This window comes from Magnolia sinica, chromosome 9 (genome assembly GCF_029962835.1).
Source record: "Magnolia sinica isolate HGM2019 chromosome 9, MsV1, whole genome shotgun sequence".
Classification (NCBI taxonomy): Eukaryota; Viridiplantae; Streptophyta; class Magnoliopsida; order Magnoliales; family Magnoliaceae; genus Magnolia; species Magnolia sinica.
This window is the reverse complement of record NC_080581.1, coordinates 21,800,064-21,872,152: the sequence shown is the minus strand read 5'-3', so window position 1 is coordinate 21,872,152 and position 72,089 is coordinate 21,800,064.

Genomic DNA, 72,089 nt, shown 5'->3' with positions numbered 1-72,089 from the left:
CCACGTATGGAGTTTCGAACCGAACCGATGATGGAAACCCAGTGATCTTGCATTCTGCCTGACTTTCAGGCCGCTTGAGCTTCAGTTTCTCAATTTTCGCGGACCCCTGGTGTACAATTTTGTCGCTCTGGGTCTCCTAGAGTCCATCCCTTGCCTTGGTGATTCTGGAGCGTCAAATCCATGCATTTGATACTATTTTTCAGTCCACACTCCTGATTCCTCCCTGCAACAGAAACATGATTAAAATGAGATATTAAATGGTACCATGTTCATAAATCTAGGCAACAACTGGGTCCGATATGCAATATTTGACCCTCAAAACCTATAATGCGAAGAGATTAATCAGTTCATTGGGTATGAACTATGAGGTGATACATGCATGCTATAATGATTGTATTCTGTACTGGAAGGAGCATGCTAATAAGGAAAGTTGTCCTACATGTAAAGCAAGCAGATGGAAAGTGAAGATCAAGAGTCTCACATGTAACATAGAAGGTGCTAAGATACTTCCCATTAACACCAAGGTTACAAAGACTTTATAGTGTATCATGGATTGCAGAGAATATGTTGTGGCATTCAAAGGGGGCTAAAAATGACTCGTACATGCGTCATCCTGTGGATTCTTCTATGTGAAAGTTTGTAAATAGAAAATTTAGTAATTTTACTGCGGATCCACGTAGCGTTCGGTTGGGACTTACAACAAACGGATTCAACCCCTTTAGGCATATAAGCATCTCATGTAGTTGCTGGCCTGTTATGATTGTTCCATATAATCTTCCACCTCATTTATGCATGCGGAAGGAATTTATTATGTTAACACTTTTAATTCCTGAAAAAAATGGTCCAAGGCATGACATTGACTTATATTTACAACCATTAATTGAAGAATTAAATGAATTGTGGAAAGGGTTTATAACATATGACTCGTTCGGGAAGAATAGGTTTACAATGAAGGCGATTTTATTATGGGCAATACATGATTTTCTAGCCTATGGACATCTTTTTGGGTGTAGGACAGGAGGAAAGTATGCATGTCCTGTTTGTAGTGAGGAGATTGACTCTATTTGGCTAAAACATGAAAAGAAGTTTACTTATATGGGGCACAGAAGATTCCTCACAAGAGCTCATATCTTTAGGAGCCAAAGATCTCAATTCAATGGGAATGATGAAAATCGGCAGGGTCCAAAGCATTTGTCTGGAGATCAGATATTAGTTAAAATGAATAATATACAAACCAAGTTCGGAAAGTATATAGGAAATAAGAGGAAGAAGACCATAGATGAGGAGTCTAACCTTACAGCTTGGTCGAAGAGATCAATCTTCTTTACATTGCCGTATTGGGAGCATATGCCCATTCATCATAATTTGGAGGTAATGCATGTTGAGAAAAATGTTACTGAGAAACTTATTGCAACAATCATGAACATGAAGGATAAGTCTAAGGATGGTTTACAAGGTCGTCAAGATCTTATGGCTATGAAGATAAGATCAAAATATTGGCTAGAGGAAAAAATGGTAAGTTGTTATTGCCTAAAGCTCCTTTCACATTATCCAGTTCTGAAATAAAACTCATCTGTCGAACCTTGAGTGATTTGAAAGTTCCGAGAGGGTATAGTGCAAACTGAAAACATCATATCAATATGGATGACTATCAACTCAAGGGCCTTAAGTCACATGATTATTACATTCTAATGCAGCAGTTACTACCCGTATTATTGATACATTCATTCAAGAAAGAAAAGTCATTGCGCGCCGCCATTATACAATTGTCAAGATTCTTCAACGTCATATGTTCTAAAGAAATTCATCGCATGGAACTTCAATAAATGAAAAATAAAATAATGGAAACATTATGTGTTTTTGAAAAGTATTTTCCAATATCGTTTTTCGTTTCCATGACACACCCTATTGTACACTTAGCGGAGGAGGCACAAGTTTGCGGACCTGTCAGATATCGATGGATGTATCCTTTTGAGAGGTAACTTTAACTGTTTTAATTTATTAAATTTTTTTAAATAGCTTATATTTTTTCATCAATACCTAATTTTAATATTTAACAGGATGACGAGAACATACAAGAAGTATATGATGAATCAAGCTTACCTAGAGGGCAGTATTGCGGAATACTACATTATAGAGGAATTTATGATGTACTGCATGGAATATTATCCTAATAATATAATAGGAGGTCATAAGCAAGGAATAAAAATATTCAATAATGATTATGAAAATGCTAGTGATTCCCAAAATGATAGGAAAGAAAAAGTTTATGATCTTACTATAGTGCAATACCAACAAGCACGCAGATGAGTTTTGCAACATCACGTTGAAAATCATCAATGGGAGGAGTAAGTTAATGAAGTATATTATTCTTTTTTATATTTTTAAATGCTTTTGGTAATAAACATTGTTATATATTTATAATTAATTGCTATGATTTGGAATTCGTAGGAAGTACCAAACATACATCCAGGGCCAAACACATACGGGACAAAATCGAAAGGGTAATCTATCAGTAGGAAAATCAATGGAATACATTCCCTGGTTAAGACATTAATTAAATAATAAAGAAGTGTCTCAATTTAAGAGAATTGTCGATGGTCCTGACTTCAAATGCATATCATATAATACTTACTCAGTAAATGGATATGTTTTTAACACTGCGAATTCTGAAATAAACAGAACAACATAGAATAGTGGAGTCTCAATGAAAGCGCTAACTACCTTCAGGGCAAGTGCCAGGGATAGGAATCTTATAGAAGAAGAAGTCGCTTATTATGACATCATTAGACAAATTCTTGAATTGAACTACTTTGACTTCAGAGTAGCAGTCTTCTACTGTGATTGGGTACATAGTGAAGATAAATCGAATGGATGTTTCATAGATCCCGAAACAGATTTGATATTTGTCAATCTAAGAAGGTTTATACGGAACTTAAAGGAAGACGATGAGCCGTTTATTCTTGCATCTCAAGCAGCTCAGGTCTTCTACTGTAAGGATCCGACTAGAGATCACTAATCTTTAAAATTATTGTTTAGGTTTGTGGTCGTGATAGTAGAGGCCGGGTTAGGGGCATGGGTTTGGGTATTTCTAAGACTACTATGAAGGTTGCCACCCCCTACATCATAGAAGCTTGGTCAGAGATGAATGCACGTATGTCCATTAAGGCTAAATTTGAAGCATCAATGACTCAAATGTAAGAATTTTGTATGATTGTTGAGCAACAATTTGTTGAACTTAGACAATAAATTACTCATCAAAGCCAACTACTTCACCACTCCCCTGATACAGTTGCATCTTAGGTACTCCATTTGCCGTGATCAAATGATATAATTATTATTTTTAAAGATAAAAATAGCATTATTATTTACATGAAACCATTATTTTATTTATAGGCCCACCGTCGATTTGGTGAGCCCTCAAGTATTCGAGAAGACTCTGCAACAACTCCATCGATGGAACTAATTTGCCAATTGAGAGATATCCATGGTCGGACTGTTGCTAGTGGGCAGTGTCAGATAATACAGGCATTCCTCTAGAATGCATCAGAGTTGTAATAGATGATATCGATGTTCACATAACAGAGTTGTTTAATGATGACAGGACATTTGAAGATATTCAATTGGGTGAAATTGTTGTTTGGCCCAAATTTCTGATGAGAATTTGAATATTCAGTAGTTTTGTTTAACTTTTTGAACTCTAGGACATGCTTTGGTAATTTGTATGACGAAAACTTGATTATTCACTGAAATCCTTTTTTGATCAAGTTGCCTTATTTATTTATTTATGTAAGAACCGTATCCTAATCCGTACCGTTCTATTGGCTTCCGCGGTCCTTCTGGTCTAATTCTGGCAACCTTCGCACCGTATCCGAAGTTTGCGCGTGATCCTAAGCCGAGTCCCGCTTACCGAAGTCGGCTCAAACCGAAACCTGTACCTTAGCGACCGCGCTGTCGCCGTGGTTCCAACGCCGGGACTCGCGCACCGAACCGATACCCAGGGTAGAAGATGTAGAGGCACGTTCAGTTCGAAGAAAACGCCACGCGTACGAATTCTGAGAGAATCTCTATGACCTATCCCATCAATCAATCAATCAATCCCATTAATCAAGTACACATCACACATCAAGTCAAGTACAAGCAACCCATACCCTATCCCTACCTCTCTCTTAGACAAGCTACCTAAAGTCAACCCTCACATCACTTTATCCATCACTCAACCCATCACTCCATCACCTCTTATCATTCCCATCACCTCACACACTCTCTCTCTCTCTCTCTCTCTCTCATTTCTCAATCTCCCAAGCAACCCAAACTCCATACGTCCAAGCTCTCTCCCTCCTAAATGCCAAGTGTGGCTCACTTTCCCTACTCTCTCATCTCCCATCTCAATCGTTGATCTATCATCTACCACCATCAAAAGAGAAGGCAAGGAGCTAAGGAGGCTAAGAGAGCAAGAAGGAGGCCTAGAGGTGGGTGATTTACTGTTGATTTTCAATTTAATGGCCCACGTGTAATGGGACCTAATCTAATGTATGTGTTGTAGTCATATGAGGGGCCCATAGTGGCGGGGCCCCTCCACTATGCCGACCTCTCTCCTTCTCTCTATCTATCTCTCTCTTCCCTTTTTCTTGTTGATGACCCACCTAATATGTGTGTGTGTGGCCCACCATGAAGTAAGCATTCTATCTAGGCCGTCCACCGAGTGGCCCACATGGTCGTCCGTTTGGACGTGCCTGATCAAAGGAAAACACAATCATCGGATTGATCAAGTGGGCCACGTTCATGTGGGACCCACCTTGATGTGTGGGCCACGTACAGGTGGGACCCACCACAATGATGTGTTTATCTATGCTGTCCAGCATCCCTGGACGTTGGACGTGCTAGGGGCTACATGGAGTGCGTGTACTGACAGGATATGTACTTACAAAAAAAACAAAGAAAAAAATGTGCTTTTGGGGTGGGCCACTCATGCAGGCCCCACCTTGATGTATGTATATAATCCACGCCGTCTATTTCATTGCTCAGACTATTTTAGGCGTTGAGCCAAAAAATGAAGTTGATCCCATTTTTGGCGGGCCATACCATAGGAAATAGCGGTATTACCATTAAAACCCACTTTGATCCTTCTATTCGTCAAAAACACGTTGCATATTGATCTCATTTGGTCAGTCTTGGACTATGGAATCCAATGGCTGGAGAGGATCCAGCTGATGTGGCCCCACAGGGGAAAAACTGTAAAATTTCTGCTTTTTAAAAAAAACAGCCAAGAGGCAGCGCTGCTGCCGCTGACACACCAACAGGTAGCGCCTGCAGCGTTTGGACAGACGGATGAGCTGGGGCTCACGGCCCCAGTTATGGGCCCCACTGTGATGCGTTTCGAACATCAACACCATACATTTGATGGGTTCCCTCGGACTAGGAGGCCACCCCAAAAATCAGCCGTATACGGAACTCAGGTGGGCCACATCATCTAAAATCATGTGAAGACATGCCTAAAACATATAAAATCACTTGGTGTTGCCTACCTGAAATTTGGATGCGGCTGAAACTTGGTCTGAACCCTCAGCCAAGTGGGACACACATACTGAGTGGACTGGATTTGTGAACCACATTATAGTGGGCCTCAGGCCCACCCCCAGGTCCACGTGACCTTATAAACCGGTTGAATGATAAATAAATATTACGGTGGGCCCCCCTCCCTAACCGTGTGACCCTATCAACAGGTTGTATGGCAAATAAACGTTACGGTGGGCCCCAATCCCACTCAAGTCCACGTGACCTTATGAATAGATTGGATGATAAATAAATATTACAGTGGGCCCTACCAAGGTCTACGTGACCTTATGAACAGTTGGATGGCAAATAAATAGCACAGTGGTCCCAAGGTCCAAGTGACCTTATGAACAGCTTGGATGGCGTATAAACATTATGTTGGGCCCTAGGTTGGGTGGAAAATAAACATTATGTTGGGCCCTAGGCTGGGTGAAAAATAAACATTATGTTGGGCCCTAGGTTGGGTGAAAAATAAACATTATGGTGAGTCCTACTTAGAACCCACTTATGTATGTATTGTGTCTACACCTTTCATCAGTGTAGACCTCCACTATGAAGTATGTGATTTATCTATGCCTTCCATCCCTATGGGACCTACCATGATGCTTGAGTTTCATCCAAACTGTCCAACCATTTTGGAGATTATTTTAAGGCCATGTATTGAGGTCCATCTTGGTGTATTTATGGGCCGTCCATTAAGGCCCACCTTGAATTGTATAAGGCCCATATTATGAGGCCTATTGTGATGTATGCAAGGCCCATGGGTTATGGCCTATTGCAATGTACGTTAGGCCCATTGGTGCGGCCCATTGATATGACTCACTTGATGAATATAAGGCCCATATGATATAGCCCAATTGATGTATTTAAGGCCTAATGGGGCGCAATTAGGTCCATTGCAATGCGTGATTCCTCCGTGGTGTATATAATGATGTTTATAATGGGTAGTGCCTTAGGAATAATGATGGTTAGAGGCCCACATTGTAAGGATGATGTCGATTAAATGTCCACATTGTCACTCTCCCTAGGGCCCATTAATAGGCCCATACTTGCAGTTTGTAGGCCGTCTAGGCCCATCTTCGTTTTAATCAAAGCCCATCACCACATAACATGTATAACATAGATCCATGATTCATGATCATATGCATCATATGTATGCCTGATATGAGAAGTGACTGATCATAGCATATGCCTTTGGGCAGATCATTTATGGGCTCCCTGATAGGCGGAGTCGCCCCACATGAGCGCTCGGTACGCGTAGGATTGTTGCATGTTTGGTAGGGTGATTCATGCACTTGCATTTGTGTGATCATGATTATTGTATGCCCTAGCAACATCAGGGTCATAGCCTCCACAGACACATCGTGGGTGGCTGGGTTGGATACCGAAAATGTTTGGTTCTAGCATACGGGCGCCATAGATATCCCTGGATGAAAATCTCTAAACTCGATGGTACCAGAGGATGACTCCAACGTCGAGATTGAGTGGATATATGAGCGCATGAGGGCCGAGTACCAGGAGGCCACGTCTCCTACTATGTCGTGGTCGATTGGAAAGGGGTGTGGCCTTACTCGCCCTAGGGTAAGGGGCAATACTAGGCTGAGTTTGACTAGCTCGTGAATGGGTTCGCTATCGACATGCCAAATAGGTATTGGTAGACTATTGGCCAGGTGGATAGTAAGGTTTCTTACGCTCACTTGGACTGTGCGGCTAGGAGAGTGGCAGTGCCACTTGGAGTGTACTAAACCCTGGTGATTATCCAGAATGAGAACTATACTGATATATGATGAGGATTGGCATGCTTGAATTATATCTCGCATCGCATGGGCGTGTTATGGCCTTATAGCCTTGGTACGGCTGATTGCATTCATATACGCATCAGCATGATTCCGCATTACTCTGACCTTGCATTCTAAGCACGCTTATATTGCGCACACACTTACACCACCCTCTAAGCTTTCTATAAGCTTATGCACGATTGATGCGTGCAGGTGACGCCAGGACGCAGCCGTAGCATAGTAGCAGCAGTAGCGTGCAGACGAGCTTTCGGAGTTTCTATCTTTTACATTATTTTGTATTCCCTTCAGATGCATTGTACTTAAATTTTTTTTATCATAGTGGATTTTGTGATAGTGTTCTTGTGGTTATTGTTCATGGGTTATGCTTATAGTTATGCTCATTATCAATCAAATTGATATTAGAAATCATCCTTGTAGGATCCTAGGATCGGAACCTAGTAAATGGGTGCCGGGAGCCGAGAATGGGGTTTTACGGAGGCTGTCGGCTCCGAGTTTGGCGATCGGGAATTTTGTGAGCCCGGTTTCTGAGTTCGGTGCGTGACAATTTAATCTTTAGCATCCTTTTTATTAATTATGGCTTGTTGTCATTTATTTTTTATTAACCAAGTCATTAATAGATTTCAATTTCAAATATAACTGAAGTATTGACAGAACATTGTCTCTTGTTGCAGTACGAGATGTAACAAGAATATACATTGATTGTGTATTTAATTTTTTTTAAATGCACCAACCAGAAATGATTTGAGACAACGTTCAATGATAATTTGTTAAATATGAAATTTATGACCTTTAGTAACTTGCTTAATTAAAAAGAACTACGTAGTGGCTTGATCCCAATCTGACTTTTTGGGTACGTAGGCAGCCGTTCGTAATGAACTAGAATATCAGTGCAGCTACAAATCTTTTTTCTCCTTTGAATTGTAATAGGCTATATCAGTTGCATTTTTCTCTGTCATATAGGTTGTGGCTATCAAAGATATAATATCACCTCCTTATAGGGAAACATTTAATGATGTGTACAGGTAAATTCATTTTTTCTTATTCCTTATATTGTTTTCCAGTTATATTTGTATTGGTTTCAGAGTACAGGTAGAGATAGAAAGTGATGGTCGATTGTGGCTTGTAGACAAAGGGATGAGTAACCAACAATACGAATATGGGATGCCTTCCCCAGGTATCTAGATGCTTTTAGATATATTTAGGTTGTTTTTAAATGTATTTGCTTGAAATTCCCAGATGTGCGTCGGAGCTATCCAGATGTTGAGCAGGGGTCCTTGGAAGGTAAGAACCACTTTTATTACCATGATGAAGCTGTCCACTTTCTATGGACAACATTGGAGTGGCCTGGCCATTTAGATAGGCTGTGTTTATGTATTTACTCGAAATTGATGGAGCAAACCTGGATGTGTGTCGGAGCTATCCGGATGTTGAGCGGGGGTCCCTGAAAGTTGGGAGCCACTGTTATGACCATAATGAATCTGTCTATTTCCTATGAACAACATTGGAAGGGCCTGGCCAATTGGAGCAGGCCATGTTTATATCTGTATTTGCAGGGATCACACCCTTAATCTATAACCTAAACCTATTCTCAAATCCCAAAACCTATAACTACAACCTAAACCTTAACCTAAACCTATAACCTATAACCTAAACCTAGAACCTAAACTCAATTCCCTAAACTTCAACCTATAACATAACCTAAACCTATACTTATAACCTAAACCTATTCTCAAATCCTAAAACCTATAACCTAAAGCTTAACCTAAACCTATAACCTATAACCTATAACCTGAACCTATAACCTAAACTCAATTCCCTAAACCTTAACCTATAACCTAACCTAAACCTATACTTATAACCTAAACCTAATCTCAAATCCCAAAACCTATAACTATAACCTAAACCTTAACCAAAAATCGATAACCTAACCTAAACCTAAACCTATAACCTTAACCTAAACCTAAACCTATAACCTTAACCTAAACCTAAACCTAAACCTATAACCTAAACCTATAACCTAAACCTAGACCTAAACCTATAACGTATAACCTATAACCTAAACCTATTCTCAAATCCCTAAACCTAAAACCTATAACCTAAACTTATAACCTAAACTCAATTCCATAAACTTTAACCTACAACCTAACCTAAACTTATACTTATAACCTAAACCTATTGTCAAATCCCAAAACCTATAACTATAACCTATAACCTAAACTCAATTCCCTAAACCTTAACCGATAACCTAACCTAAACCTATACTTATAACCTAAACCTATTCTCAAATACCAAAACCTATAACTATAACAAAAACCTATAACCTAACCTAAACCGAAACCTATAACCTTAACGTAAACCTAAACATATAACCTTAACCTTAACCTATGACCTTAACTTAAACCTATAACCTCAACATAAACCAAAACCTAAACCTATGTCACGCCCGAGACTCGGTAACCGGACTCACAAGGAACCCGATGGCCGGTTCTGGCCGCAACAGCCTCCGTGTACCCCATTCTCGGCTCCTGAGGTAGGTTCCGATCCTGGGATCCTACAAGGAGGATTTTCATAATAGTATAATCATTTCCAATGTGAGCATACCAAGATCACAGCAAGTACATCTCAGAATAACAAAGGCACACATCACAAAATCCACTAAAAATTTGAATTTTTACAATCATCCAAAAGGTTCAAAAGGACATACATGAGAATAAAAGGAAAAGAGAGAGAAATCAGCAACACTGGAGTCCTCACTGCTTAACTCTACTCCACGCTCTGTTGCTACGACGCCTACCTAGAGTCTCCTGCACGCATCAATCGTGCATAAGCTTATAGAAGCTTAGAGGTGGTGTAAGTGTGTGACAATGGTGCACAGAAGAATAGTAGGAGGTATAAGGAGAGAAGCATGATCAATGAACATATCACTAGTCTTACCAAGGCTTAAACGCGATGTAATAAGTAATGGGTGCCATACCAAGGCAATGTATAAAGGGGGGCTTGTACAACTAATGCTAATGCGATGCAAGTAATGTCAGTGCTCATATCCAAACCATAAGTCAAGTACATTTTCAATCATAAGGAAATCACCGGGGTCCATTACACTGTTGAATGACTACCGCTCTACAGACACCGCACAGTCAAACGAGCGTAAGAGACCTCACTACCCGCCTGTGGACAACCAATCACTAACAAGGCCTGAAGGTAGCAGACCCATTTACGAGCTAGTCAGACTCAGCCTAGCAATGCCTCCTCACACCAGGCAAGTAAGGCCACACCCCTATCCAACCGACTACACGACAGTGGGAGTCGCGGCCTAACGGTAAAAGGCCCTCGTGCGCTCATGTATTCCATCCGGTCATGGCGTTGGAGCAAATCCTTGATACCATGGAAGGTTTGGAAATTTCACCCATGGGCATCCTCTACACCCGATATGCTCAACTAATATTTCCGGTGTCCACACATCCGGCCATCCACGAATACCCCTATGGAGGCAAGGCCCTGATGAAGGGTGGATATCCACAAACTATGCAATGCCAGATGCATGAATCACACAATCACCCATGCATCAATTCCAAGCATTCATCTCTTGGGGAGATAACAACATGTCCTACACAATGACACAGCCATGACCAATCATACCTCAACCAAGCATGCATATGATGCGTGTGGGAGTGGCCCATGAAGATGAATAGGGGTGCCGATGAGGTGAAGATGAACTCCCTACCTAACTATGAAGGATCTAGGTACTTAACCAATTCCTCATAAGGAATACAACCTCTAGTGGGGGCCCAAATACCTGGGGTAACCCACGAGACTAAGGACCTACACTAAGGACCACGAGACTAATGGTATAGGCCTAAATAGATGAAACGGGCCTAACAAGGGTCTATGGTAGGCCTTTAACCACCTATAGAAGCCCATGGGACTACCTTAGGGCCACCAATGTGGACATCCAACCACAATTGGTCCCCAAGAGTTAGCTCATCTCTAATTGATCATGGATCAAGGCCCAAGGCCCACGCAACATCAGAAATAAGAAACAGACAGCTATAATCATATCACAAATACTCATGTTGGGCTTCAAAAAGGCGGCCCAAGGCCTATCTACAACATAGGTCCAAGGGAAACACACATAGCCCAACCCATATATACCGCTATGGGCCCATAAGAGAAAGATTAAGGCCCAACATAAAGGCCACTAATCCCATATATTGTGGTGGCCTAGTGGACAGCCCATTGCTCAAACCACATGGGCAAATGTCATGCTCTTAGTCAAGTAAGTTGGGCCTACAACCCGTTCCAAGTATTAAAGTTGATTTGGTGGGCAACCAAGGGCCCATCTACTTGTGTAATCCGGCCCACTAACCCAACACAATAGTATGGTAAAAATGACCCAAGAGTTCAATGGGCCTATCTGGAAAGTTCTAGCCCAATTACGCTTAAAGAGTTCAACAACCAGCTACATTCATGGACCCGATTAAATTCAACTGTGGTGGGCCTCAAAAGTGCAATTATCAAGCCCAACATTTAAGGCCCCACTCCTCAAAATTTCAGCCTAAAAGCCAATCATAATTATAACAAGTTGCAGGATTTTTTTAACCCAACAGGTTTATGGGCTTATTGGAGTCCAGTAATTATTTCATTTGATTAGGGCATCAGCCCAAGTGGTCCAGCTATCAAGTCAGAGGGCCTCACCACATAGGGTTACATCATACTACAGAAGGGAGTAGGTGGGCCACACTACTAGACCAAAGTCCAGCAGGTAGCCCACATGGGGCGTCCCATATGGGCCTGGGTATTTGGCCCAAACTGACCCAAATTTTCAGGCCGCACCACACTCAGCTCGATTGTCTGTTGGGCCTAAAATTTTGCAGAGTGACACTTCTAAAGATGGGTCACACCCCCAAAAAATTTCAGAATTTTTAAAACCTTAAAAATATTTTAATTTATTTAAATGAAACAGACTGTCCAGAAAATTGGATTGATCAGGACACCATATTGTAATGGGCCGGTCCAGCCACCATCATGGTATGTACAGGTGTCCATTGGCCCCAAAATTTTGTAGGTGGGTCCCACCATGAGTGAACCACCTCTCTGAAAAATTTTATGATTTTTGGATACTCATAAATATTTTAATTAAATTAGGAATTTCAATCTGTCCAGGAAGAGATGTTGCTGTCCATGCATTGTTTACCCAATAAGGTGGGCCCAACCTTCATCCAAGAGGGGGAAAAAGGAGGCTTAGTATTTTCTTCATAAAATAAAGTAAGGTGGGGTACATAAAAGTGGCCCGTCCCTCAAAGAAACCAAGCTGAAGTGTATGTTTTCCCTCCATACATGTGGGCTGGACAGCCCAACAAAGTGGACCGCCCACTCCTATGGGCCTCCTTTTTGGGTACCATGTCATGGGCCATCTGAGGTATGAACCATCACACCTCACGGTGGGGTCCACACATTCTCATTACACCCCATAATTATAAAGAAAATAATGGCAATCATGATTCAAAAATTCATGCCAAAGATTTAACATGACAGTCCATGCAACAGTCCAGGTTTTTGGACAGCAATACATGGCTGGACACATCAGCCTATATCTCAATAATCTCAACCATAAAAAGGGTGTGTGGCCTTCCTCAGTGGGCCCCACATAAGTCCAGATCACATACTAGGACTAGGACACTTGCATGCATTGATTAAGGTGTCCAATGATCATGGAGTTAGTGGTAAGAGCATCCCACCTTGCTGGATTTTTTATTTTTATTTATTTTGGGACATCCAAGGCCCACTGTAAATGGGCCACACACACATTATCATCCATACATCAAAGAAAAGAGAAGAAGGAAAGAGAGTAATCTGGCCATGGGGGTAGGGCCTCGCCACTAGTGGGCCTTCTCAAGAGTGAATCATACCCATACAACTACATTGATTGTACATGCAACATAAAATCACTACATGCATGATCTATAATTGCTATGGATGGTTGGGATGCCATCCCAACATGATCCTTAGGGTCTAGATGACCTTAAGATGGAGTGGATCATTAAATACATCATGATGGGGTCCATGGAGAATGGCCTCATCATGGATCATGACATGCATGTAGGATGGGCCAAAGGGCCACATCCATGGGATCAAATGGGATCCCCACCATGGATTGGTGGGTCCCATATGATCCATCTAGAAAGAAAAATAAGATCAAAGGGTAGAAAAGAAGATCAGCAATTATAATCACCCACCTCAATGGATCCCACTCCAAGCTTACATCAATCTTCTCTTCATGCTCCAAAGGACATGTTTCAATGGGTGAGATGGATTGTTGAAGGTTAGATGGGAGGGGATTTGAGGGAGAAGGGGCTGGAGGAGATGAAAAATGGGGCTGGATTTTTATCTAAGAGAGAAAGAAAGAGAGAAGAGAGTAGAGAGAAATGAGAGGGAGAGTATGGAAATTTGCTAGAAAAGAGAGAGAGGAAAAGTAATCATCACTCTCTCTCCTAGATAAGAGAAAAATCATCATAGCCTATGGTGATATAAACTATGTTGCTAGGCTAGAGTAGGGATGGGTAGTGTGTGGGTGGTGGGTGGTGTAGGATTTGGGGGTTTAGGTAGTGTATGGGTAGTGTGTGTTGGAATTTGCACAAAAGAGGGTGGCCACCTTGAAAAATGTGCCCTCCACACTAGGTGGGCCACATGATCATGCTCAAAGGCTACAAATGAGATGCACATAACTTATGATCCACACATCGGATGGACACACAAGACGCATCGTTGGAACCGCGGCGACGATGCGGTCACAATTGCATAGGTCTCAGCTCGATCTGAGTCGGGTCTTCACGACCGGGGTCACGGATGACCGCAAACATTATCCAAGGGTTATGGGTCGCCGGGATTCGACCGGTAGGATCGCGGGATCAAGATGGATGGAATGCATACTCATACACACATATGCACACCTGCGAACTCGGGTCGGGTCTCACAACCATCCCCACCAAACAAGAAATTTTGTCCTCGAAATTAAACAATCTAAGACAAAATAAAAGACAAAACACCACCATCATATAGCAATTATCATATAAGGAAGGCAATACAAACAATCATATATCAATCAATCATCAAATAAATGGGGATAACACTCTCTAATCTCGGCCTCGCGTTCTCAAGATGCCTCGGCCTCTGAATGATGACCCCATTGCACCTTCACTAAGGGAATGACTTGGTCCTGAGGACCCGCTCCTTCCGATCAAGGATACGAGTCGGCTACTCAATATAAGAAGCATCCTCACGAACCTCAAGTGGCTGCCAATCAATCACAAGAATAGTGTCTGACCCACATCTTCACAACATAGAAACATGAAACACGTCGTGGATTGCAGACAACTCAGGAGGTAAGGCAAGCCTATAGGCCACAGCGCCCACGCGCTCGGTAATCTCAAAAGGTCCGATGAATCTCGGGGCAAGCTTGCCCTTCACACCAAAGCGAACCACACTCTTCATAGGCAAGACCTTGAGATACACCATGTCCCCGACTGCGAACTCAAGGGGTCGACGCCGATGATCAGTAAAACTCTTCTGCCGGCTCTGGGCTGTGCGCATCCTCTGCCTGATAACATCAATAACCTCTGACGACTACAGCATAAGCTTGGGACCTAAGAGACGACGCTCTCCACCTCGGTCCAACAACTAGGAGATCTGCACGGTCTGCCATAAAGTGCCTCAAAAGGAGCCATGCCGATAGTTGCCTGATAGCTGTTGTTGTACACGAACTCGGCGAGACGCATATGATCATCCCAACTGCTCGCAAAGTTGATCATATAAGCCCTGAGCATATCCTCAAGGATCTGGTTGACCCTTTCGGTCTGCCTATCTGTCTGCGGATGATAAGCGGTGCTGAGATACAAAGTGACCCCCAATGCCTGTTGAAAACTCCTCCAAAACTGAGACGTAAATCTAGAGTCTCGATCTGAAACGATTGAAACTGGAATGCCGTGCAGTCTCACTATCTCCTCAATGAATATCCTCGCTAACCGGTCCATAGACCAGGAAGCACGTACTGGAATGAAATGAGCCGACTTCGTCAGACGATCGATGATAACCCAGATGGTATCGTGACCGCGCTGAGTCCTCTGCAAACCTGCGATGAAGTCCATCGATACATGCTCCCACTTCCACTCTGGAACGCTCAATGGCTGCAAAGGACCAGGGGGTCTCTGATGATCGGCCTTTACACATTGGCATGTGTCACACTCGGCCAAAAAACTCACAATCTGGCACTTCATCCCCTGCCAGAAGTACTGCCTCCTCATATCACGATACATCTTCGTGGAGCCCGGGTGGATAGTAAGTCTGGATCGGTGTGCCTCGGTCATCAAATCCCGACGCAACTCTGGAACGTCCGGGACACACAATCGGCCTTTGAAGCGTAATCCACCATCGGAACCAATCTGTTAGTCTGACTACTCCACGGATGTGGCCTCTGCTTGGTACTCCTGAAGTGACTCGTACGTCTGCTGAGCTTCGATCACCCTGGCCACTAAGGAGGGTTGAATCGACAAGCTCGAAAGCTGAACAAAGGAAGACTGTAGACCGAACTCAAAGTCAAACTCTGATACATCCTCAAGCATCTGCCACTCACGCACCATCATCTGTGCCATCAGGCCTCGTGGCTGGCGGCTGAGTGCGTTCGCCACCACATTTGCCTTGCCCGGGTGGTACTGAGGGTCAAAATCATAGTCTTTCAGCAACTCCATCCATCGCCTCTGTCGCAGGTTCAACTTGGACTGCGAAAATAGATACTTCAAGCTCTTATGATCCAAGAAGAGCTTGAACCTGGCCCCATATAGATAATGCCTCCACACCTTAAGTGCGAAGACGACTGCTGCGAGCTCCAAATCATGAGTGGGGTAGTTCAGCTCATGGACCTTGAGCTGGAGCGAGGCATACGCCACTGGCTTCCCATGCTGCATCAGTACAGCACCCAAGCCAACTCTTGAGGCATCAGTAAAAACAACAAAACCCTCACTCCCTTCAGGAATAATGAGAACAGGAGCGGACGTGAGGCGGTCCTTCAACTCTGTAAATGCCTTCTCGCAAGCGTCACTCTAGATGAACTCGACACCTTTCCGTGTCAACCGGGTCAGCGGTGCTGCAATATGGGAGAAACTCTCGATAAACCATCGGTAATATCTCGCTAGACCAAGGAAACTGCGAATCTCGGACGTGTTCGTGGGCTGGCCCCACCGACGCACTGCATCAACCTTCGAGGGGACCACAGCGACACCCTCCCTCGTCACCACGTGACCGAGGAACTTCATCTCCTCCTGTCAAAACTCGCACTTCTCCAGCTTCGCATACAGCTGGTGGGCACGAAGGGTCTCAAGCACAATCCGCAGGTGTTCAGCATGGTCCTCTCGAGTCCTCGAATATACAAGAATATCATCAATGAATACCACCACGAATTGATCAAGGAACGGCCGAAAAAACTCATTCATCAGCTGCATGAATATAGCGGGCGCGTTGGTCAGTCCAAATGACATGACCAGGAACTCGAAGTGACCATAACGTATCCGAAAAGCTGTCTTCGGAATGTCCTCCTCTCGGACCCGAATCTGATGGTAACCAGAACACAAGTTTATCTTGAAAAAATATTGTGCACCCTGCAACTGATCGAACAAGTCATCAATACGGGGAAGCGGGTATCGGTTCTTGATGGTAACTCTGTTGAGCCCACGATAATCTACACAGAGTCGCAATGAACCATCCTTCTTCTTCACAAATAATACCGGGGCTCTCCAAGGTGAACTACTGGGACGAATGAAACCTAACTCTCGAAGCTCATCCAACTTCTCCTGCAGTTCCCTCAACTCCAATGGTGCCATCCAGTAGGGGGCCTTAGAGATGGGCGCAGTACCGGGCACCAAATCAATTTGGAACTCCACCTGCCGATGCGGCGGCAAATCCGGTATCTCCTGAAACACATCCGGGTACTCACAAACAACTGGCAGCTGCTCAATACTCTTTGCCACAAAATCCTCAACGACCGACGCCAAGAAACTAGATAATGGCTCTCCTCTGGGCTCGACAACGAACTGGAACACTGGTAAGCCTGGAATGTGAAACGTAACCGTCCTCATGGCACAGTCTAAGACGACACCATACTCTGCAAGTCAGTCCATACCCAGAATCACATCAAAACCTGACATTTGCATCACGAACAGATCAGCAGGAAGGAACATCTCGCCCACTAACACCGGGCAAGAAGGACAACGACGGGTCAACATCATAGACTTCCCCATGGGAGTCGAAACGGTCAAAACCTCAGACACGGACTCCGATGGAATACCGGTCAATCGGTAAAACTGGTCGGCCACAAAAGAATGGGAGGCACCAGAATCAAATAAAACATCAGCAATGCAGGAAGAAACAAGAAGAATACCCTCGACTACTCCACCGGTCGATAACTGCGGGTCCTGGCCTGACGCCTGCTGTGCAAAATAGAAGCGGCCCTGAGCTGGTAGGGGAAGTAACCCGAAAGACCGAGGGTCCTGAGTCTGTGCCTGCTGGGCTGTGATACATACTGGACCCAGGGACCGGACATATGAATATCCCCTCTACTGGTGCTGCGGCTGCTGCTGTCTTTGCTGTTGCTGTCTCTGCTGCTGTTGTCGCTGCTGAGGAGGTCTGTCTGGCTACCTCTGCTACTGAGGAGCCCTAGGAACGGTGGGTGGAAGTTGAGCTCTCTGCTACTGCTGAGGAGGACGAGGAGGAGGCAACCTCTGTGGCCTCTGCTGCTGAATGGGGAGGGGCACTCACGCCTCCGATGCCCTGCCTGTCCACAGCTGAAGCATACACCAGAAAAGGGGCCGGAGGATGGTGTTGACGATGATGATGAAGCTACTGTCTGAATCGTAGGCTGCTGAAATCCTGACCTGCCCCTCCATCTCTGCTGACGGTGCTGCTTAGAACTACCGGTTGGTGCCCTCCTCTTCTGATCTCCACCGGAACTCTGCTCTCTTGACCTCTGGGTCATAGCCCAGTCCTCCTCATAAACTAGTGCCTGATGAACGACTTGGTCAAACGTCTCCAAACAATGCCCTACCACACGACTGCGAAGGGTAGGACGCAAACTAGCCACAAAACGACGAGCCATCATCTTCTCATCGCTGGTGAGATGAGGAGCAAATCTATACAAGGCCAAGAAACGGGCCTCATACTGAGATACGGTCATATCACCCTGCACCAGGGTCTCAAACTCAATCGCCCGTTGGATCTGAATATGCTCAGGGAAGAACTTTTGGTCGAAACGGACCACGAACTCCTCCCATGTCCAAACAAACTGAGGTCCGACCATCCTAGATACAGATGACCACCAATGACGGGCCTCACCCTGAAGGAGATAGGTCGTAAGGGATACTCTCTGACCCGCAGGACACTGAATAGTGTTAAAAATCCTCGCAACCTCAGTGCGCCAAGCCTCGGCAGCAGAAGGGTCAGGGTCACCATTAAACCTCGGGGGATCATGCTACCAGAACTCTCGGGCTATCACACTAGCATGCGGTAAGTCAGACTGCCCAGAAACCTTAGCGGTAGCTGGCTGACGGGTCTGCAATGCGATGATAACAAGCTGCATCAATTGCTGAAAATGCTCGGCTCCTATAGGTACTGTCGGAATGGCAGGGGCGGCACTCACCTCAGGCGGAGGCACGGGTGCAGCCGGAGGAGCAGGAGCCTCAGTAACTGGAACAACAGACTAAGTAGGGGGAATAGGTGGGGGAACCAGAGCAACTGGAGGTATGGGTGCTACGGGCTCAACTGGAGGAACAGGCCGGATCGGGACCTCAGGAATCAGATCCTCAACAACGGGAGCAGGATGTGCTCGAGTAGAAGGGGTAACTCGGGCGCCTCGTCCACGGGCACCACGACCACGGGTACCACGACCACGTGAGCCACGTCCACGCGGCATCGTCTACAAAATAATGATGACGCAAGGAATCAAGACAATTACAGGCTCAATATGGAGCGAAAGGAAGGATCTCGGGACACTACTTGTCCCATGTTCTTAGCAGACCTACGATGTTATCCTTCGTCATTCCAGAATTACCTGCAATGTTTTGATACCAACTCCTGTCATGCCCCAAACTCGATAACCGGACTCACAAGGAACCCGATGGCCAGTTCTGGGCGCATCAGCCTCCGTAGTACCCCATTCTCGGCTCCTGAGGTAGGTTCCGATCCTGGGATCCTACAAGAAGGATTTTCATAACAGTATAATCATTTCCAATGCGAGCATACCAAGATCACAGCAAGTACATCTCAGAATAACAAAGGCACATATCACAAAATCTACTAAAAATTTGAATTTTTACAATCATCCAAAAGGTCCAAAAGGACATACATGAGAATAAAAGGAAAAGAGAGAGAAATCAGCAACACTAGAGTCCTCACTGCTCAACTCTACTCCACGCTCTGCTGCTACGGCGCCTACCTAGAGTCTCCTACACACATCAATCGTGCATAAGCTTATAGAAGCTTAGAGGGTGGTGTAAGTGTGTGACAATGGTGCATAGCAGAATAGTAGGAGGTATAAGGAGAGAAGCATGTTCAATGAACATATCACTAGTCTTACTAAGGCTTACCATAAACACGATGTAATAAGTAATGGGTGCCATACCAAGGCAATGTATGAAGGGGGCCTTGTACAGCCAATGCTAATGCGATGTAAGTAATGTCAGTGCTCATATCCAAACCATAAGTCAAGTACATTTTCAATCATAAGGAAATCACCGGGGTCCATTACACTGCTGAATGACTGCCGCTCTGCAGACCCCGCATAGTCAAACAAGTGTAAGAGACCTCATTACCCGCCTGTGGACAACCAATCACCAATACGGCCTGAAGGTAGCGGACCCATTTACGAGCTGGTCAGACTTAGCCTAGCAATGCCTCCTTAGACCAGGCAGGTAAGCCCACACCCCTATCCAACCGATTACACAATAGTGGGAGTGACGGCCTAACGGTATAAGGCCCTCGTGTACTCATGTATTCCATCTGGCCACAGCGTTGGAGCAGATCCTTAGTACCATGGAAGTTTTGAGAATTTCACCCATGAGCATCCTATGCACCCGGTATGCTCAACTAATGTTTTCGGTGTCCACACATACGGCCATCCACGAATACCCCTATGGAGGCAAGGCTCTGATGAAGTAAGGGCGGATATCCATAAGCTATGCAATGCCAGATGCATGAATCACACAATCACCCATGCATCAATTCCAAGCATCCATCTCTTGGGGAGATAGCAACATGTCCTACACAATGACATAGCCATGGCCAATCATACCTCAACCAAGCATGCATATGATGCGTATGGGAGTAGCCCATGAAGATGAATAGGGGTGCCGATGAGGTGAAGATGAACTCTCTACCTAACTATGAAGGGTCTAAGTACTTAACCAATTCCTCATAAGGAATACACCCTCTAGTGGGGGCCCATATACCTGGGGTAGCGCACGAGACTAAGGACCTATACTAAGGATCACGAGACTAATGGTATAGGCCTAAATAGATGAAACGGGCCTAGCAAGGGTCTATGGTGGGCCTTTAACCACCTATAGAAGCCCATGGGCCTACCTTAGGGCCACCAATGTGGACATCCAACCACAATTGGTCCCCAAGAGTTAGCCCATCTCTAATTGATCATGGATCAAGGCCCAAGGCTCACGCAACATCTGAAATAAGAAACGGACAGTCATAATCATATCACAAATACTCATGTTGGGCTTCAGAAAGGCGGCCCAAGGCCTATCTACAACATGGGTCCAAGGGAAACACACATAGCCCAACCCATATATGCCACTATAGGCCCATAGGGGAAAGGTTTGGGACCAACATAAAGGCCACTAATCTCATATATTGTGGTGGCCTAGTGGGCAGCCCATTGCTCAAACCACATGGGCAAATGTCATGCTCTTAGTCAAGTAAGTTGGGCCTACAATCCGGCCCAAGTATTAAAGTTGATTTGGTGGTCAACCAAGGGCCCATCTACTTGTGTAATCCGGCCCACTAACTCAACACAATAGTATGGTAAAAATGGCCCAAGAGTTCAATGGGCCTATCTAGAAAGCTCTAGCCCAATTAGGCCTAAAGAGTTCAACAACCAGCTACATTCATGGACCCGATTAAATTCAACTATGGTGGGCATCAAAAGTGCATTTATCAAGCCCAACATTTAAGGAACCAAAGGTATAAATGATTCTCTCTAAGATCTTCACATGTGATGGGCCCCACTCCTCAAAATTTCAGCCCAAAGGCCGATCATAATTATAACAAGTTGCTGAATTTTTTTTAACCCAACAGGTTTATGGGCTTATTGGAGTCCAGTAATTGTTTCATTTGATTAAGACATCAGCCCAAGTGGTCTAGCTATCAAGTCAGAGGGCCCCACCACATAAGATTACATCATACTACAGAAGGTAGTAGGTGGGCTACACTGCTAGACCAAAGTCCAGCAAGTAGCCCACATGGGGTGTCCCATATGGGCCTGGGTATTTGGCCCAAACTGACCCAAATTTGGAGGCTGCACCACAGTCAGCTCGATTGTTTGTTGGGCCTAAACTTTTGCAGAGTGACACTTCTATAGGTGGGTCACACCCCCACAAAATTTCAAAATTTTTGAAAACTTAAAATATTTTAATTTATTTAAATGAAACAGACTGTCCAGAAAATTGGATTGATCAGGACACCATATTGTAATGGGCCGGTCCAGCCACCACCATGGTATGTACAGGTGTCCATTGGCCCCAAAATTTTGTAGGTGGGTCCCACCATGAGTGAACCACCTCTCTGAAAAATTTTATGATTTTTGGATACTCATAAATATTTTAATTAAATTAGGAATTTCAATCTGTCCAGGAAGAGATGTTGCTGTCCATGCATTGTTTACCCAATAAGGTGGGCCCAACCTTCATCCAAGAGGGGGCAAATGGAGGTTTAGTATTTTCTTCATAAAATAAAGTAAGGTGGGGTCCATAAAAGTGGCCCATCTCTCAACGAAACCAAGCTGAAGTGTATGTTTTCCCTCCATACATGTGGGCTGGATAGCCCAACAAAGTGGACCGCCCACTCCTATGGGCCTCCTTTTTGGGTACTATTTCATGGGCCATCTGAGGTATGAACCATCACACCTCACGGTGGGGTCCACACCTTCTCATTACACCCCATAATTATAAAGAAAATAATGGCAATCATGATTCAAAAATTCATGCCAAAGATTGAACATGACAGTCCATGCAACAGTCCAGGTTTTTGGACAATAATACATGGCTGGACACATCAGCCTATATCTCAATAATCTCAGCCATAAAAAGGGTGTGTGGCCTTCCTCAGTGGGCTTCACATAAGTCCAGATCATATACTAGGATTAGGACACTTGCATGCATTGATTAAGGTGTCCAATGATCATGGAGTTAGTGGTAAGAGCATCCCACCTTGCGGGATTTTTTATTTTTATTTATTTTGGGACATCCAAGGCCCACTTTAAATGGGCCACACACACATTATCATCCATACATCAAAGAAAAGAGAAGAAGGAAAGAGAGTAATCCGGCCAAGGGGGTAGGGCCCCGCCACTAGTGGGCCCTCCCAAGAGTGAATCATACCCATACAACTACATTAATTGTACATGCAACATAAAATCACTACATGCATGATGTATAATTGCTATGGATGGTTGGGATGCCATCCCAACATGATCCTTAGGGTTTAGATAACCTTAAGATGGAGTGGATCATTAAATACATCATGATGGGGTCCATGGAGAATGACCCCATCATGGATCATGACATGCATGTAGGATGGGCCAAAGGGCCACATCCATGGGATCAAATGGGATCCCCACCATGGATTGGTGGGTCCCATATGATCCATCTAGAAAGAAAAATAAGATCAAAGGGTAGAAAAGAAGATTAGTAATTATAATCACCCACCTTAATAGATCCCACTCCAAGCTTACATCAATCTTCTCTTCATGCTCCAAGGGACATGTTTCAATGGGTGAGATGGATTATTGAAGGTTAGATGGGAGCGGATTTGAGGGAGAAGGGGCTGGAGAGAGGAAAAATGGGGCTGGATTTTTATCTAAGAGAGAAAGAAAGAGAGAAGTGAGTAGAGAGAAATGAGAGGGAGAGTATGAAAATTTGCTAGAAAAGAGAGAGAGGAAAAGCAATCATCACTCTCTCTCCTAGATAAGAGAAAAATCATCATAGGCTATGGTGATATAAACTATGTTGCTAGGCTAAAGTAGGGATAGGTAGTGTGTGGGTGGCGGGTGGTGTAGGATTTGAGGGTTTAGGTAGTGTATGGGTAGTGTGTGCTGGAATTTGCACAAAAGAGGGTGGCCACCTTGAAAAATGTGCCCTCCACACTAGGTGGGCCACATGATCATGCTCAAAGGCTATAAATGAGATGCACATAACTTATGATCCACACATCGGATGGACACACAAGACGCATCGTTGGAACCGCGGCGACGATGGGGTCACAATGGCATAGGTCTCAACTCGATCTGAGTCGGGTCTTCACAACTGGGCTCATGGATGACCGCAAACACTATCCAAGGGGTTGCTGGGATTCAACCGGTAGGATCGCGGGATCAAGATGGACGGAATGCATACTCACACACACATATGCACACCTGCGAACTCGGGTCGGGTCTCACAACCTATACTTATAGCCTAAACCTATTCTCAAATCTCAAAACCTATAACCAATAACCCTTAACCTAAACCTATAACCTATAACCTATAACCTAAACCTATAACCTAAACTCAATTCCCTAAACTGTAACCTATAACCTAACCTAAACCTATACTTATAACCAAACCCTATTCTGAAATCCCAAAACCTACAACTATAACCTAAACCATAACCAAAAATCGATAACCTAACCTAAACCTAAACCTATAACTTTAACCTAAACCTAAACCTATAACCTTAACCTAAACCTATTACCTAAACCTAAACCTAAACCTATAACCTAAACCAATTCTCAAATCCCTAAACCTATAACCTAAACCTAAACCTAAACCTATAACCTTAACCTAAACCAAAACCTATGGCCTAACCTATAACTTATAATCTAAACTTATAACCTATAACCTAACCTTAACCTAAACCTAAAACCTAAACCTTAACCTATAACTGAAAACCTAAACCTAAACTTAAAACCTAAATGTATTTTCAAATCCTTAAACCTAAACCTACACCTAATCCTAATCTCAACTCCCTTACCTAAACCTAAACCTAAACATGAAAACCAAAACCTATATCCGATCCTGAACCCGAAACTGATTTCCTAAACCGAAACCTTAACCTATTGTAAATTCCCTAAACCTATAGCTTATAACCTAAACCTAAACCTAAACCTTAACCTAAACCTAAACCTTAACCTTAACCTAAACCTAAACCTTAACCTAAACCAAAACCTGTGACCTAAAACCTTAACCATTAACATATAACATAAACTTATAACCTATAACCTAACCTTAACCTAAACCTAAAACCTAAACCTTAACCTATAACTTATAACCTAAAACCTAAACCTAAATCTAAAACCTAACTATATTCTCAAATCCAAAAAACTAAACCTACACCTAATCTGAATCTCAACTCCCTAACCTAAACCTAAACCTAAACTTCAAAACCCATACCAAAACCCGATCCCAAACCCGAACCCAATTTCCTAACCCTAAACCTTAACTAATTCTCAATTCCCTAAACCTATAGCTTATAATCTAAACCTAAACCTAAACCTAAACCTATAACCTATAACCTAAACCAAAACCTAAAACCTAAATGTATTCTCAAATCCTTAAACCTAAACTTACACCTAATCCTAATCTCAACTCCCTAACCTAAGCCAAAACCTAAACTTGAAAACCCAAACTTAAACCCGATCCTGAACCCGAACCCAATTTCCTAAACCTAAACCTTAACCTATTCTCAATTGCCAAAACCTATAGCTTATAACCTAAACTTAAACCTTAACCTAAACCTAAACCGAAACCTAAACCTAAAACTAAACCTATAACCTTAACCTAAACCAAAACATATGACCTAACCTATAACCTATAACCTAAATGTATAACCTATAACCTAACCTCAACCTATACCTAAAACCTTAACCTATAACCTATAACCTATAACCTAAACCAGAACTTAAAACCTAAATGCATTCTCAAATACCTAAACGTAAACCTACACCTAATCCCAATCTCTACTCCTTAACCTAAACCTAAACCTAAACTTGAACCCAAACCTAAACCCGAACCCGATTTGCTAAACCTAAATCTTAACCTATTCTCAATTCCCTAAACCTATAGCTTATAACATAAACCTAAACCTTAACCTTAACCTAAACCTAAACCTAAACCTATAAGCTTAACCTAAACCTAACCTAAACCTATCCTTAACCTATAACCTAAACTTGTAACCTATAACCTATCCTTAACCTAAGCCTAAATCCTAAACCTTAACATATAACCTAAAACCTAAACCTAAACCTAAAACCTAAATGTATTCTCAAATCCCTAAACCTAAACCTACACCTAATCCTAATCTCAACTCTCTAACTTAAACCTAAACCTAAACTTGAAAACCAAAAACTAAACCCGATCCTGAACCCGAACCCAAATTCCTAAGCCTAAACCTTAACCTATTCTCGATTCCCTAATCCTATTGCTTATAACCTAAACCTAAACCTAAGCCTAAACCATAACCTAAACCTATAACCTTAACCTAAACCAAAACTTATGACCTAAAATCTTAACCTATATCTTATTACCTAAACTTGTAACCTATAACCTAACCTTAACCTAAACCTAAAACCTAAACCTTAACCTATAACCTAAAACCTAAACCTAAATCTAAAACCAAAATGTATTCTCAAATCCCTAAACCTAAGCCTACACCTAGTCCAAATCTCAACTCGCTAACCTAAACCTAAACCTAAAGTTGAAAACCCAAACCTAAACCTGATTCCGTACCTGATTTCCTAAACCTAAACCTTAACCTATTCTCAATTCCCTAAACCTATAACCTAAACCAATTCTCAAATCCCTAAACCTATAACCTAAACCTAAACCTAAACCTATAACCTTAACCTAAACCAAAACCTATGGCCTAACCTATAACTTATAATCTAAACTTATAACCTATAACCTAACCTTAACCTAAACCTAAAACCTAAACCTTAACCTATAACCGAAAACCCAAACCTAAACTTAAAACCTAAATGTATTTTCAAATCCCTAAACTTAAACCTACACCTAATCCTAATCTCAACTCCCTTACTTAAACCTAAACCTAAACATGAAAACCAAAACCTATATCCGATCCTGAACCTGAAATCGATTTCCTAAACCGAAACCTTAACCTATTGTAAATTCCCTAAACCTATAGCTTATAACCTAAACCTAAACCTAAACCTTAACCCAAACCTAAACCTTAACCTAAACTTATAACTATAACCTAAACCAAAACCTGTGACCTAAAACCCTAACCATTAACCTATAACATAAACTTATAACCTATAACCTAACCTGAAACCTAAACCATAACCTATAACTTATAACCTAAAACCTAAACCTAAATCTAAAACCTAAGTATATTCTCAAATCCAAAAACCTAAACCTACACCTAATATGAATCTCAACTCCCTAAGTTAAAACCTAAACCTTAACCTATAACCTAAAACCTAAACTTAAACCTAAAACCTAAATGTATTCTCAAATCCCTAAACCTAAACCTACACCTAATCCTAATCTCAACTCCCTAACCTAAACCTAAACCTAAACTTGAAAACCCAAACCTAAACCCGGTCTCGAACCTGAACCCGAACCCGATTTTCTAAACATAAACCTTAACCTATTCTCAATTCCCTAAACATATAGCTGATAACATAAACCTAAACCTTAACCGAAACCTAAACCTAAACCTTAACCTAAACCTAAACCTAAACCTATAACCTTTACCTAAACCAAAACTTATGACATAACCTATAACCTATAACCTAAACTTGTAACCTATAACCTATCCTTAACCTGAGCCTAAATCCTAAACCTTAACCTATAACCTAAAACCTAAACCTAAACCTAAAACCTAAATGTATTCTCAAATCCCTAAACCTAAACCTACACCTAATCCTAATCTCAACTCCCTAACTTAAACCTAAACCTAAACTTGAAAACCAAAAACTAAACCCGATCCTGAACCCGAACCCAAATTCCTAAGCCTAAACCTTAACCTATTCTCGATTCCCTAATCCTATTGCTTATAACCTAAACTTAAACCTAAGCCTAAACCATAACCTAAACCTATAACCTTAACCTAAACCAAAACTTATGACCTAAAACCTTAACCTATATCCTATTACCTAAACTTGTAACCTATAACCTAACCTTAGCCTAAACCTAAAACCTAAACCTTAACCTATAACCTAAAACCTAAACCTAAATCTAAAACCAAAATGTATTCTCAAATCCCTAAACCTAAGCCTACACCTAGTCCAAATCTCAACTCGCTAACCTAAACCTAAACCTAAAGTTGAAAACCTAAACCTAAACCTGATTCCGTAACTGATTTCCTAAACCTAAACCTTAACCTATTCTCAATTCCCTAAACCTATAACTTAAACCAATTCTCAAATCCCTAAACCTATAACCTAAACCTAAACCTAAACCTATAACCTTAACCAAAACCAAAACCTATGGCCTAACCTATAACTTATAATCTAAACTTATAACCTATAACCTAACCTTAACCTAAACCTAAAACCTAAACCTTAACCTATAACCGAAAACCTAAACCTAAACTTAAAACCTAAATGTATTTTCAAATCCCTAAACCTAAACCTACACCTAATCCTAATCTCAACTCCCTTACCTAAACCTAAACCTAAACATGAAAACCAAAACCTATATCCGATCCTGAACCTGAAACCGATTTCCTAAACCGAAACCTTAACCTATTGTAAATTCCCTAAACCTATAGCTTATAACCTAAACCTAAACCTAAACATTAACCCAAACTTAAACCTTAACCTAAACCTATAACCATAACCTAAACCAAAACCTGTGACCTAAAACCTTAACCATTAACCAATAACATAAACATATAACCTATAACCTAACCTGAAACCTAAACCTTAACCTATAACTTATAACCTAAAACCTAAACCTAAATCTAAAACCTAACTATATTCTCAAATCCAAAAACCTAAACCTACACCTAATCTGAATCTCAACTCCCTAACCTAAACCTAAACCTAAACTTCAAAACCCATACCAAAACCCGATCCCAAACCCGAACCCGATTTCCTAACCTTAAACCTTAACTAATTCTCAATTCCCTAAACCTATAGCTTATAATCTAAACCTAAACCTTAACCTAAACCTAAACCTAAACCTATAACCTATAACCTAAACCAAAACCTAAAACCTAAATGTATTCTCAAATCCTTAAACCTAAACTTACACCTAATCCTAATCTCAACTCCCTAACCTAAGCCAAAACCTAAACTTGAAAACCCAAACCTAAACCCGATCCTGAACCCGAACCCAATTTCCTAAACCTAAACATTAACCTATTCTCAATTTCCAAAACCTATAGCTTATAACCTAAACTTAAACCTAAACCTAAACCGAAACCTAAACCTAAAACTAAACCTATAACCTTAACCTAAACCAAAACATATGACCTAAACTATAACCTATAACCTAAACGTATAACCTATAACCTAACCTCAACCTATACCTAAAACCTTAACCTATAACCTAAAACCTATAACCTAAACCAGAACCTAAAACCTAAATGCATTCTCAAATACCTAAACCTAAACCTACACCTAATCCCAATCTCTACTCCTTAACCTAAACCTAAACCTAAACTTGAAAACCCAAACCTAAACCCGAACCCGATTTGCTAAACCTAAACCTTAACCTATTCTCAATTCCCTAAATCTATAGCTTATAACATAAACCTAAACCTTAACCTAAACCTAAACCTAAACCTATAAGCTTAACCTAAACCTAACCTATAACCTAAAACCTAAACTTATAACCTATAACCTAACCTTAACCTAAACCTTAACCTATAACCTAAAACCTAAACCTATAACCTAAATGTATTCTCAAATCCCTAAACCTAAACCTACACCTAATCCTAATCTCAACTCCCTAACCTAAACCTAAACCTAAACATGAAAACCCAAACCTAAACCCTATCCCGAACCCGAACCCGATTTCCAAAACCTAAACTTTAACCTATTCTCAATTCCCTAAACCTATAGCTTATAACCTAAACCCAAACCTAAACCTAATTTAAACCTAAACCTTAACCTAAACCTATAACCTTAACCTAAACCAAAACCTATGACCTAAAACCTTAACCTATAACCTATAACCTAAACTTACAACCTATAACCTAACCTTAACCTAAACCAAAAACCAAAACCTTAACCTATAACCTAAAACCTAAACCTAAACCTAAAACCTAAATGTATTCTCAAATCCCTAAACCAAAACCTACACCAAATCCTAATCTCAACTCCCTAACCTAAACCTAAACCTAAACTTGTAAACCCAAACCTAAACCGGATCCCGTACCCAATCCTGATTTCCTAAACCTAAACTTTAACCTATCTCAATTCCCTAAACCTATTGCTTATAACCTAAACCTAAACCTTAACCTAAACCTAAACCTAAACTTAAACCTAAACCTTAGCCTAAACCTAAAACAAAACCTATAACCAATAACCTAAACCTAAACCTATAACCTAAATGTATTCTAAAATCGTTAAACATAAACCTACACCTAAGCCTAAGCTCAACTCCCTAACCTAAAACTAAACCTAAAGTTGAAAACCCAAACCTAAACCCAATCCCGAACCCGAACCCGATTTCCTAAGCCTAAACCTTAACCTATTCTCAATTCGCTAAACCTATAGCTTATTAGCTAAACCTAAACCTTAACTTAAACCTAAACCCAAACCTTAACCTAAACGTAAACCTAAACCAAAACTTAAACCAAAACCAATGACTTAACTTATAACCTATAACCAAACCTTAACCTAAACCTAAAACATAAACCTTAACCTATAACCAAAAACCTAAACCTTAACCTCAAACCTCAATGTATACTCAAATCCCTAAACCTAAACATACACATAATCCTAACCACAACTCCCTAACTTAAACCTAAACCTTAACCTGATCCCGAACCCGAACTCAATTTTCTAAACCTAAACATTAACCAATTCACAATTCCCTTCTCAATTCCCTAAACCTATAGCTTATAACCAAAACTTAAACCTTAACCTAAACCTAAACCTAAACCTATAAACTTAACCTAAAACAAAACCTATGACCTAACCTATATCCTATAACCTAAACTTATAACCTATAACCTAACCTTAACCTAAACTTAAAACCTACACCTTAACCTATAACCGATAACCTAAACCTAAACCTAAACCTAACTGTATTCTCAAATCCCTAAACTTAAACCTATACCCAATCCTAATCTTAACTCCTTAACCTAAACTTGAAAACCAAAACCCGATCATGAACCCGAACTCAATTTTCTAAACCTAAACCTTAACCTATTCTCTATTCCCTTCTCAATTCCCTAAACCTATACCTTATAACCGAAACCTAAACCTTAACCTAAACCTAAAGCAAAACCTTAACCTAAACCTATAATCTTAACCTAAACCAAAACCTATGACCTAACCTATAACGTATAACCTAAAGTTATAACCTATTACCTAACCTTAACCTAAACCTAAAACCTAAACCTTAACCTATAACCTATAACCTAAACCTAAACTTAAAACCTAAATGTATTAAAAAATCCCTAAACCTAAACCGACAACTAATCCTAATCTTAACTCCCTAACCTAAACCTAAAACTAAACTTGAAATCCCAAACATAAACCCGATCCCGAACCCGAACCCGATTCTCTAAACTTAAACCTTAACCTATTCTCAATTCCCTAAACCTATAGCTTATAACCTAAACCTAAACCTTAACCTAAACCTAAACCAAAACTTTAACCTAAACCTAAACCTAAACTTATAACCTTAACCTAAACCAAAACCTATGACCTAACCTATAACCTAAACTTATAACCTATAACCTAACCTTATCCTAAACCTAAAACCTAAACCTTAACCTATAACCTAAAACCTAAACTTAAACCTAAAACCTAAATGTGTTCTCAAATCCCTAAACCTAAACCTACACCTAATCCTAATCTCAACTCCCTAACCTAAACCTAAACCTAAACCTAAACTTGAAAACCCAAACCTAAACCCGATCTCGAACCCGAACCCAAACCCGATTTTCTAAACATAAACCCTAACCTATTCTCAATTCCCTAAACATATAGCTGATAACATAAACCTAAACCTTAACCGAAACCTAAACCTAAACCCTAACCTAAACCTAAACCTAAACCTATAACCTTTACCTAAACCAAAACTTATGACATAACCTATAACCCATAACCTAAACTTGTAACCTATAACCTATCCTTAACCTAAGCCTAAATCCTAAACCTTAACCTATAACCTAAAACCTAAACCTAAACCTAAAACCTAAATGTATTCTCAAATCCCTAAACCTAAACCTACACCTAATCCTAATCTCAACTCCCTAACTTAAACCTAAACCTAAACTTGAAAACCAAAAACTAAACCCGATCCTGAACCCGAACCCAAATTCCTAAGCCTAAACCTTAACCTATTCTCGATTCCCTAATCCTATTGCTTATAACCTAAACCTAAACCTAAGCCCAAACCATAACCTAAACCTATAACCTTAACCTAAACCAAAACTTATGACTTAAAACCTTAACCTATATCCTATTACCTAAACTTGTAACCTATAACCTAACCTTAACCTAAACCTAAAACCTAAACCTTAACCTATAACTTATAACCTAAAACCTAAACCTAAATCTAAAACCTAACTATATTCTCAAATCCAAAAAACTAAACCTACACCTAATCTGAATCTCAACTCCCTAACCTAAACCTAAACCTAAAGTTGAAAACCCAAACCTAAACCTGATTCCGTACCTGATTTCCTAAACCTAAACCTTAACCTATACTCAATTCCCTAAACCTATAGCTTATAACCTAAACCTAAACCTTGACCTAAACCTAAACCTAACCTAAACATAAACCTTAACCTAAACCTAAACCTAACGCTATAACCTATTACCTAAACATAAACCTAAAACCTAAATGTATTCTGAAATCCCTAAACCTAAACCGATACCTAATCCTAATCTCAACTCCCTAACCTAAACTTAAACCTAAACTTGAAAACCCAAACCTAAACCCGATCCCGAGCCCGAACCCGATTTCCTAAACCTACACCTTAGCCTATTCTCAATTCCCTAAACCTATAGCTTATAACCAAAACCTAAACCTTAACCTAAACATAAACCTTAACCTAAACCAAAACCAAAACCTATAACCTTAACCTAAAGCAAAACCTATGACTTAACCTATAACCTATAACCTAAACTTATAAAATATAACATAACCTTAACCTAAACCTAAAACCTAAACCTTAACCTATAACCAAAAACCTAAACCTTAACCTAAAACCTCAATGTATACTCAAATCCCCAAACCTAAACATACACCTAATCCTAATCACAACTCTCTAACATAAACCTAAACCTAAACTTGAAAACCCAAACCTAAACCCGACGCCAAACCCGAACTCGATTTTCTAAACCTAAACCTTAACCTATTCTCAAGTCCCTTCTCAATTACCTAAACATATAGCTTATAACCGAAACCTAAACCTAAACCTCAACCTAAATCAAAACCTTAACCTAAACCTATAATCTTAACCTAAACCAAAACCTATGACCTAACCTATAACGTATAACCTAAACTTATAACCTATTACCTAACCTATAACGTATAACCTAAACTTATAACCTAATAACTAACCTTAACCTAAACCTAAACCTATAACCTAAACCTTAACCTATAACCTATAACCTAAACCTAAACCAAAAACCTAAATGTATTCTCAAATCCCTAAACCCAAACCAACACCTAATCCTATTCTCAACTCCCTAACCTAAACCTAAACCAAAACTTGAAAACCCATACTTAAACCCGATCCAGAACCCGAACCCGATTTTCTAAACTTAAACCTTAACCTATTCTCAATTCCCTAAACCTATAGCTTACAACCTAAACCTAAACCTTAACCTAAACTAAAACCTAAACATTAAGCTAAACCTAAACCTATATAACCTTAACCTAAACCAAAACCTATGACCTAACCTATAAACTAAACTTCTAACCTATAACCTAACCTTAACCTAAACTAAAACCTAAACCTTATCCTATAACCTAAAACCTAAACCTAAACCTAAAACCTAAATGTATTCTCAAATCTCTAAACCTAAACCTACACCTAATCTTAATCCCAACTCCCAAACCTAAACCTAAACCTAAACATGAAAACCTAAACCTAAACCCGATCCCGAACCCGAACCCGATTTCTGAAAACTAAACCTTAACCTATTCTCAATTCCCTAAACCTATAGCATATAACCTAAACCTAAACCTATAACCTTAACTTAAACCAAAACCTATGACCTAAAACCTTAAACTATAACCTATAACTTATACTTATAACCTATAACCTAACCTTAACCTAAACCTAAAGCCAAAACCTTAACCTATAATCTAAAACCTAAACCTAAACCTAAAACCTAAATGTATTCTCAAATCCCTAAACCGAAACCTACACCTAATCCTAATCTCAACTCCCTAACCTAAACCTAAACCTAAACTTGAAACCCCAAAACTAAACCTGATCCCGAACCCGAACCTGATTTCCTAAACCTAAACCTTAACCTATTCTCAATTCCCTAACCCTATAGCTTATAACCTAAACCTAAAACTTAACCTAAACCTAAACCTAAACTTAAACCTAAACCTTAGCCTAAACCTAAACCTAAACCTATAACCTATAACCTCAACCTAAACCTAAAACCTAAATGTATTCTCAAATCCCTAATCTTAAACCTACCCCTAATCCTAATCTCAACTCCCTAACTTAAACCTAAACTTAAACTTGAAAACCTAAACCTAAACCTAAACCCAATCCTGAATCCGATTTCCTAAACCTAAACCTTAACCTATTCTAAATTCCCTAAACCTAAACCTTAACCTTAACTTAAACCTAAACCTAACCCTATAACCTTAACCTAAACCAAAACCAATGACCTAACCTATAACCTATAACCTAAACTTATAACCTATAACCTAACCATAACCTAAACCTAAAACCAAAACCTTAACCTATAACCAGAAACATAAACCTTAACCTCAAACTTCAATGTTTACTCAAATCCCTAAACCTAAACATACACATAATCCTAATCACAACTCCCTAACCTAAGCCTAAACCTAAACTTGAAAACCCAAACCTTAACCCAATCCCGAACCTGAACTCGATTTTCTAAACCTAAACGTTAACCTATTCTTAATTCCCTAAACCTATAGCCTATAACCGAAACCGAAACCTAAACCTTAACCTAAACCTAAACCAAAACCTATAACCTTTACCTAAACCAAAACCTATGACCTAACCTATAACCTATAACCTAAACTTATAACCTATAACCTAACCTTAACCTAAACTTAAAATCTAAACCTTTACCTATAACCTGTAACCTAAACCTAAACCTAAAACCTAAATGTATTCTCAAATCCCTAAACCTAAACCTACACCCAATCCTAATCTCAACTCTCAAACCTAAACCTAAACCTAAACTTGAAAACCCAAACCTAAACCCGATCCCGAACCCGAACCCGAACTCGATTTTCTAAACATAAACCCTAACCTATTCTCAATTCCTTAAACATATAGCTTATAACATAAACCTAAACCTTAACCGAAACCTAGAGCTAAACCTAAACCTATAACCTTTACCTAAACCAAAACCTATGATCTAACCTATAACCTATAACCTAAACTTATAACCTATAACCTAACCTTAACCTACAACAAAAACCTAAACCTTAACCTCTAACCTAAAACCTAAACCTAAACCTAAACTTAAAGCCAAAATGTATTCTCAAATCCCTAAACCTAAACCAACACCTAATCCTAATCTCAACTCCCTAACCTAAACCTAAACCTAAACTTGAAAACCCAAACCTAAACCTAATCCCAAACCTGGACCCGATTTTCTAAACCTAAACCTTAACCTATTCTCAATTCCCTAAACCTATAGCTTTTATCCTAAACCTAAACCATAACCTAAACCTATAACCTTAACTTAAACCAAAACCTATGACCTAAAACCTTAAACTATAACCTATAACTTATACTTATAACCTATAACCTAACCTTAACCTAAACCTAAAGCCAAAACCTTAACCTATAATCTAAAACCTAAACCTAAACCTAAAACCTAAATGTATTCTCAAATCCCTAAACCGAAACCTACACCTAATCCTAATCTCAACTCCCTAACCTAAACCTAAACCTAAACTTGAAACCCCAAAACTAAACCTAATCCCGAACCCGAACCTGATTTCCTAAACCTAAACCTTAACCTATTCTCAATTCCCTAAACCTATAGCTTATAACCTAAACCTAAAACTTAACCTAAACCTAAACTTAAACTTAAACCTAAACCTTAGCCTAAACCTAAACCTAAACCTATAACCTATAACCTCAACCTAAACCTAAAACCTAAATGTATTCTCAAATCCCTAATCCTAAACCTACCCCTAATCCTAATCTCAACTCCCTAACTTAAACCTAAACTTAAACTTGAAAACCTAAACCTAAACCTAAACCCAATCCTGAATCCGATTTCCTAAACCTAAACCTTAACCTATTCTAAATTCCCTAAACCTAAACCTTAACCTTAACCTAAACCTAAACCTAACCCTATAACCTTAACCTAAACCAAAACCAATGACCTAACCTATAACCTATAACCTAAACTTATAACCTATAACCTAACCATAACCTAAACCTAAAACCAAAACCTTAACATATAACCAAAAACATAAACCTTAACCTCAAACTTCAATGTTTACTCAAATCCCTAAACCTAAACATACACATAATCCTAATCACAACTCCCTAACCTAAGCCTAAACCTAAACTTGAAAACCCAAACCTTAACCCGATCCCGAACCTGAACTCGATTTTCTAAACCTAAACGGTAACCTATTCTTAATTCCCTAAACCTATAGCCTATAACCGAAATCGAAACCTAAACCTTAACCTAAACCTAAACCAAAACCTATAACCTTTACCTAAACCAAAACCTATGACCTAAACTATAACCTATAACCTAAACTTATAACCTATAACCTAACCTTAACCTAAACTTAAAATCTAAACCTTAACCTATAACCTGTAACCTAAACCTAAACCTAAAACCTAAATGTATTCTCAAATCCCTAAACCTAAACCTACACCCAATCCTAACCTCAACTCCCAAACCTAAACCTAAACCTAAACTTGAAAACCCAAACCTAAACCCGATCCCGAACCTGAACCCGAACCCGATTTTCTAAACATAAACCCTAACCTATTCTCAATTCCTTAAACATATAGCTTATAACATAAACCTAAACCTTAACCGAAACCTAGAGCTAAACCTAAACCTATAACCTTTACCTAAACCAAAACCTATGACCTAACCTATAACCTATAACCTAAACTTATAACCTATAACCTAACCTTAACCTACAACAAAAACCTAAACCTTAACCTCTAACCTAAAACCTAAACCTAAACCTAAACTTAAAGCCAAAATGTATTCTCAAATCCCTAAACCTAAACCAACACCTAATCCTAATCTCAACTCCCTAACCTAAACCTAAACCTAAACTTGAAAACCCAAACCTAAACCTAATCCCAAACCTGGACCCGATTTTCTAAACCTAAACCTTAACCTATTCTCAATTCCCTAAACCTATAGCTTTTATCCTAAACCTAAACCGAAACCTAAACCATAACCTAAACCTATAACCTTAACTTAAACCAAAACCTATGACCTAAAACCCTAACCTATAACCTATAACCTAAACTTATAACCTATAACCTAACCTTAACCTTAACCTAAACCTAAACTCTAAACCTTAACCTATAACCTAAAACATAAACCTAAACCTAAAACCAAAATGTATTCTCAAATTCCTAAACCAAAACCAAGACCTAATCCTAATCTCAACTCCCTAACCTAAACCTAAACCTAAACTTGAAAACCCAAACCTAAACCCATTCCCGAACCCGAACCCGATTTCCTAAACCTAAACCTTAACCTATTCACAATTTCCCAAACCTATAGCTTATAACCTAAACATAAACCTGTCACGCCCCAGACTCGGTAACCGGACTCACAAGGAACCCGATGGTCGGTTCTAGCCGCAACAGCCTCCTTAGTACCCCATTCTCGACTCCTGAGGTAGGTTCCGATCCTAAGATCTTATAAGGAGGATTTCCATAATAGTATAATCACTTTCTAATATGAGCATACCGAAGATCACAGCAAGTACATCTGAGAATAACAAAGGGCACACATCATAAAATCCACTAAGAATTTGAACTTTTACAAGTTTACATCAGGTTCAAAAGAACATACATAAGGTAATAAGGAAAGAGAGAGAAATCAGCAACATTGGAGTCCTTAAATGCTCAGCTCTACTCCACAATCTGCTGCTACAACGTCTTCCTAGAGTCTCCTACACCCACAATCGTGCATAAGCTTATAGAAGCTTAGTGGGTGGTGTAAGTATGTGTCAATGGTGCATAGAAGAATAGTAGGAGACGCAAGAGGGGAAACATGCTTAAAGAGGATATCACCAGTCTTACCAAGGCTTATCATGAATATGATGCAATGAGTACTAGACACCATACCAAGGCAATGCATGAAGGGGCTTACACAGCCAATGCTAATGTGTTGCAAGTAATGTCAGTGCTCATATTCAAACCATATGTCAAGTACATTTCCAATTATAAGAAAATCACCGGGGTCCATTACACTTCTGAATGATTGCAGCTCTGCAGACCCCGCACAATCAAACGAGTGTAAGAGACCTCATTACCCGCATGTGGACAGCCAATCACCAATAAGGCCTGAAAGTAGCGGACCCATTTACGAGCTGGTCAGACTCAGCCTAGCAATGCCTCCTCACACCAGGCATGTAAGGCCACACCCCTATCCAACCAACTACATGACAGTGGGAGTTGCAGCCTAACGGTATAAGGCCCTCGTGCGCTCATAGTTTTCACTCGGTCACGACATTGGAGAAGATCCTGGGTACCATGGAAGTTTTGGGAATCTCACCCATGGGTATCCTATGCACCCGGTATGCTCAAGTAATATTTTTGATGTCCACACATGCGGCCATCCACAAATGTCCCTGTGGAGGCAAGGCCCTGCTGAAGCAAGGGCGGTATCATCATGAAATGCAATGCCAATGCATGAGTCGCACACACAGATCATGCACAAGTTTCAGGCACTCAATGTGCATAAGGGGAGAAACTCCATCCCTCAATGACCACCATACAATGCAATCAATTCATACAGATGATGCATATGGGTCATAACGATGTAAGTGTGCTACCTGTGGAATATGGAATCGTCTGTCCCAAGGAGGGTTAAGATCTAGGCACATAGACAGGTATTCTAAGAAGAAAATAAGTCCTCTAGTGGGAGCCCAGTACTTTGGGATGGCCCACAAACTAAGAGAGACAAAATCCTAAGGAGGAACGGTCCTAGCCAGGCCCAAGGTGGGCCTTTAACCACCTATAAGGGCCTCTATGGGCCTACCTTAGGGCCACCAAGGAGGACATCCAACCTCAACTAGGTCCCAAAAGGTAGCCTACTACGTATGCAAAGAATAGTCCAAGGCACAATCAATCCATGGCTTAGTGGGCCATACACTAAGCCCTAAAATAAAGGCAACCTGGTGGGCCCTTAAGCAAGGTTAGGGCCCAACCATAAGGGTCATAGGTTCACTCATTTTGGTGGGCCTAATGGGCAGCCCATTATCCCAACATATGGGAAATCCTTAAATTTTTAACACAAGTAAGTTGGGCCTCACCTCTTGGCCCAAGTATAGATTTATTATAGTGGGCAAACAAGGGCCCAACTACTTGAGTATTTGTCCCATAAGGCCCATCACAATGACACGGTAAATGTAGGACCCAAGGGTTCAATGGGCCTATCAAAAGTTCCAGCCCAACCAAGGCTATAAGGCACATACTTAACTAAGAGACTAGCCCAAGAAGAATCCCATTTGGGATGAGCATTTAATCATACACTAATTAAGCCTAAAAAAATATAAAATTATGATGGTAAGATACTGACTTAAATCCTCCTCAAATCTAGTGGGCCATACTGCCCCAAAGAACATCTATAGGCAACAATTATTGGGCTCAATGCCAAATTCCAGCCCACCCAAATTTCTGGGTTGGTTGGAGTTCAATAATAGAAGTATTTCTTAGTATAATTAATTCCTGATGGCTGACACACATTACTGTGGGCCCCACCAGATGAGAGAGAATATGCAATACATATATCAAATGGGCCAGGCCGTTGGAATGCAGGCCTAGCAGTAGCCTAAGGCAGGGATGTCCCGTGTAGGTAGCCCTATGGGCCTGGGGTGTCTGGCCCAAAAATCCACCCAATGGCCCCCAATTGAATAAAAAGTGAGGAAAAGGATGATCAATACCCTAAGGACCCCACATGGATGGGTGGTGGGATATGCAACACATCAAGGTGGGCCCACGAAGCAGGCTGGACGCCCTAGCCTGGGCGTCCCTGCCTAGCAGACCACTTCCAGCCGTACCGCGGGAAACTCAAATGTCTTTTAGGTATGAAATTTTATAGAGTGATGCTTCCATAATTTAACCACACCCTCACAAAATTTTAATATTTTTGGACACTTAGAAATATTTTAATTTAGTTAAATGACACAAACTGTCCAGAAAATCGGACTAACCTGGATGTCCCAACGTGGTGGGCCAGTCCGACCCTCTCTACGGTGTGTAAAGGAGTCCATTGGCCTTAAAATTTGGTAAGTTGGTCCTATAATAGGTAGAACATAGCTCCACAAAATTTCAAAAGTTTTGAACATATATAAATATTTTAATTTATTTAAATAAATCAATCTGTCCTAAAAATCAAACTGATCTGGACACCATATTGTAATGGGCCGGTCCAGCCACCACCATGGTGTGTACAGGTGTCCATTGACCCCAAAATTTTTTAGATGGGTCCTACCATGAGTGGGCTACCTCCTTGTAAATTTTCATAATTTTTAGACACCTAAAAGTATTTTAATAGATTTCAGAATTCCAACCTGTCCAGGGTGGATTGTTGCGAGAATTGTATTTGTCCCTATGTTTGGGACTACATGGGGTGTGCCTGGACCCACCCAAACCCTTAGAAAATTGGGGGAAAAGGTGGCCCTACATCTGAAAGTAAGTGGGGTCCACTGGAGTGGCCCACTTCTTCCAAAAAGTTAGGTGAATATAGTGTTTTCCTCCATACTGTATTGCTGAACTGTCCCGAAATTTCGGGGCAGTTAGCCATCTTTGGCCCAAACCATGGGCCTCAATCATGAGAGGTAGGGTATGGGCCCCATACCACATCAAAGTGGGGTCGACACACTGGAAAACCCTTAAATAAATTTGGGATAAAAAGGCCTGCAAATAGGTCTAAACAGTAACTCAAAATGCATGCTCCAACTGGGCCTGAAAGCTGGACAGCAACATAGGCTGTCCATATTTCAGCCCATGCAAATAAATCAAGGGGTCCATAGCCCTATTTTCTTATGTGGGGTCCACCTTGATAGGGTCACAAAATTCCAGACCCATCAGAGCTCTCAATCCTCTATAAAAATCCATTTTAGAAGCCATCCAGACCATGCATGCATAATTGTGCCTAGACGTCCAATCAAGGTGGGCTTGGACGTCCCATCTTGCTGGAGACCCGAGATGTTGCTAACCTACTTTGGTGGGCCACATATCATCAGAAAATACACAGAAATAGACAAAGAAAAGGAGGAGTAAGATCGGCCATAGGTGGGAGGTCCCGCCACTAATGGACCACCCACACACAAATCTACACCATTACTATATCATTCACTTACATGCAAGCCAAGATATATCAAAATAAGTTGCTGGATGGTAGGGATCCCTTACCTACATGCATGCAAAGGCCTAGGTGGTCCATGTGATGGAAGGATTAAGAGGAAATCATCATAGTGGGTCTATGAAAAAATGGCCCACCATGGAATGGATTGTGAAGGATCTAGGCCCTTGGCCTTCATCCTAGGAACCATATAGGGTCTCCACCATGGATTGGTGGGCCCTACATGCTCCCATGCATGTAGAAAAAGGAAGAGAAGAAAGGAAAGAAGAAGAAAGAGAGATGAAGCCAAGAAGAGCACCCACCTTAATGGATCCCACTCCAAAGTTACATCAATCTACTCTTCATGCTCCAAGGGACATGTTTCAATGGGTGAGATGGATTGTTGAAGGTTAGATGGAAGGGGATTTGAGGGAGAAGGAGTTGGAGAAGAGAGGAAGATGGAAGGGGAGTTGCTGAGGAAGAAGAGAAGAGAGAGAGAGAGAAATGAGAGGGAAAGAGAGAGAGAGACTTTTAAGACTTGTAATGATGAGCTCTCTCTCTCTCCTAGGCAATGATAGTGGTCTATGGTGATATTAACAAGGCTTAGGGTAATAGCCTTTCTAGAAATCTCAACCTAGGGTGAAATGATGGCATGAAAAAATGTGCAACCCATGGTAGCGTCCACCAATCATGTAATCAATGGCCGATATCGATCAACAATCATAACTTGAGATGTACATATCGGATTAACACACGGGACATGGCGTTTGAATCGTGGCGATGAGGCGGACGCAATGGCATAGGTTTCGGGTCAACCCGAGTCAGGTTTACATGACCGAACTCAAGGGTAACTGCAAACACTATCCGAAGGCCACGGGTCACTAAAATTCGACCGGTAGGACCACGAGACCATGATAAATAAGATGCATACTCACACATACACATGCATACATGAGAAATAGGGTCGGGTCTCACAATCCTCCCCTCCAAAAAAGAAATTTCATCCCCACAATTGACAAAACAGGGACAACAAAATGCATAAACATCGTCGTACATATATATCTCAATCATCAAACACAAGAGAAGGCAATGCAAGAATTATAAGTAATCAATCATCAAATAGATGGAGATAACGCTCTCTAATCTTGTCCTCACGTTTTCAAGATGCCTCAGCCTTCGAATGATGACCCCATTGCACCTTTACTAAGGGAATGACCTTGGTCCTGAGGACCTGCTCCTTCTGATCAAGAATACGAATCGGCTGCTCAATATAAGAAGCATCCTCACGGACCTCAAGTGGCTGCCAATCAATCACGGGAATAGTGTCTGACGCACACTTCCACAACATAGAAACATGGAACACGTTGTGGACCGCGGATAACTCAGGAGGTAAGGCAAGCCTATAGGCCACAGCGCCTATGCGTTTGGTAATCTCAAAAGGTCCAATGAATCTTGGGGGGAGCTTGCCCTTCACACTGAACCATGCCTTTCATAGGCGAGACCTTGAGATACACCATGTCCCCGACTATGAACTCGAGGGGTCGATGCCAACGATCAGTAAAACTCTTCTGCCGGCTCTGAGCTGTGCGTATCCTCTGCCTGATAACATCAATAACCTCTAACGTCTGTAGCACAAGCTCGGGACCTAAGAGACGATGCTCTCCAACCTCGGTCCAACAACTAGGAGATCTACACGATCTGCCATAAAGTGCCTCAAAAGGAGCCATGCCGATAGTCGCCTGATAGCTGTTGTTGTACGCGAACTCGGCGAGACGCATATGCTCATCCCAACTCCCCACAAAGTCGATCACACAAGCCCTGAGCATATCCTCAAGGATCTGGTTGACCCTTTTGGTCTGCCCATCTGTCTGTAGATGATAAGCGGTATTGAGATGCAAAGTGACCCCCAGCGCCTGCTGGAAACTCCTTCAAAACTGAGACATAAATCTGGAGTCTCAGTCTGAAACGATCGAAACTGGGATGCCGTGCAGTCTCACAATCTCCTCAATGAATATCCTCGTTAACCGGTCTATAGACCAGGAAGCACGTACTGGAATGAAATGAGGCGACTTCGTCAGACGATCGACGATAACCCAGATGGTATCGTGACCGCACTGATTCCTCGGTAAACCTGCGATGAAGTCCATCAATACATGCTCCCACTTCCACTCTAGAACGCTCAATGACTGTAAGGGTCCAGGGGGTCTCTGATGATCGGCCTTGACAAGCTGGCATGTGTCACACTCGGCCACAAAACTCACAATCTGGCGCTTCATCCCCTGCCAGAAGTACTGCCTCCTCATATCACGATACATCTTCGTGGAGTCCGGGTGGATAGTAAGTCTCGATCGGTGTGCCTCAGTCATCAGATCACGAGGAAACTCTGGTACGTTCGGGACACACAACCAGCCTCTGAAGCGTAATCCACCATTGGAACCAATTTTCCAGTCTGACTGCTCCACGGATGTGGCCTCTACTTAGTACTCCTGAAGTGACTCGTCCGTCTGCTGAGCTTCGATCACCCTAGCCACCAAAGAGGTTTGAATCGATAAGCTCAAAAGCTGAACAATGGAAGACTGTAGGCCAAACTCAAAGTTATGCTCCGAAACATCCTCGAGCATCTGCCACTGTCGCACCATCATCTATGCCACTAGGCCTTGTGGCTGGTAGCTGAGCGTGTCTACCACCACGTTCGCCTTGCTCGGGTGGTACTGAAGGTCAAAATTATAGTCTTTCAGTAACTCCATCCATCGCCTCTGTTGCAGGTTCAACTCGGACTGTGAAAATAGATACTTCAAGCTCTTATGATCCGAGAAGAGCTCAAACCTGACCCCATATAGATAATGCCTCCACACCTTCAGTGCGAAGACAACTGCTACAAGCTCCAAATCATGAATGGGGTAGTTCAGCTCATGAACCTTGAGCTGGCACGAGGCATACGCCACTTGCTTCCCGGCTGCATCAGTACAGCACCCAAGCCAACTCTGGAGGAACAGTGAAAGCAACGAAACCCTTACTACCATCAAGAAGAGTGAGAATAGGAGCGGACGTGAGGCAGTCCTTCAACTCCGTAAATGCCTTCTCGCATGCGTCACTTCAGACGAACTTAACGCCCTTCCACGTCAACCGGGTTAGCGGTGCTGCAATACGGGAGAAACCCTTGATAAACTGTCGGTAATATCCTGCTAGACCAAGGAAGCTGCGAATCCTGGACGTGTTCGTGGGCTGGCCCCACCGATGCACTGCATCAACCTTCAAGGGGTCCACAACGACACCCTCCCTCGTCACCACGTGATCGAGGAACTTCATCTCCTCTTTCCAAAACTCACACTTCTCCAGCTTCGCATACAACTGGTGGGCACGGAGGGTCTCAAGCACAATCCGCAGGTGCTCAGCATGGTCCTCTCGAGTCCTCGAATATACAAGAATATCATCAATGAATACCACTACGAACTGATCGAGGAACGACTGAAAAATCTCGTTCATCCGCTGCGTGAATACGACAGGTGCATTAGTCAGTCTAAATGATATGACCAGGAACTCAAAATGACCATAGTGTGTCCGAAAAGCTGTCTTCGAAATGTCCTCCTCTCGGACCCAATTCTGATGGTAACCGGAACGCAAGTCTATCTTGGAAAAATACTGTGCACCTTGTAACTGATCGAACAAGTCATCAATACGGGGAAGTGGGTATCGGTTCTTGATGGTAACTCTGTTGAGCTTACGATAATCTACACAGTTGCAATGAACCATCCTTCTTCTTCACAAACAATATCGGGGCTCCCCAAGGCAAATTACTAGGATGAATGAAACCTAACTCCCGGAGCTCATCCAACTGCTCTTGTAGTTCCCTCAACTCCAACGGTGCCATCCGGTAGGGGGCTTTCAAGATAGGCATGGTACAGGGTACCAAATCAATCTGGAACTCCACCTGCCGACACGGAGGTAAACCCAGGATCTCCTGAAACACATCCGGGTACTCACAAATAATGGGCAGCTGCTCAATACTCTCTGCCACAGAATCCTCAACAACTGAAGCCAAGAAACTAGATAACGGCTCTCCTCTGGGCTCAGTAATGAACTGGAACACTAGCAAGCCTGGAATGTGAAACGTAACCGTCCTCGCGACACAATCTAAGATGACACCACACTCTGCAAGCCAGTCCATACCCAGAATGACATCAAAACTTAACATTGGCATCACGAACAGATTGGCAGGAAGGAACATCTCGCCTACTAACACCGGGCAAGAAGGACAGCGATGGGTCAATATATAGACTTCCCCATGTGAGTTAAAATGGCTAAGGCCTCAGACACGGCCTCTGACGAAATACCAATCGATCGGCAAAACTGCTCGGCCACAAAAGAATGGGAGGCACCGGAATCAAATAAAACATGAGCAATGCAAGAAGAAACAAGAAGAATACCCTCGACTACTCCACTGGTTGATGACTGCGGGTCCTGGCCTGGCGCCTGCTACGCAGAATAAAAGCAGCCCTGAGGTGGTAGGGGAAGCAACCCGGAAGATTGAGAGTACTAAGTCTATGCCTGCTGGGCTGCGATACATACTGGACCCAAGGACCGGACATACAGATATCCCCTCTGCTGGTGCTGTAGCTGCTGCTGTCTCTGTTGTTACTGTCACTGCTGAGGAGGTCTGCCTGGCTACCTCTGCTGCTGAGGAGGACCCTTAGGAGCGGCGGGTGGAAGCTAAGCTCTCTGCTGCTACTGAGGAGGACGAGGAGGAGGCAACTGCAGTGGCCTCTACTGCTGAATGGGGAGAGGGCACTCACGCCTCCGATGCCCAGCCTGTCCACAGCTGAAGCATACACTAGAAAAGGGGCTAGAAGATGAAGTGGCTGGCGATGCTGATGATAATGAAGAAGCTACTAACTGAACCGCAGGCTGCCAAAATCCTGATCTGCCCCTCCATCTCTGCTTGCAGAACTCTTGGAGCTACCGGCTAGTGCCCTCCTCTTCCGGTCTCCACCGAAACTCTGCTCTCTCAACTTCTGAGTCATAGCCAGTCCTCATAAACAAGTCCTCGATGAATGACCTGATCGAACGTCTCCAAACAATGCCCTACCACACGGCAACGATGGGCAGGACGCAACCCAGTCACAAAATGACAGGCTCTCATCTTCTCATCGCTGGTGAGATGAGGAGAAAATCTAGACAAGGCCAAGAAACGGGCCTCATATTGAGATACAGTCATATCACCCTGCACTAGGGTCTCAAACTTGATTACCCGCTGGATCTAAACGTGCTTAGGGAAGAACTTCTGGTTGAAACGGACCACGAACTCCTCCCATGTCTAAACAAACTGAGGTCTGACCATCCTAGATACAGATGACTACTAATGGCGAGCCTTACCCTGAAGGAGATAGGTCACAAGGGATACTCTCTGACCCGCAAGACACTGTATAGTGTCAAAAATCCTCACAACCTCTTTGCGCCAAGCCTTGGTGGTAGAAGGGTCAGGGTCACCACTAAACCTCGGGGGATCATGCTGCTAGAACTCTCGGGCTATTGCACTAGCACGCGGTAAGTCAGACTGCCCAGAAACCTTAGTGGTAGTAGGCTGACGGGTCTGCAATGCGGTGGCAACAAGCTGCATCAACTGCTAGAAATGCTCAGCTCTTATAGGTACTGTCGGAAAGACAGGGGCAGCACTCACCTCAAGCGGAGGCACGGGTGCAGCCGGTGGAGCAGGAACCTTAGTAACTAGAACAACAGGATGAGGTGGGAGAATAGGTGGGGGAACCAGAGCAACTGGAGGAACAGGCTAGATCCGAACCTCTGGAATTGGATCCTCAACAACGGGAGTAGGATGTGCTAGAGTAGGATGGGTACCTCGGGCGCCTCGTCCACGGGCACCACGACCACGGGTGCCACATCCACATGGTATCGTCTATAAAATAATGATGATGCAAGGAATTAAGATAATTATATGCTCAATACGGAACGAAAGGAAGAATCTCAGGAGACTACTAGTCCTATTTTCTTGGCAGACATGTGATGTTATCTTGAGTCATTCCAGAATTACTTGCTGTGCTTTGATACCAACTCCTGTCACACCCTAGACTCGGTAACCGGACTCACAAGGAACCCGATGGCCGGTTCTGGCTGCAACAGCCTTCGTAGTACACCATTCTCGGCTCCTGAGACAGGTTTTGATCCTAAGATCCTATAAGGAGGATTTCCATAATAGTATAATCACTTTCCAATATGAGCATACCAAGATCACAGCAAGTACAACTGAGAATAACAAAGGGCACACATCACAAAATCCACTAAGAATTTGAACTTTTATAAGTTTACATCAGGTTCAAAAGAACATACATAAGGTAATAAGGAAAGAGAGAGAAATCAGTAACACTAGAGTCCTCAAATGCTCAGCTCTACTACACAATCTGCTGCTACAACGTCTGCCTAGAGTCTCCTGCACGCATCAATCGTGCATAAGCTTATAGAAGCTTAGTGAGTGGTGTAAGTATGTGTCAATGGTGCACAGAAGAATAGTAGGAGATGTAAGAGGGGAAACATGCTTAAAGAGGATAACACTAGTCTTACTAAGGCTTATCATGAATATGATACAATGAGTACTGGACGTCATACCAAAGCAATGCATGAAGGGGCTTACATAGCCAATGCTAATGTGATGCAAGTAATGTCAGTGCTCATATCCAAATCATATGTCAAGTACATTTCTAGTCATAAGAAAATCACCGAGGCCCATTACACTTCCGAAAGACTGCTGCTCTGCAGACCCCGTACAATCAAATGAGCGTAAGAGACCTCACTACCCGCCTATGAACAGGCAATCACCCACAAGGCCTGAAGGTAGCGGACCCATTTACGAGCTGGTCAGACTCAGCCTAGCAATGCCTCCTCACACCAAGCAGGTAAGGCCACACCCCTATCCAACCGACTACATGATAGTGGGAGTCGCAGCCTAACAGTATAAGGCCCTTGTACGCTCATAGTTTCTACTCGATCATGACGTTGGAGCAAATCCTTGGTACCATGGAAGTTTTGAGAATCTCACCCATGGGCATCCTATGCACCCGGTATGCTCAAGTAATATTTTCAGTGTCCACACATGCGGCCATCCACAAATGTCCCTTTGGAGGCAAGGCCCTGATGAAGCAAGGGCAGTATCATCATGAAATGCGATGCCAATGCCTGAGTCGCACACATAGATCATGCACAAGTTTCAGGCACTCAATGTGCATAAGGGGAGAAACTTCATCCCTCAATGACCACCATACAATGCAATCAATTCATACAGATGATGCATATGGGTTGCAACGAGGTAAGTGTGCTACCTGTGGAATATGGAATCATCCATCCCAAGGAGGGTCAAGATCTAGGCACATAGACAGGTATTCTAAGAAGAAAATAAGTCCTCTAGTGGGAGCCCAGTACTTTGAGATGGCCTACAAACTAAGAGAGACAAAATCCTAAGGAGGAACGGTCCTAGCCAGGCCCAAGGTGGGCCTTTAACCACCTATAAGGGCCTCTATGGGCCTACCTTAGGGCCACTAGGGAGGACATCCAATCTCAACTGGGTCCTAAAAGGTAGCCTGTTATGTATGCAAAGAAAGGTCCAAGGCACAATCAATCCATGGCTTAGTAGGCCATACACTAAGCCCAAAAACAAAGGCAACCTGGTGGGCCCTTAAGCAAGGTTAGGGCCCAACCACAAGGGTCATAGGTTCACTCATTATGGTGGGCCTAATGGGCAGCCCATTATCCCAACATATGGGAAATCCTTAAATTTTTAACACAAGTAAGTTGGGACTCACATTTCGGCCCAAGTATGGATTTATTATAGCGGGCAAACAAGGGCCCAACTACTCGAGTATTTGTCCCATAAGGCCCATCACAATGACATGGTAAATGTAGGACCCAAGGGTTCAATGGGCCTATCAAAAGTTCCAGCCCAACCAAGGCTATAAGGCCCATACTTAACTAAGAGACTAGCCCAACAAGAATCCCATTTGGGATGGGCCTTTAATCATACACTAAATAAGCCCAAAAAAATATAAAATTAAGATGGTAAGATACTGACTTAAATCCTCCTCAAATCTAGTGGGCCATACTGCTCCAAAGAACATCTATAGGCAACAATTATTGGGCTCAATGCTAAATTCCAGCCCACCCAAATTTCTGGGTTGGTTGGAGTTCAACAATCGAAGTATTTCTTAGTATAATTAATTCCTGATGGCTCACACACATTATGATGGGCCCCACTAGATGAGTTAGGATATGCAATACATATATCAAATGGGCCAAGCCGTTGGAATGCAGGCCAGCAGTAGCCTAAGGCAAGGATGTCCCATGTGTAGGCAGCCCTATGGGCCTGGGGTGTCTGGCCCAAAAATCCACCCAATAGGCCCCAATTGAATAAAAAGGGGGGAAAGGATGATAAATCCCCTAAGGACCCCACATGGATCGGTGGTGGGATACGCAACACATCAAGGTGGGCCCACGAAGCAGGCTAGACACCCTAGCCTGGGTGTTCCTGCCTAGCAGACCACTTCCAGCCGTACCACGGGCAACTCAAATATTTTTTGGGTATGAAATTTTATATAGTGATACTTCCATAGGTGAACCACTTCCTCACAAAATTTCAAGATTTTTGGACACTTATAAATATTTTAATTTATTTAAATGACACAAACTGACCAGAAAATCAGACTGACCTGGATGTCCCAACGTGGTGGGCAAGTCCGGCCCTCGCTACGGTATGCACAGGAGTCCATTGGCCTTGAAATATTGTAAGTAGCTCTTATCATGGATATAACATATCTCCACAAAATTTTAGAAATTTTTAACATATATAAATATTTTAATTTATTTAAAGAAATCAATCTGTCCAAAAAATCGGACTGATCTGGACATCATATTGTAATGGGCCGGTCCAGCCACCACCATGGTGTGTACAAGTGTCTATTGGCCCCAAAATCTTGTATATGGGTCCTAACATGAGTGGGATACCTCCCTGTAAATTTTCATAATTTTTAGACACCTAAAAGTATTTTAATACATTTTGGAATTCCAACCTGTCCAGGGTGGATTGTTGCGAGAATTGTATCTGTCCCTATGTTTGGGACCACATGGGGTGCGCCTGGACCCACCCAAACCCTTGTAAAATTGGGGAAAAAGGTGGCCCTACATCTGAAAGTAAGTGGGGTCCACTGGAGTGGCCCACTTCTTCCAAAAAGTCAGGTGAATATCATGTTTTCCTCCATACTATATCGCTGAACTGTCCAGAAATTTCTATGCAGTTAGCCATCTTTGGCCCAACCCATGGGCCTCAATCATGAGAGGTAGGGTATGGGCCCCACACCACATCAGAGTGGGGTCCACACACTGGAAAACCCTTAAATAAATTTGGGATAAAAAGGCCTGCAAATAGGTCTAAACAGTAACTCAAAATGCATGCTCCAACTGGGCCTGAAAGCTGGACAGCAACATAGGCTGTCCATATTTCAGCCCATGCAAATAAATCAAGAGGTCCATAGCCCTTTATTCTCATGTGGGGTCCACCTTGATAGGGTCACAAAATTCCAGACCCATCAGAGCTCTCAATCCTCTATAAAAATCCATTTTAGAGGTCATCCAGACCATGCATGCTTGATTGGGCCTGGACGTCCAATCAAGGTGGGCTTGGACGTCCCATCTTGCTGGGGACCCGGGATGTTGCTAACCTACTTTGGTGGGCCACATATCATCAAAAAATATACAGAAGTAGACAAGGGAAAGGAGGAGTAAGATCGGTCATAGGTGGGAGGTCCCGCCACTAATAGACCACCCACACACAAATCTACACCATCACTCTATCATTCACTTACAAGCAAGTCAAGATACATCAAAATAAGTTGTTGGATGGTAGGGATCCCTTCCCTACATGCATGCAAAGGCCCTGGTGGCCCATGTGATGGAAGGATTAAGAGGAAATCATCACAGTAGGTCCATGGAAAAATGGCCCACCATGGAATGGATTGTGAAGGATATAGGCCCTTGGCCTTCATCCTAGGAACCATATAGGGTCTCCACCATGGATTGGTGGGCCCTACATGCTCCCATGCATGTAGAAAAATGAAGGGAAGAAAGGAAAGAAGAAGAAAGAGAGATGAAGCCAAGAAGAGCACCCACATTAATGAATCACACTCCAAAGTTACATCAATCTACTCTTCATGCTCCAAGGGACATGTTTCAATGGGTGAGATGGATTGTTGAAGGTTAGATGGAAGGAGATTTGAGGGAGAAGGGGCTGGAGAAGAGAGGAAGATGGAAGGGGAGTTGCTAGGGAAGAAGAGAAGAGAGAGAGAGAGACTTTTAAGACTTGCAATGATGAGCTCTCTCTCTCCTAGGCAATGATGGTGGCCTATGGTGATATTAACAAGGCTTAGGGTAATAGCCTTTCTAGAAATCTCAGCCTAGGGTGAAATGATGGCATGGGAAAATGTGTAACCCAAGGTGGGGTCCACCAATCATGCAATTAATGGCTGATATCGATCAACGATCATAACTTGAGATGTACATATCGGATTAACGTATGGGACACATCGTCGGAATCGTGGCGATGAGGCGGACGCAATGGCATAGGTCTCGGGTCAATCCAAGTTGGGTTTACATGACTGAACTCAAGGGTAACTGCAAACACTATTCGAAGGCCACGGGTCACCGAAATTCGACTGGTAGGACCGTGAGACCATGATGAACAAGATGCGAGAAATAGATTCGGGTCTCACAAAACCTTAACCTTAACCTAAACTAAAACCTTAACCAAAATCTAAACCTAAACCTATGACCATAACCTAAACCAAAACCGATGACCTAACCTATAACCAATAACCTAAACTTATAAGCTATAACCTAAACCTAAAATCTAAACCTTAACCTATAGCCTAAAAGCTAAAGCTAAACCTAAAACCTAAATGTATTCTTAAATACATAAACCTAAACCTACACCTAATCCTAATCTCAACTCCCAAACCTAAACCTAAACCTAAACTTGAAAACCCAAACATAAACCCGATCCCGAACCCGAACCCAATTTTCCAAACCTAAACCTTAACCTATTCTCACTTCCCTAAACCTAAACCTTAACCTAAACCTATATCCTTATCCTAAACCCAAACCTATGACCTAACCTACAACCTATAACCTAAACTTATAACCTATAACCTAACCTTAACCTAAACCTAAAACCTAAACCTTTACCTATAACCTAAAACCTAAACTTAAACCTAAAACCTATTCTCAAATCCCTAAACCTAAACCTACACCTAATCCTAATCTCAACTCCCTAACCTAAACCTAAACTTAAACTTGAAAACCCAAAACTAAACCCGATCCCAAACCCGAACCCGATTTCCTAAGCCTAAACCTTAACCTATTCTCAACTCCCTAATCCTATTGCTTATAACCTAAACCTAAACCTAAACCTAAACCTTAACCTAAACCTATAACCTTAACCTAAACCTATAACCTTAACCTAAACCAAAACCAATCACCTAAAACCTTAACTTATAACCTATTACCTAAACTTATAACCTATAACCTAACCTTAACTTAAACGTAAAACCTAAACCTTAACCTATAACTTATAACCTAAACCTAAACCTAAAACCAAAATGCATTCTCAAATCCCTAAACCTAAGCCTACACCTAATCCAAATCTCAACTCCCTAACCAAAACCTAAACATAAACTTGAAAACCCAAACCTAAACCTAAACCTTAACCTATTCTCAATTCCCTAAACCCATAGCTTATAACCTAAACCTAAACCTTAACCTAAACCTAAACCTAAACCTAACCTAAACATAAACCTTAACCTAAACCTAAACCTAAAACCTAAATGTATTCTCAAATCCCTAAACCTAAACCTACACCTAATCCTAATCTCAACTCCCTAACCTAAACTTGAAAACCCAAACCTAAACCCGATCCCAAACCTGAACCCGATTTCCTAAACCTACACCTTAACCTAATCTCAATTCCCTAAACCTATAGCTTATAACCTAAACCTAAACCTTAACATAAACCTTAACCTAAACCTAAACCTAAACCTATAACCTTAACCTAAAGCAAAACCTTTGACCTAACCTATAACCTATACCTAAACTTATAACCTATAACCTAACCTTAACCTAAACCTAAAACTTAAACCTTAACCTATAACCAAAAACTTAAACCTTAACCTAAAACCTCAACGTATACTCAAATCCCTAAACCTAAACATACACCTAATCCTAATCACAACTCCCTAACCTAAACCTAAACCTAAACTTGAAAACCCAAACCTAAACCCGATGCGAACCTGAACTCGATTTTCTAAACCTAAACCTTAACCTATTCTCAATTCCCTTCTCAATTCCCTAAACCTATAGCTTATAACCGAAACCTAAACCTTAACCTAAACCTAAATCAAAACCTTAACCTAAACCTATAATCTTAACCTAAACCAGAACCTATGAGCTAACCTATAACGTATAACCTAAACTTACAACCTATTACCTAACCTTAATCTAAACCTAAAACCTAAACCTTAACCTATAACCTAAAACCTAAACCTAAACCTAAAACCTAAATGTATTCTCAAATCCCTAAACCTAAACCTATACCTAATCCTAATCTCAACTCCCTAACCTAAACCAAAACCTAAACTTGAAAACCCAAACCTAAACCCGATCCCGAACCCGATTTTCTAAACTTAAACCTTAACCTATTCCCAATTCCCTAAACCTATAGCTTATAACCTAAACCTAAACCTAAACCTAAACCTAAACCTAAACTTTAACCTAAACCTAAACCTAAACCCAAACCAAAACATATGACCTAACCTATAACCTACAACCTAAACTTATAACCTATAACCTAACCTATAACCTACAACCTAAACTTATAACCTATAACCTAACCTTAACCTAAACCTAAAACCTAAACCTTAGCCTCTAACCTAAAACCTAAACTTAAACCTAAAGCCTAAATGTATTCTCAAATCCTTAAATCTAAACCTACACCTAATCCTAATCTCAACTCCCTAACCTAAACCTAAACCTAAACTTGAAAACCGAAACCTAAACTCGATCTCGAACCCAAACCCAAACCCGATTTCCTAAAGCTAAACCTTAGCCTATTCTCAATTCCCTAAACCTATAGCTTATAACCTAAACCTAAACCTTAACCTAAACCTAAACCTAAACCTACACCTAAACCTTAACCTAAACCTAAACCTAAACCTATAACCTATAACCTAAACCTAAACCTAAACCTAAACTTATAACCTATAACCTAAACCTAAAACCTAAATGTATTCTCAAATCCCTAAACCTAAACCTACACCTAATCCTAATCTTAACTCCCTAACCTAAACCTAAACCTAAACTTGAAAACCCAAACCTAAACCCGATCCCGAACCCGTACCTGATTTCTTAAACCTAAACCTTAACCTATTCTCAATTCCCTAAACCTATAGGTTATAACCTAAACCTAAACCTTAATTAACCTAAACGTAAACCTAAACCTTAACCTAAACCTAAACCTAAACCTATAACCTTAACCTAAACCAAAACTTATGACCTAACCTATAACTTATAACCTAAACTTATAACCTATAACCTAACCTTAACCTAAACCTAAAACCTAAACCTTAACCTATAACCTAAAACTTAAACCTAAACCTAAAACCTAAATGTATTCTCAAATCCCTAAACCTAAACCTACACCTAATCCTAATCTCAACTCCCTAACCTAAACCTAAACCTAAACTTGAAAACCCCAACCTGAACCCGAACCCGATTTCCTAAACCTAAACCTTAACCTATTCTTAATTCCCTAAACCTATAGCTTATAACCTAAACCTAAACCTTAACCTAAACCTAAACCTAAACCTAAACTTAAACCTATAACCTTAACCTAAATCAAAACCTATGACCTAAACATCAGCACCTTTTTTATTTATTTATGATGTTAAACTTATATGTATTTATGCGTGGATGAATGTAATGTGGATAAGATTGTTTGTGTTTGGATGGATGTAGTTTTTGTTTGGATGAATGTAGTTTATATTTGGATGGATTTATTTAGTTTGGATTTAGATGGATGTGAATGAGAATATGATGAAATATATTATATAACAGATGTATATCAGGAAGAACACGATGAAATATATTGTAACAGGTGTATATCGACCGTTTCATAATTGAAAATTTCTGACCGCTCTAGGCCATCTATATTTTTCTAAATATTCAAATATGAGATGGTCCATGACTGTCCTTTTAAGGCTCATAAGAGACATTCATAGCAATCCTTTTAAAGGACGGTTGATGACCGTCCTTTTGTGGCTCATAAGAGACGGATCATAGCAGTCCTTTTGAAGAACGGTCCATGACCGTCCTTTTAAGGGCCATAAGAGATGGTTCATAGTAGTCCTTTTAAAGGACAATCGATGACTGTCCTTTTATGGCTCATAAGAAATGGATCATAGCAGTCCTTTTGAACGACGGTCCATGACCGTCCTTTTAAGGGCCATAAGAGATGGTTCATGAGAGTTCTTTTTAAGGACGGTCCATGACCGTCCTTTAAATGTCAATAAAACTGAAGGTTCATGACCATCCTTTAAGTAATATGACAGCCCATGCGACGATTCAAAACTGTCCTTTTTGGTCATTTGAGATGGTTTTCAACCATCCTTTTTTCGTTGTTTTGGCGTAGTGTAAAAAAGAAAAAAAGCAAGAGCAACAAATTGATGGCATAGATATACAATGCATACCTCGACGAGATGTACCACCAAATCCTATTAAGAGTTTTCTAAATTCTTTTGTTTTTTCACACGACTCCACACACACCCACACACTCAAGCTATAGTGGGATTTCACCATATATGAGTGCTGGAACACTTGACTTGGTGTTGAAAATCTTTTGAGTCTACCAGTAAGGCAAGAGTAAGGACCCAAACTCCTCTTTGAATCCAAATAATCAGGGTAACTCATGAATAGTGTCAGCCACAACAAATATTTGGAGAGAGAGGTCTACCCTTGAGTTTTACAGGACCAATATGATGGCTATATAAAATTGAATCCAACTATTACATATATATGAAAAACCAAATTTTAGACTGGTATCCTAAAACTCAGGCCTATTCATGATTCAAGTGGGTCATAGCAAGAAAAATAGTTTAGAGGGTGATCGCTGTCCTATGCACTCTTTCTAATCATGTGGTCCACCTAAATCATGGATGCACGTGATTTTTAAGTCCTATGAGATGACTCATTTAATGGTCAGAATGAAAACAATGGACATTGAACATGTAACATTAAAACATTCAGGATGGAAAGAGTGGAAATTGAACCTGCACCATTGAAACATTAGTGAGGCCACATAAAATTTAGATCAGGCTAATATTCTTTATTTCACTTTTCAGATCATCTAAGTAAGAATGACCTTCCAAAAGGTTTGGATGGAATATAAATGTCATAGTGGACCCCAAGGGTAAGCATTTCCCTTCCCCCTTTTCCTGTTATACGGCCCAATTGAGTTTTGGATCTGCCCCCAATTTTTTTACTCATGTCCACAACAAAATAAATGGACAAGGTGGATTTGCCACGAATATCATGATGGGCCTTACCTAATTTATGAGCGCAGGAAGGAGTTGTTAGACTATGTAATGGGTTTGCCAGTGATGTGGTTGCTGAACAAAGAAACGAGGTTGCCAGACAAAGTGACCAGGTTTTATTAGATAAACTGATAGGGTTGCCAAACAAAGTGACCAAGTTCCATTAGATAAGGTGATGTGTTTACAAACAAAGTGACTGGGTTGTACTACACAAAGTGACGGGGTTGTCGAACAAAATGATGGTGTTCCACTAGGTAAAGTAATGAGGTTGCTGGAAGAAGTGACAAGGTTCTAGTAGATAAAGTGATGAGGTTGTCAAGCAAAATGACAAAGTTTTCACTAGACAAAGTGATAGGGTTGTCGAACAAAGTAATGAGTTCCAGTAGACAAAGTGACGGGGTTACCGGACAAAGAGATGAGGTTTAATTAGACAAAGTGATGCAATTGGCGAACAAAGCGACCGATTCTACTAGACAACATGACGAGCTTACCAAACAAAGTGAGCAGGTTCCACTAAACAAAGTGACGAGATTGTTGGACAAAGTAATGTGGTTCCGCTAGATAAAATAATGAGATTGCCTGACAAACTTAAAGGGCTGCATTAGACAAAGTGATGGATTGTTGAACAAAGTGATTGGTTTTCGCTAGATAAAGTGATGAGGTTGCAAAACAAAGTATTGGGTTCCCCTTGATAAAGTGATGGGGTTTTATTAGATAAAGTGATGGGTTTATTAATGTTAAAACAAAATGACGTTTTGGTTTGGTTTAGAGATTGTGATACATGCACTCTGATAAATAAGATAGGAAATTTGAATGAAAGAGTGTTCATCATCAAACATTTCATTCTTCTGAGTTCTATTACATTCCTTACATTACCCTTGATTCTAAAATAAGATACATTCAAATGTACAAAAATAAATAATGGTTTAAAGAAATAATTTCGGCAATGTTTTAGCCTATGTTGAATGTTGGTCGAAATAATGGAAGAGTGGTGTAGGTGTGAAACCCTTTTCTTTGTGCTGATAGGAGAACCAAAGAAACTTGAGTTGAAGACTTAGAACCCCTGTTGCGTGGGTATTCAACTGCAAGTTATTTAGTTGCGCGAGAACTCTAATTGTGCAACCTTACATGGCTGCGTAGTTATTCCTAGCTTCAAGTTCTCTCCTTTCATTTCTTCTTCCATGGTAGCTCTCCTAACCCAGAATGTGACTGATTAAAGCCAATGCATGACTCCCAAGAAGGGTTGTTGCATGGGTATTCTTGATACCTATTGTTGTTAGGATCAAGTCTTCGAGGAACTCCTAAATATCTAAAGTGTCCAAATGAGTGGGTTAAAGGGGTATTTATAGCCTTTCGGATGTGTGAAACCTTTTGTCTGACAACTCAGGGCACAGTTGTGCGGTCGCATAATTCTTCTTAGCGATGGTATATCGCCTGGTCGTGCAACAGTTCTACTAGTCTCTATATTGTATGGTCCCACGATCTTTCTCTTTCAATGAAATTCAACAATTTGGTCCAAGTGTTTTCCTGGTCACTTTTCCTATTGCACGGTCGCACAAGACTTAATTATTGCGTGATCATGCAACTCATATATATTGATTTTTGTGCTTCAACAAATTCCCCCTTGATCCCCTTTAGTTGCTTCGAAGATAAAAATTAAAGGTGGATCGATCTTTCATCAACTTTCTGTATATAAAGTTCTTTTATTTCACAATATTCCAATGGTCTGCACAACATAGCGATATTGTGCGATTAGGTCTGTACGTAGAACAGTAGGAGGATCCCGATGCCTATATAAATCGAAGCTGACCCTTAGCTTTTTATTTTGTCTTACACTTGCATCTCTCTCTCTCTCTCACTGTCTCACTCACTCACTGTCAACTTATTGTGTGACCGCACAACTAAATACATCTCTAAGTGCCAAAACTTTGTGCAACTCATCCCCCATTTCCGCACAACACGTTACTTTCGTAGGACTTTCATAGCCTGTGCAACTATTCAAAACTCGCACGACTGACTTGTTAAACCTATGTAACTATCTTTTTTAACACATATTCATACTTTTCTTAAGTAATGGCCTTCCCTAATTATTATTTTTTACTTTAACTTCTTTCCTTCTTGCACAAAAAAAAAAAAAAAGGCAAAAACCAACAGAACAGCTGGCGTCGCTTCAGGATCTTCAACTCCTTCACGTTAAACTAAAAGCCAAGCTCAATAGTTTATTAAAACACCACACCCTTTTCAATTTCCCTTAGAAACAGAACACCCCAATCATAGGGCCAAGACAACGACCAATAACCTAGCTTTGTTTAAGACAAGAGCACCTTATTTCTCGGAACGAATAGATCATTTGTCAAGTCCCATTCATCAGGCTATTATTAAGGGCAAAATAGAAAGGCCACCTAGAAGGGGTCTTGAGTTTGAGTGTAAAAGAGGAACAAGTTCCCCTCACCATCATACAAACTAATGATGGCCACAAATATCTTAAGCCAAATCTAGAACCAAATTATATTGCACCTTGGTTAAAGCAGTATACAGTGATGCTTCTTCTCCTTTCTTTACATGTTTCTTTTCACACTGCATGCAAGTTTATTATTGAAGTTCAGATTTCTTGCATGCCTATTCTACTCTATATAAGAAATTTTAGATATAACCTTTCCTGAAGGATGAGAAACTTTGCTGCCATTTTTAGTTCATTTGATGCTAAAGATACTTTTTTTCCTTTTTAGTTCATTTGATCAATAGATGTTTTTATCTGATACGCGCCCTCACATGTTTCAACAAACATGCATAAGCTTATATACACTACGCCAAAAATGCAAAAAAAGGATGGTCCAAAACCGTCTCAAATGACCAAAAAGGACGGTCATGGATCGTCGCATGGGCCGTCAAATTTTGACATGTCATATTACTTAAAGGACGGTTGAAAATCGTCATTCTTATTGATGAAAAAGGATGGTCGTAGACCGTCTCTGATGAGCCTTCAAAGGACGGCCATGGACTGTCCTTTAAAAGGACAGTCATGGACCGTCCTTAAAAAGGATTGTCATGGACTCTCTAATGAGCCTTCAAAGGACAGCCATGGACTGTCCTTAAAAAGGACTGTCATGGACCGTCTCTTATGGGCCTTCAAAGGACGGCCATGGACCATCCTTTAAAAGGATGGTCATGGAGCATCCTTAAAAAGGACTGTTATGGACCGTCTCTTATGAGCCTTCAAAGGACGGTCATAGACCATCCTTAAAAAGGACGGTCATAGACCATCCCTTATGAGCTTCAAAGCACATATTCAAATTTAAGAGGGTCCATATACACCTGTTACGATATATTTCATCGTATTCTTCCTGATATACACCTGTTATATAATATATTTCATCATATTCACATTCACATCCATCTAAGTCCAACATAAACTACATTCATCCAAACATAAACTACATCCATCCAAACACAAACAATCTTATCCACATTACATTCATCCACGCATAAATACATATAAATTTAACATCATAAATATAAAAAAAAAAAAAGGAAAAAAATCAACAACAATTTTCTTTTTGTCTTTCATCTGAAAAAAAAATATTAAACCAACAAAACATTATAATTCAGAATCATGAAGAATTGCATAAACTTCTTTAAAAAAAGTGGGCACTTTTTAAAATAAAACTGATCATTAAAATAAAACTAATGCAAGCAAATAATGCAAAAAATGTTTCAATTCAAGTTAATAGAAACAACAATAAAAACTAAAGCTTTGAAAAAACGGGCATGTGTTAAAAGGGATACATTCTTGTTTCTTGTCATGTGATTGGGCTATATTATTACAGCAATTGGGTTTGGGTTTTCAAGTTTAGGTTTAGGTTTACGTTAGGGAGTTGAGATTAGGATTAGGTCTAGGTCTAGGTTTAGGGATTTGAGAATACATTTAGGTTTTAGGTTTAGGTTTAGGATTTAGGTTATAGGTTATAGGTTTAGGTTTAGGTTTTAGGTTTTAGGTTATAAGTTTAGGTTATAGGTTATAGGTTATAGGTTAAGGTTTAGGTTTTAGGTCTTGATTTAAGTTTAAGTTAAGGTTTAGGTTTATGTTTTTGGTTTAGGTTAAGGTTTAGGTTTTAGTTATAGGTTTTAGTATATAGGTTATAGCTTTAGGGAATTGAGAAAAGGTTAAGGTTTAGGTTTAGGAAATCGGGTTCGGGTTCGTGATCGGGTCTAGGTTTGGGTTTTCAAGTTTAGGTTTAAGTTTAGGTTAGGTAGTTGAGAATAGGATTAGGTGTAGGTTTAGGTTTAAGGATTTGAGAATACATTTCAGTTTTATGTTTAGGTTTAGGTTTAGGTTTTAGGCTTAGGTTTAGGTTATAGGTTTAGGTTATAAGTGCAGGTAATAGGTTTAGGTTTAGGTTAGGTTATATGTTAAGGTTTAGGGAATTGAGAATAGGTTAAGGTTTAGGTTTAGGAAATCAGGTTCGCGTTCAGGATCGGGTTTAGGTTTGGGTTTTCAAGTTTTGGTTTAGATTTAAGTTAGGGAGTTGAGATTACAATTATGTGTAGGTTTAGGTTTAAGGATTTGAGAATACATTTAGGTTTTAGGTTTAGGTTTAGGTTATAGGTTATAGGTTTAGGTTTAGGTTAAGGTTTAGGTTTAGGTTTAGGTTTAGATTTAGGTTATAAGCTATAGGTTTAGGGAATTGAGAATAGGTTAATGTTTAGGTTTAGGAAATCAGGTTTGGGTTCGAGATCAGTTTTAGGTTTGGGTTTTCAAGTTTAGGGTTAGGTTTAGGTTAGGGAGTTGAGATTAGGATTAGGTATAGGTTTAGGTTTAGGGATTTGAGAATACAGTTAGGTTTTAGGTTTAGGTTTAGGTTATAGGTTATAGGTTTAGGTTTAGGTTTGGATTAAGGTATAGGTTTAGGTTTTGGTTTAGGTTATAAGCTATAGGTTTAGGGAAATGAGAATAGGTTAAGGTTTAGGTTTAGGAAATCGGGTTCAGGTTTAAGATCGTGTTTAGGTTTGGGTTTTCAAGTTTAGGTTTAGGTTTTGGTTAGGGAGTTGAGATTAGGATTAGATGTAGGTTTAGGTTTAGGGATTTGAGAACACATTAAGGTTTAGGTTTAGGTTTAGGGATTTGAGAATAGGTTTAGGTTTAGGTTTAGGGTTAGGTTAAGGTTATATGTTAAGGTTAAGGTTATAGGTTTAGGTTTAGGTTAAGTTATAGGTTTTTGGTTAAGGTTTAGGTTATAGTTATAGGTTTTGGGATTGAAAATAGGTTTAGGTTATAAGTATAAGTTTAGGTTAGGTTATAGGTTAAGGTTTAGGTTTAGGAAATCGGGTTCAGGTTCAGGATCGGGTTTAGGTTTGGGTTTTCAAGTTTAGGTTTAGGTTTAGGTTAGGGAGTTGAGATTAGGATTAGGTGTAGGTTTATGTTTAGGGATTTGAGAATACATTTAGGTTTTAGGTTTAGGTTATAGGTTATAGTTTTAGGTTTCGGTTTAGGTATAGGTTTAAGTTTCGGTTTAGGTTATAAGCTATAGGTTTAGGGAATTGAGAATAGGTTAAGGTTTAGGTTTAGTAAATCGGGTTTGGGTTCGGGATCGGGTCTACGTTTTAGTTTTCAAGTTTGGGTTTTGGTTTAGGTTAGGGAGTTGAGATTAGGATTAGGTGTAGGTTTAGGTTTAGGGATTTGAGAATACATTAAGGTTTAGTTTTAGGTTTAGGGATTTGAGAATAGGTTTAGGTTATAGGTTTAGGTTTAAGTTTAGGGATTTGAGAATAGGTTTAGGTTTAGGTTAAGGTTATATGTTAAGGTTAAGGTTATAGGTTTAGGTTTAGGTTAAGTTATAGTTTTTCGGTTAAGGTTTAGGTTATAGTTATAAGTTTTGGGATTTGAGAATAGGTTTAGGTTATAAGTATGGGTTTAGGTTAGGTTATAGGTTAAGGTTTAGGTTTAGGAAATCGGGTTCGGGTTCGGGTTCAGGATCAGGTTTAGGTTTGGGTTTTCAAGTTTAGGTTTAGGTTTAGATTAGGGAGTTGAGATTAGGATTAGGTGTAGGTTTAGGTTTAGGGATTTAAGAATACATTTAGGTTTTAGATTTAGGTTTAGGTTATAAGTTATAGGTTTAGGTTTAGGTTATAAACTATAGGTTTAGGGAATTGAGAATAGGTTAAGGTTTAGGGTTAGGAAATCGGGTTCGGGTTTGAGATCGGGTTTAGGTTTGGGTTTTCAAGTTTAGGTTTAGGTTTATGTTAGGGAGTTGATATTAGGATTAGGTGTAGGTTTAGGTTTAGGGATTTGAGAATACATTTAGGTTTTAGGTTTAGATATAAGTTATAGGTTATAAGTTTAGGTTTAGGTTTAGGTTAAGGTTTAGATTTAGGTTATAAGCTATAGGTTTAGGGAATTGAGAATAGGTTAAGGTTTAGGTTTAGGAAATCGGGTTTGGGTTCGGGATTGGGTTTAGGTTTGGGTTTTCAAGTTTAGGTTTAGGTTTAGGTTAGGGAGTTGAGATTAGGATTAGGTGTAGGTTTATGTTTAGGGATTTGAGAATACATTTAGGTATTAGGTTTAGGTTTAGGTTATAGGTTATAAGTTTAGGTTATAAGTTATAGCTTTAGTGAATTGAGAATAGGTTAAGGTTTAGGTTTAGAAAATTGGATTCAAGTTCGGGATCGGGTTTAGGTTTGGGTTTTCAAGTTTAGGTTTAGGTTTAGGTTAGGGAGTTGAGATTAGGATTAGGTCTAGGTTTAGGGATTTGAGAATATATTTAGGTTTTAGGTTTAGGTTTAGGTTTAGGTTTTAGGTTTTAGGTTTAGGTTTAGGTTTAGGGTTTAGGTTAAGGTTAAGGTTAGGTTATAGGTTATAAGTTTAGGTTATAGGTTATAGGTTTTGGTTTAGGTTTAGGTTAAGGTTTATGTTTAGGTTATAGGTTTAGGTTTTAGTTATAGGTTACAGATTTAGGGAATTGAGAATAGGTGAAGGTTAAGGTTTAGGTTATAGGTTATAAGTTCTGGGTTCGGGATCGAGTTTAGGTTTAGGTTCTCAAGTTTAGGTTTAGGTTTAGGTTAGGGAGTTGAGAATAGGATTAGGTGTAGGTTTAGGTTTAGGGATTTGAGAATACATTAAGGTTTAGTTTTAGGTTTAGGGATTTGAGATTAGGTTTAGGTTATAGGTTTAGGTTTAGGTTTAGGGATTTGAGAATAGGTTTAGGTTTAGGTTAAGGTTATATGTTAAGGTTAAGATTATAGGTTTAGGTTTAGGTTAGGTTATAGTTTTTCGGTTAAGGTTTAGGTTATAGTTATAAGTTTTGGGATTTGAGAATAGGTTTAGGTTATAAGTATGGGTTTAGGTTAGGTTATAGGTTAAGGTTTAGGTTTAAGAAATCAGGTACGGGTTCGGGATCGGGTTTAGGTTTGGGTTTTCAAGTTTAGGTTTAGGTTTAGATTAGGGAGTTGAGATTAGGATTAGGTGTAGGTTTAGGTTTAGGGATTTAAGAATACATTTAGGTTTTAGATTTAGGTTTAGGTTATAAGTTGTAGGTTTAGGTTTAGGTTATAAACTATAGGTTTAGGGAATTGAGAATAGGTTAAGGTTTAGGGTTAGGAAATCGGGTTCAGGTTTGAGATCGGGTTTAGGTTTGGGTTTTCAAGTTTAGGTTTAGGTTTATTTTAGGGAGTTAATATTAGGATTAGGTGTAGGTTTAGGTTTAGGGATTTGAGAATACATTTAGGTTTTAGGTTTAGATATAAGTTATAGGTTATAAGTTTAGGTTTAGGTTTAGGTTAAGGTTTAGATTTAGGTTATAAGCTATAGGTTTAGGGAATTGAGAATAGGTTAAGGTTTAGGTTTAGGAAATCGGGTTTGGGTTCGGGATTGGGTTTAGGTTTGGGTTTTCAAGTTTAGGTTTAGGTTTAGGTTAGAGAGTTGAGATTAGGATTAGGTGTAGGTTTATGTTTAGGGATTTGAGAATACATTTAGGTATTAGGTTTAGGTTTAGGTTATAGGTTATAAGTTTAGGTTATAAGTTATAGCTTTAGTGAATTGAGAATAGGTTAAGGTTTAGGTTTAGAAAATTGGATTCAAGTTCGGGATCGGGTTTAGGTTTGGGTTTTCAAGTTTAGGTTTAGGTTTAGGTTAGAGAGTTGAGATTAGGATTAGGTCTAGGTTTAGGGATTTGAGAATATATTTAGGTTTTAGGTTTAGGTTTAAGTTTAGGTTTTAGGTTTTAGGTTTAGTTTTAGGTTTAGGGTTTAGGTTAAGGTTAAGGTTAGGTTATAGGTTATAAGTTTAGGTTATAGGTTATAGGTTTTGGTTTAGGTTTAGGTTAAGGTTTATGTTTAGGTTATAGGTTTAGGTTTTAGTTATAGGTTACAGATTTAGGGAATTGAGAATAGGTTAAGGTTAAGGTTTAGGTTATAGGTTATAAGTTCCGGGTTCGGGATCGAGTTTAGGTTTAGGTTTTCAAGTTTAGGTTTAGGTTTAGGTTAGGGAGTTGAGATTAGGATTAGGTATAGGTCTACGTTTAGGGATTTGAGAATACACTTAGGTTTTAGGTTTAGGTTTAGGTTTAGGTTTAGGTTTAGGTTTTAGGTTTTAAGTTTAGGTTTAGGTTTAAGATTAGGTTTAGGTTTTAGGTTTAGGTTAAGGTTAAGGTTAAGGTTAGGTTGTAGGTTATACGTTTAGGTTATAGGTTATAGGTTAAGGTTTAGGTTATAGGTTTTGGTTTAGGTTTAGGTTAAGGTTTGGGTTTAGTTTATAGGTTTAGGTTTTAGTTATAGGTTATAGTATATATGTTATAGCTTTAAGGAATTGAGAACAGGTTAAGGTTAAGGTTTAGGTTTAGGAAATCGGTTCCGGGTTCGGGATGGGGCTTAGTTTTGGGTTTTCAAGTTTAGGTTTAAGTTTAGGTTAGGGAGTTAAGATTAGGATTAGGTGTAGTTTTAGGTTTTAGGATTTGAGAATACATTTCGGTTTTAGGTTTAGGTTTAGGTTTTGGTCTTAGGTTTAGGTTATAGGTTTTTGTTTAGGTTAGGTTATAGGTCAAGGTTTAGGGAATTGAGAATAGGATAAGGTTTTGGTTTAGGAAATCGGGTTCGAGTTCGGGATCAGGTTAGGATGGGTTTTCAAGTTTAGGTTTAGGTTTAGGTTAGGGAGTTGAGATTAGGATTAGTGTAGGTTTAGGTTTAGGGATTTGAGAATACATTTAGGTTTTTGGGTTAGGTTTAGGTTATATGTTATAGGTTTAGGGATTTGAGAATAGGTTTAGGTGCAGGTTTAGGTTTAGGTTAAGGTTATATGTTAAGGTTAAGGTTATAGGTTTAGGTTTCGGTTAGGTTATAGGTTTTTGGTTAAGGTTTAGGTTATAGTTATAGGTTTTGGGATTTGAGAATAGGTTTGTTTTATAAGTATAGGTTTAGGTTAGGTTATAGGTTAATGTTTAGGTTTAGGAAATCGGGTTCGGGTTGGGGATCAAGTTTAGGTTTGGGTTGTCAAGTTTAGGTTTAGGTTTAGGTTAGGGAGTTGAGAATAGGATTAGGTGTAGGTTTAGGTTTAGGGATTTGAGAATACAGTTAGGTTTTAGGTTTATGTTTAGGTTATAGGTTAAGGTTTAGGGAATTGAGAATAGGTTAAGGTTTAGGTTTAGGAAATTGGGTTCGGGTTTAGGTTTGGGTTTTCAAGTTTAGGTTTAGGTTTTGGTTAGGGAGTTGAGATTAGGATTAGGTGTAGGTTTAGGTTTAGGGATTTGAGAATACATTTAAGTTTTAGGGTTAGGTTTAGGTTATAGGTTATAGGTTTTGGTTTAGGTTTAGGGATTTGAGAATAGGTTTAGGTTATAGGTTTAGGTTTAAGTTTAGGTTTAGGTTAAGGTTATATGTTAAGGTTAAGGTTATAGGTTTAGGTTTAGGTTAAGGTTATAGGTTTAGGTTTAGGTATGTTATAGGTTTTTGGTTAAGGTTTAGGTTATAGTTATAGGTTTTGGGATTTGAGAATAGGTTTATGTTATAAGTATAGGTTTAGGTTAGGCGATTGGTTAATGTTTAGGTTTAGGAAATCGGGTTCGGGATGGGGATCGGGTTTAGGTTTGGGTTTTCAAGTTTAGGTTTAGGTTTAGGTTTAGGTTAGGGAGTTGAGAATAGGATTAGGTGTAGGTTTAGGTTTAAGGATTTGAGAATACATTTCAGTTTTAGGTTTAGGTTTAGGTTTTAGGCTTAGGTTTAGGTTATAGGTTTAGGTTATAGGTTTAGGTTATAAGTGCAGGTAATAGGTTTAGGTTATAGGTTAAGGTTTAGGGAATTGAGAATAGATTAAGATTTAGGTTTAGGAAATCGGGTTCGAGTTCAGGATCGAGTTTAGGTTTGGGTTTTCAAGTTTCAATTTAGATTTAAGTTAGGGAGTTAAGATTACGATTAGGTGTAGGTTTAGGTTTAGGGATTTGAGAATACATTTAGGTTTTAGGTTTAGGTTTATGTTATAGGTTATAGGTTTAGGTTTAGGTTATAGGTTATAGGTTTAGGTTTAGGTTAAGGTTTAGGTTTAGGTTTAGGTTATAAGCTATAGGTTTAGGGAATTGAGAATAGGTTAATGTTTAGGTTTAGGAAATCGGGTTTGGGTTCGGGAGCGGGTTTAGGTTTGGGTTTTCAAGTTTAGGTTTAGGTTTAGGTTAGGGAGTTGAGATTAGGATTAGGTTTAGGTTTAGGTTTAGGGATTTGAGAATACATTTAGGTTTTAGGTTTAGGTTTAGGTTATAGGTTATAGGTTTAGGTTTAGGTTTAGATTAAGGTATATGTTTAGGTTTTAGTTTAGGTTATAAGCTATAGGTTTAGGGAATTGAGAATAGGTTAAGGTTTAGGTTTAGGAAATCGGGTTCGGGTTTAAGATCGGGTTTAGGTTTGGGTTTTCAAGTTTAGGTTTAGGGTTTGGTTAGGGAGTTGAGATTAGGATTAGGTGTAGGTTTAGGTTTAGGCATTTGAGAATACATTAAGGTTTAGGTTTAGGTTTGAGTATTTGAGAATAGGTTTAGGTTATAGGTTTAGTTTTAGGTTTAGGGATTTGAGAATAGGTTTAGGTTTAAGTTTAGGTTTAGGTTAAGGTTAAGGTTATAGGTTTAGGTTTTGGTTAGGTTATAGGTTTTTGGTTAAGGTTTTGGTTATAGTTATAGGTTTTGGGATTTGAAAATAGGTTTGGGTTATAATTATAGGTTTAGGTTAGGTTATAGGTTAAGGTTTAGGTTTAGGAAATCAGGTTCGGGTTCAGGATCGGGTTTAGGTTTGGGTTTTCAAGTTTAGGTTTAGGTTTAGGTTAGGGAGTTGAGATTAGGATTAGGTGTAGGTTTAGGTTTAGGGATTTGAGAATACTTTTAGGTTTTAGGTTTAGGTTTAGGTTTTAGGTTATAGGTTAAGGTTTAGGATTTAGGCTTAGGTTAAGGATAGGTTATAGGTTACAAGTTTAGGTTATGGGTTATAGGTTATGTCATAAGTTTTGGTTTAGGTAAAGGTTATAGGTTTAGGTTTAGGTTTAGGTTAGGGTTTAGGTTTAGGTTTCGGTTAAGGTTTAGGTTTAGGTTTAGGTTATAAGCTATAGGTTTAGGGAATTGAGAATAGGTTAATGTTTAGGTTTAGGAAATCGGGTTTGGGTTCGGGAGCGGGTTTAGGTTTGGGTTTTCAAGTTTAGGTTTAGGTTTAGGTTAGGGAGTTGAGATTAGGATTAGGTTTAGGTTTAGGTTTAGGGATTTGAGAATACATTTAGGTTTTAGGTTTAGGTTTAGGTTATAGGTTATAGGTTTAGGTTTAGGTTTAGATTAAGGTATATGTTTAGGTTTTAGTTTAGGTTATAAGCTATAGGTTTAGGGAATTGAGAATAGGTTAAGGTTTAGGTTTAGGAAATCGGGTTCGGGTTTAAGATCGGGTTTAGGTTTGGGTTTTCAAGTTTAGGTTTAGGGTTTGGTTAGGGAGTTGAGATTAGGATTAGGTGTAGGTTTAGGTTTAGGCATTTGAGAATACATTAAGGTTTAGGTTTAGGTTTGAGTATTTGAGAATAGGTTTAGGTTATAGGTTTAGTTTTAGGTTTAGGGATTTGAGAATAGGTTTAGGTTTAAGTTTAGGTTTAGGTTAAGGTTAAGGTTATAGGTTTAGGTTTTGGTTAGGTTATAGGTTTTTGGTTAAGGTTTTGGTTATAGTTATAGGTTTTGGGATTTGAAAATAGGTTTGGGTTATAATTATAGGTTTAGGTTAGGTTATAGGTTAAGGTTTAGGTTTAGGAAATCAGGTTCGGGTTCAGGATCGGGTTTAGGTTTGGGTTTTCAAGTTTAGGTTTAGGTTTAGGTTAGGGAGTTGAGATTAGGATTAGGTGTAGGTTTAGGTTTAGGGATTTGAGAATACTTTTAGGTTTTAGGTTAAGGTTTAGGTTATAGGTTATAGGTTTAGGTTTAGGTTTAGGTATAGGTTTAAGTTTCGGTTTAGGTTATAAGCTATAGGTTTAGGGAATTGAGAATAAGTTAAGGTTTAGGTTTAGGAAATCAGGTTCGGGTTCGGGATCAGGTTTAGGTTTTGGTTTTCAAGTTTGGGTTTAGGTTTAGGTTTAGGTTAGGGAGTTGAGATTAGGTTTAGGTGTAGGTTTAGGTTTAGGGATTTGAGAATACATTAAGGTTTAGGTTTAGGTTTAGGAATTTGAGAATAGGTTTAGGTTATAGGTTTCGGTTTCAGTTTAGGTTTAGGTTTAGGGATTTGAGAATATGTTTAGGTTGTAGGCTTAGGTTTAGGTTAAGGTTAAGGTTATAGGTTTAGGTTTAGGTTAAGGTTATAGGTTTAGGTTTAGGTTAGGTTATAGTTTTTCGGTTAAGGTTTAGGTTATAGTTATAGGTTTTGGGATTTGAGAATAAGTTTAGGTTAGGTTATGGGTTAAGGTTTAGGTTTAGAAAATTGGGTTCGGGTTCAGGTTCAGGATCGGGTTTAGGTTTGGCTTTTCAAGTTTCGGTTTAGGTTTAGGTTAGGGAGTTGAGATTAGGATTAGGTGTAGGTTTAGGTTTAGGGATTTGAGAATACATTTAGGTTTTAGGTTTAGGTTTAGGTTATAGGTTATAGGTTTAGGGTTTAGGTTTAGGTTAATGTATAGGTTTAGGTTTCGGTTTAGGTTATAAGCTATAGGTTTAGGGAATTGAGAATAGGTTAAGGTTTAGGTTTAGGAAATCGGGTTTGGGTCGGGATCGGGTTTAGGTTTGGGTTTTCAAGTTTAGGTTTAGGTTTAGGTTAGGGAGTTGAGATTATGATTAGGTCTAGGTTTAGGGATTTGAGAATAAATTTAGGTTTTAGGTGTAGGTTTAGGTTTAGGTTTTAGGTTTAGGTTTAGGTTTAGGTTTAGGTTTAGGTTAAGTTATAGGTTATAAGTTTAGGTTATAGGTTATAGGTTAAGATTTAGGCTATAGCTTTTGGTTTAGGTTTAGGTTAAGGTTTAGGTTTAGGTTATAGGTTTAGGTTAAGGTTTAGGTTTTAGTTATAGGTTATAGTAAATAGGTTATAGCTTTAAGGAATTGAGAATAGGTTAAGGTTAAGGTTTAGGTTTAGGAAATCGGGTCCGGGTTCGGGATCCGGTTTAGGTTTGGGTTTTCAAGTTTGGGTTTAGGTTTAGGTTAGGAAGTTGAGATTAGGATTAGGTGTAGGTTTAGGTTTAGGGATTTGAGAATACATTAAAGTTTAGGTTTAGGTTAAGGAATTTGAGAATAGGTTTAAGTTATAGGTTTCGGTTTCAGTTTAGGTTTAGGTTTAGGGATTTGAGAATAGGTTTAGGTTGTAGGTTTAGGTTTAGGTTAAGGTTATATGTTAAGGTTAAGGTTATAGGTTTAGGTTTAGGTTAAGGTTATAGGTTTAGGTTTAGGTTAGGTTATAGTTTTTCGGTTAAGGTTTAGGTTATAGTTATTGGTTTTGGGATTTGAGAATAGGTTTAGGTTAGGTTATAGGTTAAGGTTTAGGTTTAGAAAATTGGGTTCGGGTTCAGGTTCAGGATCGGGTTTAGGTTTGGTTTTTCAAATTTAGGTTTAGGTTTAGGTTAGGGAGTTGAGATTAGGATTAGGTGTAGGTTTAGGTTTAGGGATTTGAGAATACATTTAGGTTTTACGTTTAGGTTTAGGTTATAGGTTGTAGGTTTAGGGTTTAGGTTTAGGTTAAGGTATACGTTTAGGTTTCGGTTTAGGTTATAAGCTATAGGTTTAGGGAATTGAGAATAGGTTAAGGTTTAGGTTTAGGAAATCGGGTTCGGGTCGGGATCGGGTTTCGGTTTGGGTTTTCAAGTTTAGGTTTATGTTTAGGTTAGGGAGTTGAGATTAGGATTAGGTCTAGGTCTAGGTTTAGGGATTTGAGAATAAATTTAGGTTTTAGGTTTAGGTTTAGGTTTAGGTTTTAGGTTTAGGTTTAGGTTTAGGTTAAGTTATAGGTTATAAGTTTAGGTTATAGGTTTAGGTTATAGGTTATAGGTTAAGATTTAGGCTATAGCTTTTGGTTTAGGTTTAGGTTAAGGTTTAGGTTTAGGTTATATGTTTAGGTTAAGTTTTAGGTTTTAGTTATATGTTATACTATATAGGTTATAGCTTTAAGGAATTGAGAATAGGTTAAGGTTAAGGTTTAGGTTTAGGAAATCGGGTAGGTTTGGGTTTTCAAGTTTGGGTTTAGGTTTAGGTTAAGAAGTTGAGATTAGGATTAGGTGTAGGTTTAGGTTTTGGGATTTGAGAATACATTTAGGTTTTAGGTTTAGGTTTAGGTTTAGGTTAAGGTTTAGGTTATAAGCTATAGGTTTAGGGAATTGTGAATAGGTTAATGTTTAGGTTTAGGAAATCAGGTTCGGGTTCGGGATCGGGTTTAGGTTTGGGTTTTCAAGTTTATGTTAAGGTTTCGGTTAGGGAGTTGAGATTAGGATTAGCTGTAGGT